The sequence below is a fragment of the Strongylocentrotus purpuratus genome, unplaced genomic scaffold (assembly GCF_000002235.5).
Source record: "Strongylocentrotus purpuratus isolate Spur 01 unplaced genomic scaffold, Spur_5.0 spur5_scaffold_9, whole genome shotgun sequence".
NCBI classification, from domain to species: Eukaryota; Metazoa; Echinodermata; class Echinoidea; order Camarodonta; family Strongylocentrotidae; genus Strongylocentrotus; species Strongylocentrotus purpuratus.
In genome coordinates, this window is record NW_022145615.1 from 14,645,165 (window position 1) to 14,700,318 (window position 55,154).

Genomic DNA, 55,154 nt, shown 5'->3' on the forward strand with positions numbered 1-55,154 from the left:
GCATCAGTCGTTTAAAATGAGGATCTCGGACAGAAGGTAATAGTTGCCAATTTAAGTATATCGAAAATGTATTAAATAAAATGGAATGGTCTTGATTACAGAGTGGTCTTTTTCGTTATTACTATGTTGATGGGGGAGACAGAGAGAAGGAAAAAAGGGAAAGGGAAGATAAAAGGAAAGAAAGAAGAATAAGAAGAGAAGAGGGAAAGGTGGGGGGGGCGAAGGACTCTTGCCCCCGCCAAAAAATAAATTAGAGAGAGAGAGAAGGGAAAGGGAAAGAGAAGATAAAAGGAAAGAAAGAAGAGGAGGAAGAAGAAAAGAGGTAAACGGGGGCAAAGGGCTTTTGCCTCTCCCCCCCCCCCCCCGCCAACAAATAAATAGGAGAGAGAGAGAAGGGAAAGGGAAAGGGAAAGAGAAGATAAAAGGAAAGAAAGAAGAGGAAGAAGAAGAAAAGAGGGAAACGTGGGCAAAGGGCTTTTGCCTTCTCCCCCCCCCCCGCCAACAAATAAATAGGAGAGAGAGAGAGAGAGAGAGAAGGGAAAGGGAAAGGGAAAGGGAAAGAAAATATAAAAGGAAAGAAAGAAGAAGAAGAAGGAAAGAGGGAAATGGGGGAAGGGCAAAAGGCTCTTGCCTCCTCCCTCCCCCCCCCCCCCGCCAAAAAAATAAATAAGAGAGAGAGAGAGAATCTGTTCTGATCCTGGTCCTGATCCTCAAGAGGGATATAAAGATGACCAATAAGAACGTTATCGTTCGAGAGAGAGTGTTTGTTGCTTCTAGAACATTTTAGAATTAAGTCCCATCACATTGCAGTTGTGGGGAGGGACTATGATTATATTACCCCCTTGGATGGCTTCCCATAAGAGTCCGGCTTTGAAGGTTTCGACTGCGTCGCAGGCAAAGATGGTGGGGGGGGGGGGAAGTAAATTCCAGGCCCGTATGGTTCTTGGAAAGAAGGTGAGTCGATATATATCCGTCTTGCATCTTATGTTGGAGAAGGAGAGGGAAAGAGAAGATAAAAGGAAAGAAAGAAGAGGAAGAGGAAGAAGAATTTGTGTTCTGCCAGTGTCACAAATAGATATATAAATATGCTCATCTGACGATAATTTGATGTATAAAACCCCTCACCTTCTTGGGGCTCCGCCCCTTGGATCCAACACCAATTTGTGTCCTTCCAGTGTCACAAATAGATATAAAAATATACTCATCTGACCGTTATTTATTGCCCAAAACCCCCTGGACCCACGCCAATTATAAGGTATAAAATAATAATTATTTAATGGAAAAACTCCTGAGCTTCTGGGGGCTCCGCCCCCTGGACCCAACACCAAATTGTGTCCTGCCACTGTCACAAATAAGGTATAAAATTATGCTCATCCGACGTTAATTTTGATGTTTAATACCCCTGAGCTTCTGAGGGCTCCGCCCTGTGAAAAAAACGTTAAAAAAAACACGTTAATTTTTACCGTTTTGGGGAGATACCCCCCCCCCCTGGCGTTCAAGGGGGGGGGGGGTAAGATTTTTTTTAATTTTTGAGGGCCCCAAAAAAGATTAGTGCTCTCTAGTAATTTCGCGACTACTCCGGAACCGCGGCAGATATAAAGTTTTTCTTTCATGACTTTTTTCTTTCGAGTCTTACGCATCTTTTGAAACATTTTTTTTGTTGAAAATCGGACGTATAATTGCGGAGTCACGTGACCTTTTGTTTTTGCATGTCAGCCCTAAAATCGCTCATTTTTGTGATTTATGTACCAAACATATGGAAATACCATTTATTCTTTTAAAAAAAGAGAAAACATTGGTTATTTGGTCTTGTTTCAAGTAAATGTGTTTGATTTTGGGTAAAAATAGTTGAATTGTGGTTAGAAATGAAATGAAATAACAAAATAATATAATACATAAATACAAATTATCAAAACAAGAGATAACATAGGGATAAACTGGCTCTTCCAACTTTGTTGTCGTATTATTATTCTAACGAATATATGAAGTGAAAAAGAACGCTCGAATATGAATTATATATGATTTATGGGTAAAAATGTGAATTCTCTGACCTTGTTTGCATAAATTACCATAAATATGCATTTTCGCGGCGATCGGCTGTGAAACGGCCGAGATCTTAGGGGGACCCCCCCCCCCCCCACCCTCAAGTCCACTCCAATCACATTGAAAAAAAAGTATGACTTAAATCATCTCTCTCATCATTATACCGCTAGAGTATTCATGTTTTTAATATTATTTATTGTCCATTAAACAAGTTCATAGAGAAAATACTTATCTCTCTGCAACATTAAAAAAGAATCTTCATTAATATGTCTTAATTTGTATTGATAGCCTTGTGGTCGCCAACAGTGGCGAAGGCAGGGGCGTCTCCAAAGGGGGTGTGGGGGTGCGACACCCCCCCCCCCACCTGTCAGGATATTGTCGGTAAAATTGCGCTGCCGTCGGGAAAAAAGAGAAAAGGGGGAGGGGAAAAAAGAGAGTAAAAGGGAAAGAAAAGAAAAAAAGAAAAGAAAGGAAAGAAAAGAGAAGAAAGAAAAGAAAGAAAGAGAAAAACGAAAAAGAGGGAGAATAGGAAAGAAAGGAGGCAAGAGCTCTTTGCCCCCGTTACCCTCTTTTCTTCTTCTTCCTCTTCTTTCTTTCCTTTTATCTTCTCTTTCCCTTTCCCTTTCCCTTCTCTCTCTTACTTATCTTTTGGCGGGGGGGGGGGGGGGGAGGAGGAGGAGGCAAGAGCCCCTCTTTTCTTCTTATTCTTCTTCTTCCTTTCCTTTTTTATTCTCTTTCCCTTTCCCTTTCCCTTCTCTCTTTCTCTCTTATTTATTTTTTGGCGGGGGGGGGGGGGGGCAAGAGCCTTTCACCCCCGTTTCCCTCTTTTCTTCTTCTTCTTCCTCTTCTTTCTTTCCTTTTATCTTTTCTTTCCCTTTCCCTTCTCTCTCTCTCTCTTATTTATTTTGTTGGTAAGAGCCCTTCGCCCCCCTTTCCCTCTTTTCTTATTCTTTTTCCTCTTCTTTCTTTCCTTTTAGATTTTCTTTCCCTCTCCCTTCTCTCTCTCTCTCTCTCTGTTATTTATTTTTTTGGCGGGAGGGGGTGGGGGGGGGGGGGGAGTAAGAACCTTTCGCCCTTCCTCCGTATCCATCTTTCCTTCTTCTTCTTCTTTCTTTCCTTTTATATTTTCTTTCCCTTTCCCTTCTCTCTCTCTCTCTCTCTCCTATTTATTTGTTGGCGGGGGGGGGGGGGAGGAGGCAAGAGCCCTTCGCCCCCGTTTCCCTCTTTTCTTTTTATTCTTCTTCCTCTTCTTTCTTTCCTTTTAAATTTTCTTTCCCTCTCCCTTCTCTCTCTCTCTCTCTGTTATTTATTTTTTTGGCGGGAGGGGGTGGGGGGGGGGGGGGGGAGTAAGAACCTTTCGCCCTTCCTCCGTATCCATCTTTCCTTCTTCTTCTTCTTTCTTTCCTTTTATATTTTCTTTCCCTTTCCCTTCTCTCTCTCTCTCTCTCTCTCTTATTTATTTGTTGGCGGGGGGGGGGGGGAGGAGGCAAGAGCCCTTCGCCCCCGTTTCCCTCTTTTCTTTTTATTCTTCTTCCTCTTCTTTCTTTCCTTTTATATTCTCTTTCCATTTCCCTTTCCCTTCTCTCTCTCTCTCCCTTTCGTCCTTCCCCCGTTTCCCTCTTTCCTTCTTCGTCTTCTTTCTTTCCTTTTATATTTTCTTTCCCTTTCCCTTTCCCTTCTCTCTCTCTCTCTCTCTCTCTACTATTTATTTGTTGGCGGGGGGGGGGGGCAAGAGTCCTTCGCCCCTCCCCCCCCGTTTCCCTCTTCTCTTCTTATTCTTCTTTCTTTCCTTTTATCTTCCCTTTCCCTTTTTTCCTTCTCTCTGTCTCCCCCATCAAAGAGACCACTCTGTAATCAAGACCATTCCATTTTATTTAATACATTTTCGATATACTTAAATTGGCAACTATTACCTTCTGTCCGAGATCCTCATTTTAAACGACTGATGCGAAAGACTAGTCGACGCACCCTTTCGAGAAAAGCCCCCCCGCTTTCATCGAAAGGGTGTGTTAAAACGATACTCCGCTCTCAACGCACCCTTTCGAGAAAAGGCCCCCCTCTTTTATCGAATGGGTGCGTTGAGCACACCACACCGCGCCGTACCGCACCGCACCCTTTCGATGAAAGCCTACATTACTGCACTGCTGCGCTGGAATCTGAAGATTCTGATGTTATAAATGGCAAACTTTTACTCAACTCAACGTGTCGTGCCCAACATACTTCTCACAGGCAAGTCGTCAGTTGTTTGTGTGTTCATGTTGTTGCTTTATTCAGCGTTATCCTTAAATGGCAATCAGTCAAATTTGATTAGTAATCACCAACTAATTTTCTAGATCAATTGTGAAATTTTTTCGCTCTCTCTTTAATAAATATTTTTTTCTATTTGTATTGCCTTTTGTGTCCCTGTAATCCCTGTATTTTTGTCATTTTTAATATTTAATTTAAAAAAAAGAGGTTATTATCATGATATCTTGCCAGGTTAATAATCCTGTTCTTTTCTTATTCGGCACTAGACCGAATTTTCCGTCTCTTTCGTTCGTTAGCCTCTTATTGGGGTAGGGTCGGCCGGCTCTCTCTTTAGAGACGGAAGCCGTTTATACACATGTCCTTGCTAACGCCACGGCCAGTCCTGGTCGTAGCGTTTTGCCCCCAAAATCCCCCAAAATGTCATTTTACCTCGAGCATGTTATATTGTAAATTAGGCCTAGGCTATAATAAATCAGTTCCACTTACCAACTTGACTGAAATAATCAGTTTAATAGTCCCTTTTTAGGAAATTATGGGTCAAAATCGAAATCCATTTTGAAAATCTTTTTCAAGATGGATTCCGATTTTGACCCATAATTTCCTAAAAAGGGACTATTAAACTGATTATTTCAGTCAAGTTGGTAAGTGGAACTGATTTATTATAGCCTAGGCCTAATTTACAATATAACATGCTCGAGGTAAAATGACATTTTGGGGGATTTTGGGGGCAAAACGCTACGACCAGGACTGGCCGTGGCGTTAGCAAGGACATGTGTATAAACGGCTTCCGTCTCTAAAGAGAGAGCCGACCCTACCCCAATAAGAGGCTAACGAACGAAAGAGACGGAAAATTCGGTCTAATTCGGCACCACCCTGCACCGGCCAAACCCGCTCGTACTATAAGTAGGGGCGCTGGTACTGGTCGACGTCGGCGATTGTGCAGAAACCTATCCAAAATTTGACCCGTAACTCCGGCGTGGAGATACCCTACTAAAACATACCCAAAATGAAGTAAATATTCATTAAATGTCCAAATAAAGATCATGAGTTAAAAGTCATTTTGTTTATTACCTGTTTCGTGTCAATTTTCTTGTTATTTTTGGAGTATTTTCGGATAAACGTTGATATTATTAGTATACACTTTTTCACAGGTTTCACGGCAAGCCGCTGCACAATACAAGTACAAACCGATAGTGGGTTGTGGGCAAGCGCGCCTGTGTGAAGTTATCTACCGTAATGAGGATCTGAGACATTACGGTAGATAACTTCACACAGGCGTAATGTAATATTATGTCACACCACAGAGATTTTGACATGACATGCTTTAAACAGGTGACGCACTTCACACATAACTGACGCACACACAAAATTGCACACACATAAAATAGACAAAAAACAAAAAACATCTCAGAATAAATTTCCAGTTTGGACCTTAAATATGACAAAAATGAGGATTGTTCAAACTTTTAAAATAGTTACGTAAGAGTAATACCTAAAGATAAAGTTGAGTTCTGGTCATGCGATTGCATTGTGTAAGAAACGGTCAGAAAAGGTTGATCATATAGCATATGTATTGGGTGTGTATTGCAAGGTTCTGGAATCATCAAAATGATAACAATTTGGCGCAGTCTTGGTAAAGTTACAAGCACTGTACACAGAAATATGTATATGGGACTACATGAACATGTGGCATAAAAATCTGTCCCAATTTTTTTATGCTGTTACATACTTACTTTGGTATAATTATGTGTAGAGACTGGAAGCTTAGCTTATTTGTCCCTCTTTACTGTTGCATCCCGTCTCAAGTATGGTTCAAACTTAATTGGATTGTTTCTCCAATACCTTTCTAGGGATGACTTGAATTGGTTAATGGTGGCAGCATTTACTACTTCCTTAGGCAGGGCATTCCAATTATTTACACTCCTTATTGAGAAACTATACTGCCTAAGTCTTGTGTTGAAACGTTGTTTGACAATCTTGAAATCATGTCCTTTTGTTGTTGAGCCAGTGGCAAGTTCGAAGAATTTTGAAGGATTCACTCTGTCAAAGCCTCTCAGGATTTTCAATATCTGTATCTGGTCTGCTCTTTGTCTTCTAAGCCAAAGTAGGAAGTTGTAGTTCTCTTAGTCTGTCAGGGTATGCTTTTTGTTTCAGCTCAGGAAGAAGTCTGGAGGCCCTTTGCTGGTCTTTTTCTAGTACATGTATGTCTTCATCTCTCTTGAGTATTGGGCACGTACCATACAGAGTTGCAGTATTCTATTCTAGTGTTGGTCGAATAATAGTTTTGTAGAGACTAAGGAACCCCTTCTTTTGCAAGGCTGAAAAGGACCTTTTTATCATTCCTAGCTTAATGTTGGCTCTCTTGGCAGCATCTGCTGCATGGGTGCTAAAAGACAGGCCCTGTTGAAACAGCACTCCCAAATCTCTTTCTTCATCACCAGATGGAACTGAAAATATGTTTGTACCAGCAGCCAGTGTGTAGTCAAATGAAAAATCCTTGGTTCTTTCTTCCATAATGAAGTACTTTACATTGATTGATTGATTGATTTTATTTTATTTATTCATTTCATATAACAATTGTTTGCACAATAAAGAATATTGTTGACAAAGTAAGATCAAAATTATGAAATGAAACAGGAACCTACTGGAAAGCATAGCTTGTTTTTGTAGGTTCCCAAGAATAAATATAATATGAACATTATTATCATAAATCATTTTAAAGTGTCTTAATAATCACAGTAAAAAGATATAATATAATAACATATTTTCATAAACCATTTTAAAGTATCTAAATAATAAAAAAAAATACAAGAAGAAAAGAATGACAAAACTGGACACAAAGGACAGGAAAATTACATAAAAAGATAAGACAAGACATGACAAAACAAGTCATTACACGACAAAATAAACAAGACAGGATGGAACAAGACACACAAAAGGACATGACAGGACAAAACAAGACAAAAACAAAAACAAAGCTGCACACAACAGAAGTTAGAAGAAGAGGGAGAGAGAGAGAGAGAGAGAGTAAAACGGGAGATGTGAGAAGTTTAACCTGTAGTAGACATATATTTTTGTATTAAATTCTTTTTGAACACTCTACTGAAACTATAATATGTGGGTTTATTCCTAACTGGATCTGAAAGAGAGTTCCAAAGTTTTGGACCTGAAAATACATATGATTTATTTGAGAGCAAATATTTTGTTTTTGGTAGATGAAAAAGCTCGGCAGACCGAGTAGGATAATGATGAATATTGACATTCTTTGAAAACATTGAATAAAAAACATTTGGCAGTTCATTTCTATTTAAATTATACATGAATATTCCCAGATTATAATTGTATAAATCTGTTATCTTTAGGATACTATGTGTGTAAAAAAGTGCATCCGTGGGCGCTCGAAAATCAGAAAGACATATAACACGCAGCTCTTTTTTCTGGAGTAATAAAATTCTATTTAAAAGATAGTCAGCACAATTGCCCCAGGCTATAATACCGTAGTTTAAGTGTGGGAGGATCAACGTTGAATACCGGTTTAATAATATACAAGTTGGAAAGTAAAATTTGACTTTGTTTATAATGCCAATATTTCTTGAAATAACTTTACAAATATTATCTATGTGTACCTTCCAGGAAAGCTTTTCATCTATCGTTATTCCCAGATTTTCAATTATTTCTCCATCTACGTTAATTTTTGAAACGGTGCTTTTCTGGGCGTTACCTTGTAAGACATTCTTAATAACTTTCCAAGTATTCTTTACATCTTTTTTATATAAGTTAAACTGCTTACAAAAATACACTTTTTAGATCTTTTTAGTATACCTGTAAGTATGTTTTTGTAATTATTATACTTTAAAAAAAAAAATTTCACATGGTTTTTCAATTGCTTTTATATAAAGATTATTCTTCCTGTTTATAGAGTGCAAAATACCTGGGGTGATCCAAGGGCACCTTGGAATCGTTTTGTAGTTGGACCGTTTCGTTTGTTTTGTAGGAAAACATCTATTCATTTTAGATGAGAAAAGATTCATAAAAACATCAAATGCATCATTGACATTGTTTGTACTGTACATTCCGGACCAGTCCACATTTCCTAACTCTTCTTTGAAAAGATTCACATTATCTTTAGAGAAATCACGTTGGCTATTAGTAGTATCTGTGTTGGAGTTGTTATTAAATTTAAAGTGTGAAAATATGGGAAAATGGTCTGACAAATCAGAAAGAATTATCCCAGAAGAAAGAGTACACCAAGCATTCGTAAATACGTTATCGATAAGAGTAGCCGAATTAGCAGATATTCTAGTTGACTTGGTTATTAATGGAAGAAAACCTGCAGTAAGAAGTACATCCATACACATTTGTACAAATGAATCATCTTCATATTTAAAGAGATTAACATTGAAGTCACCGAGTAAAAAACATGTTTTATTTACCAAGTATGGGTGTGCTAATAACTCATCGTTCGTTCGTTCGTGCAAAGAATATCAGGGAGTACATCATCTAGATAGGAAGATCCTTATTAAGCCAACATATTGTCTCATCATTGAGCTCGCGAAGTCCGGAAGCGCCGTGGGGGGATTTGTAGATCGGACAAACATCGATGACATGGTCCATAGTTTGGATCTCTCCACATGCGCAGTTTGGTGATGATTCAGCTCCAATTTTGTGTAGGAAATGTTGTGTACGGCCAACTCCAGTTCTGATACGGTTTAGGTTGACCCAGGCTTTTCTTGGGAGGTCGCAGCCACTTGGTTTGGCACAGGGCTTTGGGATGAACTCCTTCAGGTTGGTAGTGGACGAATTCCACTGGTCTGACCAGCGTTTTGCTATCCAAGTGGCTAAGGTGGAGGGAGGCTTCTCAGGCAGCAGCTCAGCAGCCTGTGTTGCAAAGTGTCGTCTAGGGAGACGCTGACCTTCAAAGGCAGAGGGGGCAGGAACAAGGCATTTATCTCTGTCATGCTTTTGGGCAAGCTTAGTGTACTGTGCATCTCGTCTGAACTGAGCTGGTGGTATGCCAGATAATATTGGCAGGTTGCTGACGGGTGTTGCAGTGAGTGTTCCGCTGATTAGTCTCATAGCATCATTGAGGGCGGCATCAACCTTGTGTACATGGGTGCTGTGGCTCCATACAGGTGCAGCATACTCGGCAGTGGAGAAGGCAAGAGCTAGAGTGGAGGTGCGGAGGGTGGTGAAATTTGCTCCCCATCCGGTCCCTGCAAGCTTCTTTAGGAGAGACACTCTGGCTTGGGTCTTTTGAGCTGTGGCTTTGGCATGCTCGTGGAAGGTGAGGCTTCGGTCAAGAGTGACACCTAGGTACTTTGGTGTTGAGACGAAGTTCAGCCTAGACCCATCTAGTGAGATATTCAGCTCTCGGTTGGCGCATCGGTTAGCCAGGTGGAAGACGGAGGATACAGTCTTTGGTATGCTCAGCTTGAGATGCCATCTGTTGAAGAACTCGGCTAGCATCTTCAGGTCCTTCTCCAGTGATGTTTCGATTGCCTCGAAGGAGTGGTTGTTGAACCCCAGTGCGGTGTCATCTGCGTAGGAGTACTGCATGCATTCCCCCTTGGGCATATCAGAGACATAGATGTTGAAAAGTATCGGAGCGAGGACAGAGCCTTGCGGCACACCATTGCGGAGTTTCCTCTTCCTGCTGCATTCGCCGTTTGATGTTTCAAGGACAAATTACCGGTCTTGTACAAGCAGCATGATAAATTTCACAATTCTTACATCTGGAATGGTCTGCAGGGTCTTGAGATATATGCCACGGTGCCATACTGTGTCAAATGCCGCAGTAAGGTCAACAAGAACTGCACCAAACTTCTGCTTCTTCTGGAAGGCTGTCTCTATGTCGTTGACAAGCCTGACTACTTGGTCGGTGGTTGATTTTCCTTTCCTGAAGCCTGCCTGTGTAGAAGGTAGCTTCTCTTCGACAGTGTCAACAATTCTGGCAAGTAGCAGCCTTTCAAGTAGCTTGTAGATGTGTGATAGCAGGCTGATTGGAAAGTGAAAAAGTCTTTAAAAATTCATCATGAATAAAAGGGCAATTGCCATTACATTGGACCAGTTTGTTACGGTATTAACATCCATCCGTAGCAAATCTGAGTCGGCTTTAGAGTCCACTGTCCTGTATAACTTAGTGTCGTCGGCAAAAAGCTTCATGTGGGAGTCAACCATTGATGGCAGGTCACGATGAAGACATTGAACAATGTTGGTCCGAGCACACTTCCCTGCGGAATACCGCTTGTCACTAGAATGGATCTCGACTCTTTCCCATTTACTGCAACTTTTTGAGTCCTGTATGAAAGGTAGTCTTTAATCCAGGGAAGTAAGGGACCTTCAATTCCATAAGATTGAAGTTTACATATATGAGCCATTGATGTGGCACGCTGTTGAATGCTTTTCGATAATCCAGATAGACGCAGTTTACATTATGACCCTGGTCAATGACATCTGTCCATTCCTCGCAAACCTCTGTTAGCTGAGTTGAACAAGATCTTCCAGCCCGAAATCCATGTTGTTCATCACACATTAACTTGTTCTTCTCTATGATGTATGACATGCTTTCTTACTAGTTTTTCCATAGACTTGCATATAATGGATGTCAGACTCACAGGTCGGTAGTTGGCTGGGTCATTCTTCTTGCCCTTCTTGAAGATTGGAACCACTATTGCTTGTTTCCATACTGATGGATTTTTCCCTTCATTCATTAGCTTAGTAAATATTATTTGCAGTGGTTTGACAATCTCAGTATGTGTTTCTTTCAGCACGCCATATTTAGAATATTAAGGCATTCTATATAAGAGCCATGCCTTTCAGGGAACACTTTTTATATGATTTTCTTCCACACTTGCATAATAACAATGATAATGCTCACAAATAATTTTTCACCTCTTCCCAGAACTCAACCTTCTCTTTAAGTGAAATACTTAAGTGAAAAAATCATGACAAATAGAGGGTTTAACTGAAATATCATAATTTTGGTATTAAAAAAAAATGGAAAATCGCAAGCTTCCTCCTCGCACCAATATCTTATAACATTGACTGAATGGAGGCTTGCGATAGCCAATAAGAAGGGCCCTTGTCAGTGCCAATTTAGTGAACTTTCTTCTGCATAGCCGTGTCAATTGCAGACCTAGTGATTGATTTTGAGGTAATGATGAGGATGGGTCAGGGAGCTCATAGCTGCTCAGAGTTCTTTCCCAGGTCCTTGCCGAGGGTGAAGTTCATGATAGCATGATGTAATGTGCGTACCTCATATCGTGAGTGTGGGAGATTGATGAGTTGAACTATGATGAGGAGAGTTTCTTGGTCGACTCGCATGCTCAGGGGAATGAGGCCTGTGAGAAGATAGACAGCATCATCGGCAGCACCGTTGGGGAGCCCGAGGATCTTCTTGAAGAGCTGGTATTAGGATCTGTCCAGTTTATTTAGCCTTGTCTGGTTGAGCTTCATGGAGGCCACTCCGTACAGCATACGAGGGATGCAGTATGCTTTCCAGAGTTGTGCACAGTGGTGTGGTAGAAGTCCTCCTGTGTATGCACCTGCTCCAGTGAGGGCATAGAAGGTTTTTGTGCCTCTGGAGATCATAAGATCTGTTGGATCATATTTGGAGGAGGATTTTATGATTCTCAGATGTGGGTGTTGGGTAACTGAATCGATTGGCATCTGTCCAAGGATCCACGTGGGTTGAGCCGTTGTCTTGCGAGCTTTGTTATTGAAGGTGACAATCTTGCCTTTCTTGGTTGATGCGTGTCTGCATAGTTACATGTAACATGTAACATTCAGCATCTCTTGGAGCTCCATTACAGATGAGCTTGACTAGCACTACATCATCGGCCAGGAGGATCATACCAGCATGCTAGCTCAGCAACTGGCAGCTTAGCCTCTTGTCTCTCAGCTCCTTGATAAGGCCATCTACAAAAACAGTGTACAGCAGGGGGGAGAGTACTCCACCTTGTCTGACACCCTGGAGTATCGGTGAGGCTCCACTTGTCTTGTCAGTCCACAGTACTCGGCTTTCCATGTTTTCATACAGAGATCTGAGGAGGGCTGTGTATGCAGGGTCAATGTTAGTTTGGTCCACTTTGTAGAACAGGCGATCATGCCAGACTTTGTCGAATGCCTTCTCTGCATCAAGGAGAGTAACTTAGGTAGGTCGCTTCTGGCAGGTATTGATCTCTATACGAGTTCCAGGGTGCACGAAGTCAGCATGCAGGAGTGGTTTTTCTGGAACCCGAATCGTAACTCATCTGGTATACCATTGCCTTGAAGGGTCTTGTCTAGCTTTGGTTTGAAGATAAGCTCGAGGAGCTTGGTTGAAGTCGGGGTAATCCCTCGATAGTTCCTAGGATCGTGGGGATCCTTTCCTTTTCCTTTGTGGAATGGGAGAATCAAACCATTTTTCATCTTCTGCTAAGTATGAGCAGTTGCGAGGTAGTAGTTGTAGATGAGCAAGATCAGGTGCATGATGGCTTCTCCTATGTATCTGAGGTGCTCTGGGCTGATTTTGTCTGGACCACTGGCTTTACCCTTTTTCAGTTTAGTAGTAGCTTCCTTGAGTCCCACCACGGCACTAATGTCCTTTGGCGAGACATTGATCTGCATTTGCCACTCTCCACCAAGGTGTTATATGGGTACCCGGTAGGATGCGAAAGCCAATGTGGTATGCTTAGCAATTTGAGCCTAGTAGTTCTTGTTGGAATGCTCCCCAGGGAGTGGAGAAAGTGCATACATTGTGTGCGGGCAAGCCAGAGTCCGATGACCGGGGGTTATAATGTAAAGTGCTTAGAAACTCTTGACATTGCTGACGTATTAAGCGCTATATGAGCAATACTATTATTATTATTATTATTATGAGATGTTATGGTGAGGGCATACATGGGTGCTGAGAATGTGGGCTTTTCAGGGATGTCAAAGGCAGAGCTGCTGGAGGCATCTCCTGTATGGTCTGGTTGGGAGAGGTCTGTAAAATATAGCTCCCAGCCCTCAATGACTTTGCGGTCCCCTTGATATGTTCTACCATCATACTCTAGTGACTCTGTACCATATGCCAAGCAATCTTTGGAGCGCTGGTTCTTGACAAGTTTGTGGAAAAGTGGTTGGTTCATTTCATAGGCATTCTCGATACAGTTCAGGAGTTTTCTGTTGTTGTGAGCTTGAGATTGACGGAGCTGACTTTGAAAGTCCTTTTTGCATAGTAGGTAGTCTATGAAGAGCATACCACTGCGAGGCTTATTGGCTGTTTTCCATCTCTTCCAGACTTCAAGGGCGGCATATTACAATATTGTTCTAAAGTGAAGTCATTTGTCAAAGCTTTAATTGGACTTGTACCACATATATTGTTGAAATATTCAATATTTTGCACAGCTGCATTTACTGCAATGTATGTAATGATCTAGTATAAATTATAATATTACTAGTAATACTACTACTACTGCTACCACTACTACTTCTACTATTACTACTGGTGATAGGCCCAATAATTATAGTAAAAAAATAAAAATAGCCATTTACTAGTGCATTTGTAGAAGGAAATGATACTAAAGTTAAAGCTGATCTTGAGCTCTGGTATGGGTCCTATGGGAATCGTATATTTTGAGAGAAATTTGCTATATGATTTACTATGGATTGTTTATCGTGCTGTAAATTGTAATGTTTGAAACAGTCAAATAAAAACGACCTCACGAAAACTCACAACTATATACTTCAATATAAAATCACAACTCCCATTTTTTTCTTCCTATGTTTCAATGCTCATTACTCAGCCACTGTACATTTTCGACCAAATTTGTTTGGCACGTGTCATTTATTTGTAATCTGAATTCAGCGATAAGTTGGAGCTACAGACAGTGTATCATGCAATTAATTGTACCCCTGTCTAAATACTACTTCTTTAGGTGACTTTTTTAAAAAGTTGTTCACAAATCAACTTATCTAGAGAGTTTGATGCATGTATTGTACTATTGACTTTTTGTTCCAAAATGTCTGTTTTTCAATAATTATACAGATGTTATTGTTGTAAGTTGTCATTAAAAAAATTATGATAATATATAATTTAAAAATTATAAGTTGTCTAGACTGGTAGGTTATCCGGACAGTTGATTTAAACCAATAATTTGAGTAGTTGGTGGAGAGCACGTCAATAAACAGCTTTAAATCCAATTTGTTGAAATTTTGGTCGTCAAGAAAAGATCAATTTGACCCAGAGGAGTCCTTCGCTTGTCCATGTTCGTCAATTGCTGTATAGCGCCATTAAACATGTGTCAAAATATGGATTCTTCATCCGAATATCAACGAGAGGCAAATAAGTTTTTAACTTTAAATGCCTACTTCCAAGGTATATTTCCAAGGTCTAACAAGTTCACAAGCAATATTTCATAAATCTTTTAATATTTATATTGGACAACATGATAAAAGACAAATATTTACATGAATTCTGTATGATGGGTATTGCTATTTGATTAATAGTTTTTGTTGTTTCTATACTCTATACTTTATTATTGTTAAGCATCCCGTCACACTCCACCCCTCCCCCTCCCCCCTCCCATCTTATCCTGTGCAGACATAACCTGATGATGATGATGATTTATAAAAAAAAAACTTGTGTTCTTTGTTGTGTTTAGGAACCCCTGGCACTGGGAAGTCTACTCTTGGTCAGGAGTTGGCTCAGCAGCTTGAGTTTGTATATGTTAACGTTGGTGATGTGGCCAAGGAAAAAGAGCTCTATGAAGGCTGGGATCAAGACTATGAATGTCCAATCTTGGATGAAGACAGGGTGAGAAATATACACACTTAATTAGTTGCACGTCCCTCTGGACCTGCGATGCTTTTCACACTTGTTTTTCTTAGCCCCCGTACTTTCCCCAGCCCCTTACTATTTTTTGTTCCTGCTTTACACACTTTACACACTTAGCCCTTTACTATTTGCCTAACCAGGGCTAAGGAAATCCATGCTGTTCTCACTCACCCATACTATCACTGATTGGACAATGGACACAGTTAGGATAATTGATGATGTTTGTTTTGGGGGTTCATACACAAAAGAATGTCAGTTAAAAAGACGTAGAGTCACCTGTCTTGTTTTTATGAGCTTCAGCTTGGGCCTTCAGCTTCAGCTTGCACACATAAAAGGAGATGTTTCATTTGCCTATGTCTCTGACAACATGAAATCTATGTAAAAGGTATAGACCAGTTCTGTGAAATAAAAGTTGTGGAATCATAAAAGGTTGATCGTTTAGCATATAAGTATTGGTGTGTACTGCAAGGTTCTGGAATCATAAAAAAAATCAAAATGATAAGAAATTTGGCCCAGTCTTGGTAAAGTTGCAAGCACTGTACACAGAAAGGTGTATATGGGACTACCTGATATCTGTCCAGGCTGGATCGATATATAATTTACCAAATATATCAAATAGTAGGCAGTTTCCCGGCAAAATTTGTATCATCATGTATTAGTCAAAACATATTCTTTCACATGATTGGTAATCAGAGCTTCCATTTCATTTTTTGAGAGGGGGGCGTTTCCAAAACTGGTCTATACCTTTAAAGTTCAGTATTAAAAGAAAAATGCTTTCCATGATGTATTTGCCTGTGTGTACAGTAAACAACAGAATTACTCACACCCCTGTAAATTTGATGTTTTTGTGTTTTTCGTAACTCAGGAATGATAGGTGGACTGGTTGAATAAGGTCCTATGTTGAATGCTTTTAGATGTAAGCTTTAGTATGTCACATTCTGCAGAAATATAAATTGGGACAAATACATTTTTTACATCCTTAAAAAATTACAAGCCTTGGTAAGGGTATGAATAATTTAGTTAACTGTATATAAGCAATTTAAAGACACTTTAAGTTACAGTCTACCACTCTAAGATCATTGATCATGACTTGGATTACCGTGTCATACATGTATCTGAATGAGACTTCACGCTTACAAGAGAACATGATTTATTGATTTTCTTTCCACCAGGTGATCGATGAACTAGAGGAAGATATGAAGACAGGAGGGAAAGTGGTAGATTACCATAGCTGTGAATTCTTCCCAGAGCGTTGGTTTGACCTTGTTTACGTCCTTCGTACAGACAACTCTGTTCTTTTTCACAGACTCGAGCAGAGGTAAACAAACCATGGCTTCAGTAATGACTCATATTGAATTCTCTCATAGAACTGTGTTCTTTTTCACAGACTCGAGCAGAGGTAAACAAACTGGGCTATCAGTAATGACTCATGTTGAATACTCTCATAGAAAAGGATTACCTGTAGATGTTCAATGAGTTTGGTAAACAATTTACCTATTGATGAAGGTGATAAAAAAGTAGTTTGGATTAAGGATTTAGAAAAGCTTTTCAAGTGGGGTCCGCAAGTCATCTCTAGGGGTGCCATGAGAGAAGTTTATTTAAAATGAATATATTATTTTGGAATGAGGTCAATTTTGTTATACTATATATTAGAAACTGTTATTAATTTTCATGAGGAAATTATATTTTAAAGATAATAAAGTATCATGCTTTCTCACTCGCTTTGCAGGCTTGCAATATTTATTTTTAAAAATATTTCTGGCAGTGAAGTGCCTGAATACCTCCATATTTGGAAAAACACTTGAGGTATAGACTTCAAACTTGTGTACTGGTACTAAAGAAAATGAGGCTTGTTTAGGTCTTTTTCAGATCTAAGGGGAATTGTTACAGTACAAAATATAATGATAAAAAAGCAGAGCCTCCCCGATGTCAATTGACATGAAATCAAAGTTTGTTATGACAATATTGTTACTATTCTAAACTATTTTAGCAGTGAACTTAAAAAAACCTGTATTATCTAGTATTCTTCACTGTTGGGAGCAAGTGATCAGTTCTTGGAATGTCAGGTCAAAGGTCGTAAAGATCAATTGACAGAAGGTATTAAAATATTGTTTTTATTTGCTTGATACACAGGGGTTACTCTGGACGTAAGCTTGAAGACAATATCCAGTGTGAAATCTTCCAGACCATCCTAGAAGAAGCCTCAAACTCTTACTTGCCTTCCATCGTCAGAGAGTTGCCTAGCAACACACCCGATGACATGGAGGAGAACATTAGTACCATTGAGGATCACATTAGGCAGTGGAAGGCTTCAAAGAGATGAGATGAGATGAGATGCACTGGATTTTGTTTGTATTTCTATATATATATGTACAGTATATGTACAGCTCATGTAAATAGTGTATGTGCATTCTACTTTTGTTATGTAATAACATTGAATTCTCACTATTGCCAATACGCCAATAAATGATGTAGCCCCTTGGATGTATTACGAGCCACTTCCGGGACTAACATACTTCCGGCGTGTGGCGGCATGAACGGTACACATATTATGTATGCGCAATGTACATACTGACGTGTCCGAAGACTGTTTCTAATTTTCTCGATTTTTGTGATGGTAGCAACAAAAACAAGAGAAGGAATAGATACTCCAAATCATATCTACATCTAGATTGAAACAATGAAAGGCCCTTCTGGAAACTTCAAGAAACTGGTGGGCTTAACTTTAGAATACCCCACCAAAACATTGCGAACGAACCCTTGACATATTCATTTTTGAAATAGTTTGAAAATCGTGATAAATCAATGTGATTACTGTCTGAAAATAAAGTATACCGTACACATACACACCATGAATGCCGACATGCTCGGCGCAAACACAGGAAATAGACTGGAAGCGACTCGGTCACCAAACTTTCCCAGAGTGCATTTGAAATGGGGCCTGAATGTAACATACAGGTATTTTTAATATATTGGCGATAGCGAGAATTACATGTATACTAGACTATGATTACCATTGTCATTAATTGCAAGTACACCTGAGTAATCGGGTACTTTCTAATGCTACGTCGTCATATTAGTTACATGGTGCTCTTAAAGGAGAATAAAGCTGGAACAGCAAGAACAGATAATCTACTAAAAAAAAATTAGCCTGTGCCAAAAATTGTTCAAATATAATATAATATGTCTGAATACTTTGCAAGAAAAAATCTCTTGTAAATTTTATTTTTCCCATACTATGGGTGTCATGGTCGAGATGATGATATGTCACCGAACGGTGGATCACAAGGTCCGCCGTTCGAAACCCGCAGCGGCACAAATGTCCTTTGGCCAGACATTAATCTACATTTGCCACTCTCAACCCAGGTGATGTAAGTGGGTACCGGGCAGGAATTAATTGCTTAAAATGCTAGAGCGCCGTAATGGCAGCCAGGGTAATAATATAATAGTGGACCACCAGAATCGTCAAGTCTGACAGACATTAGCCCTATAAGAGAACCCACTCTAACTATTATTACCAAAGAACACCGGTGCCGTGCCGGGGCTCAAACCCACAATGTTCACCATCAGAGTCAAGTGGGTTACGCTGCTCTCATAACAACAATGATCTGTATAGGACACAGACATTATACTATTTCAGTTTCAGTTTCAGTTTTAGTTTCTTTTCATATTTCACATGTTGTATAATACATTATTACATTTAGCATGTTACATTTTCCTTTTTTCCTTTTTTTATTTATACAAACGAAGAGGATAATACATAAGACTAAGTTAAATAAAGGAAGAAATATAATGGAGCCCAAAGAAAAAGCAATGCTTGTATGTCGTAGGCTCCGGAAGTTATACCATTGATATAGTTTTGTGTATATTAAATAATGTAATAGGATTAAATTGGAACTTATTCTAAGGAATAGGTAAACATTACAATGATTAGTAGAGAGAGGGTGGAAACACTTTACAGGGTAGCTATCATAATCACAGAGCCATCCATGATCAGAGATGGATTGGCTCTGGGGAGTTTGGGGAATTTTAACCCCCAGGCTGCTCAATATTTTGGCTTGAGGGCCTGAAAATACTGTTTGGCAAAGCACATACTCCTGCCATTATCTCTCTAGTAATATCAGTTTTACTATGAACTGTTACATGTAATACATCCATCCCTCCCCCTGTTTACCGGTACTTAGGAATCTTATTTTATGCTCTGTTTGTTTAAACACAGTCCTTATGATACCTCTGTTACAACAAAATCTAAACCTCTCCTGGGGCACCTTTCTTTCTTTCTTTAAGTTTGCTAAATGTACATCAAGAACCTCAATTATGTTTTAAACAATTTTAAACAATTTGATGTAAAATTCATCAAACTCAGTTGCATTGGAGGGGCTGAAATGCACTTTTTATCAAATTGATCAGACCATTTCATTTGTCATCATGATCCCATAAACAATTTTCTTCAGGATTTTACTATACTTGTCTGTTATGTGTTTTTTAATAGACAATAGCTATAATTTGCATATTATGCAAGCTTGATCATCTTCCACTACCTGGTACTTTTATTTTCCTGAACTTTTATAGTATTACTGTAACAGAGGATTTTCAGGAGGGCACTGCAGTGGAATAACTTCATTTGCAATTACTTTGGGTTACCCCCTAGAATTTGCTATTTTCACTTGACTATTTGTTCACCTTTTCACCCTTGGTTTTTCTTCTTTCTAGATTACACCATCCTTAGTATTTCCATGGTTACCCTTCTCCATCATTGACTATATTTGTATACATGTCTTTTGTAAAAACCTTTCAGAAAGAAAGATTTGCTGTGCTGGACAATAAATTAAAGCCCTACTAGAATTCTTTGTGTCAACATCTTTTATTTTGAGTACTTCTGTTTAGCTACATTAATTTTTTAGTTGTTTTGTTTTTTTGTTTTTTTTGTGCTCTGACTAGCTGTTTCTTTGCCTGAGTTTGATGCTTGTTTGAATGATTGTGGGTTTTTTCAGTGTTTATTTTGAGTGTATTACACAGGCAGGCGCGGATCCAGGATTTCTTAGGGGGGGGGCCCAAATTTGAAATCAATTTGAAATTTAGTGTGCTGAAATTTAAAAATCATGCCGGCCAATATTCCGCTCAGTTGGGGGGGGGGGGGGGCCTCGAAAATTTGAAAATTGCACCCCCCTCCCCTTGAGCGCCAGGGGGGGGGGGCATCTAAAAAAAAAAAAGGTAGAATTAATGTAAAATTGTCCCAGGGGAGGGGGGCCCGGTCCCCCCTGAATCCGCCACTGTACACAGGTAGCAGTTGTGTCTTGTGTCCAACCCAGGAGTCATGAACCAGTAGAGAAGAAGAACTTATCAATTGCACTCAACACTCATTATCCTTTGAAATTTCTGCATTACCAAATGTGTCCCCGTTGAGCTATCGTCCAGTTCATATACCAAGATAATTGCCAAAAATCAGTGGTTTGGGGGAGTTATCCCCCCCCCCCAATAAATTTTGACTCAAAACTTATATTTTACGCTATACAGTGCGTCCTAGAAAAAACGAAACCGAGAATTATCAATGTTTTATCATAACTTTATTACAGTTATAATCAACACATTATTTTTAAAGCTTAGATCCTCTTCTTTCATATTATGATGCATATTTCACGCATGAGTGATTAAAATCAATTTGAAGAAAGGACACCAAAAGTCATTTGGCGGACAGTATCTGAATTTCAAAGAGAAATCACATTTCTAGAAATGTAATTTTCTGCCCTTTCATATGACACCACAATCAGGAAGAATGAGCTAAGCATAACAAATGTATGTTTGTTTAAAGTAATGCTTGCATTTCCATAATTTCATTAAACAAATTCATTTTTACCGGCTGCCTGCCATAGCAACAAACAGATTTGACAAAAGACTTAACTCCGTCTCGTTGACAATCAACCATTTAAAAATATGTGTTATTTACTAATACTTTATTCAATATAATTATGATTTTTTTTTTTTTTTTGATTTTTTATATTTTAACCATGATATTTTCCCTTTGTTTTTCAACTTACTGATTCAGTCCATTATCACCATATTGTAAAACGTAACACAATATTATTGCTTTATAGACGCAATAAAAATGTTATAATTATTAGTGAGATACCCATTGTACGATCTTCGGCTAAAAAAAATCCCACCTCTGTCGCCAAAAAGGAATTCCGAATATTTAGACTATAACTTATATGCAAAGACGCGTAAATGGTCGATTTTATTGGTTTCCTGTACAAAAGTGATCCAATTAACAGAATCATCGATCGCAAGTACTGAGCTGTCCAAGTTGTTTTCAAAATAATGGCTGATTGATTTTTGTCGCAAGATTCCCTAAAACTTACCTAACCATATCAAATAATACAAAAGCGCTAATAAATTGCATTTGTGAATACAATATGGCTTTATGTTAATCATTATATGAGACATTCTGTAGTCTATACAAGTAACGAAAACTGAGAGAAGGAAGAAGAAGTTGATGATTAAAACGTAGAGTTAAGGAATGTCACCGGAGGGGGGGGGGGGGGGTGCTCGCCTAATACGGTATACGGGGATGTGCCGCTCTACTTACTTTTTTTGCAAAAATTAATTATTTTGAACAGCCTATACTAACTTCCTGTTTCATGGTATCTTAGTTCTTACTGTTTACTCTTGTCCACTGAACCATTTCACAAAAACTCAAAGGTTACTGAACCCTAATGCGAGAAAGATATCAAATAAATTGGCAGCATATTTTCATTAAAATAGATAACATCCCAGATAAACTGTATCCATTTTGTATCACTCACCTGAGGGATCGATGCGAACGAAGTCAACATTGTCATCATAACGAAGAGAATATCATAAATTTTGCTTGAAATAACTTCTTTGAGTATGAGTTGATGTTAACATTTTTGTCCAACTTCCTGATACTTAATAGTCAATCTAAATAAAAGAGCAATTGTTTTGGAATGAGAAAACACACACATAATGGCTTTTGACCCACATTAATCCCCCATTCATCGCTTCAGCCAAAACTTGGCACAAGAGGATTTTGACATTATGTTGTTCAGTCATCCTTGGCAGCAATACCATGGTATCATTAGACAGGGCATTAAATCTTCTTTACAATTACATATGACAGGTTATATAACTTCTTAATTAGAAAAGCTACCAAAGTTGAGTAATTTTTTTAGGGATATACGCACCGGAAATAGAAAACTATGCTCATTTTAAGAGGAAATTAAAGGAATACCTAATACTTGACAAAATGACATGATTATGATTGAAATTTGTATTCTTCTGCTGGTTCATACTTTTTCATTTTGTATATACTTATGTTTTCGTACGTTAATATAGAAAGTCTATAAATTCATCATTATTTTCCTCTTCTTCCTCCGCCTCTTTTTCTTCTTCTCCTTATTATCATTTCTATCATCAGTTTAATGCTGTTATTATTATTATTATTATTATTATCTTTAATAAGTAATTCTTTTATTTTTCTTATCTGTCTGTAAATAATTATTACTATTTTAACTTATTAATTTTACATGTCTGTAAGGGACCCCACTGGAAATAAGCTCTCGAGCTTTCGTGGGTTATCCTGTTCAAGCTGACTTATTTCTGATATGTTATTATTGTATATTGTTGTATGTTGGAAGCTTGTCGAATAAAAATCAATCAATCAATCAGTATATATATATATCATATAATATATATATATATATATATATATATATATATATATATATATATATATATATATATATATATATATTGTACTATGTGAAGAACACCTCGTTATTTATAATCAAGAAACGGGAGGGGCTTGAAAAAGAGCCTCTCCCATCCTCTGTAGACTCTCTGTAGTTCAAATAGACTAGATTCTATAAAATAAAAAAAAGGTTTGCGAGTGCACACCGTCATGCATATGTACCACTGAACATATTCCAGTTCAGTGGTGCAATTAACTAGCCAATGCGTACGACCACTTGTCAGAGAGGAGAGGAGCGAGCGCGCTATATCGAGGTACGGTATCCGTGTACATACGCATGTACGATTTACGCCAGAGAGATATATGCAGCGCTAGCGATACTGCATGCACTGTATATTTTTATAGAGCGCGCGAGCGGCCACTCCTTGATAATATACAAACTTGATCTCTCCGCTTCGTACACCCTTTTTGTGACCCAAATAACGCGACGGTGGTAGTTCCTAGATCTTTGACTTCTAATTTGATCTATTCAGACATCAAGGGCTACTTTCATTGGACAGGCAAGTGTAATTTCTGTATGAACATTACTCCACCATAATAAGAAACTGAACTGACTTGTAAAAAGTGAAATATGTCCCGCCTACGGCTAGTATAATTTCTAGAATCACGAATGAGCCGCATTCTTAGACATACAGTCATGTACTTAGCATTGTACTTTTGTAGAGTATCTGAACGAACTGAAGGATATGTAATTAGTTCTATGTTAGTAGATTCAGGGAGAGTGGGAGTGACGCAACTTTTGAGGTAAATTCACTTTGTAACTGCGAGGTGGTGTGAATTTCTTTTTATCTTATTACTTATCGTTTGCCACTTCGCTATAATAATATTAACAATAACACTTACAATTAATATTAGCACTAACATTAACAACACTTTGTAATTTGTGACAGTGCAGTGCAAAACTAATTTTTCATGTTTGACAGGATTTTTGTCACTTTTCTTCAACTTGGTATGCAATTTAAAATCGGTACAAATTTCACATCTTCAGAAAGGTCATGAAATTTGCTATCTGCATGTCCATATTTTTATTATAGATCTAGACCTAAACTAAAAGAGATTTTTTGTTGACATTAAGAGTTGAGTCATAGACGTATATCTACCACCTTGTAGCCGTCGCGCAAAGAAAAATGCGCGCGAGTAGACAAGACGCAATAAATGAATTTAAAGGGTGAAGCCTGATTAACATATTTGGCGATAGAGTGTGGTGATGAAATCCTGACCTTATAAATAATTGGCTCAGGTGAAGAAAGGTGATGACGTGAGGAGGCTGGGTCCCTGCAGGCTTCAAATAGATGCCTACATACCGATAAGCTTATTATGACATGGATAACTGAATTTTCCAATTTTGTGGTTGGTTTAAAGCCTATTGATCCGATCACAAATCCACCTTCATCTGCATGTACTATAGGGCTGTATATCCACACACATCAAGCATGCATGACTGTGATACGTGCATTTTAAAGAATGATTGAAAGGCATATTAATGTTGTTCCGAGTATTTTTTTTTTTTCCTTCGGGATATCTTGTTATTTAGGGTACGCATATGCTTGTTCACTCTTTTTTAAAGCACCCCCTATCTGAGGACTGCCAACATTTCCGAACCCCCCTTTCGCAGGCTTTTCGCTTTTATTTTCACTGGCTTTTCCTGCCTTGGAGACCCCCTAAATCATGAAAAATGCTCAATGTACCCCCCTAAATTTGGAATAATTTCTCAGGAGTCCAAAGAGATGAGAGAAAAAAAGAACAAACACCCCCTTTTTTGGTAACACGCATGGGGTCCGTCCGTTCTCGGAGTGGGGGGGGGGGGGGGGGCCGGGATTATCTTCTACTGGGCTGTAGGAAGATTTACCATACGTTTTATCTTGCTGTTCATTCTGTGAAACGTTGAAAACATATCAGCTTTGATTTGATGGCTTAATCGTACATGTATTTACTAGTCTTCCCTTCCTATTTTGTTTTGCAGTTGGGATAGCTTTGACCACATTCAGGCAAAATGTCACAATTAAGCAACATCAAGGAGCGCTTGGGGCTGATCCAGTCAGATATTGATACCTCGAACGGGGCCATCAGAGAGCTTCAAACTGAATTGGAGGAGCATTCACAGAGAGCAGAAGATGTAAGTTCATTTATAGGCTAACATAGTGCATTTGAATATAAGTAAAATTATCCGATGGGTTTTAGTTCTACTTACGCTTACTCAACTTTGACCGTCAAGTATCTTTAGCAAATTTTGGCATTGGAAATTATGATTTTAATTTGTAACATTTATAAAGCATTCAGTATGAAAGCATTGTACCCTTTTTCTTGCTTATTTTCAGTTTGAAGAACAAGCCAAGACGCTCAACATGAAATGTAGAGACCTGGAAGACGTCATGTCTGACCGGGAGGATGAGCTTAGACAGCGTAAATTGAAGATTGATGAGATAGAGGCAGAATCTGATGAAAACTCCAGGTAAACTATAGTGGTATAACATTGAGCATTCATTGCAATGAGGTTCAGAGATGAACCGACTTTTTTTGTTCCATCGGGTCTTTGCGTCGGGTTGGGTTATACAGAGCTGCCAACCATTCTGTTTTTGACGGAATTACTCCGTTTTTTCTTCCAAATTACGTTTTTTCTTCATAAAATATGTTTTTTAATAAAATTTTTTATTTTTTTTTTTTTTTTTTTTTAACATACCGCATGTCAAACAACTGCCCTAAAATGGTGATTTGATCACAAATTCAATAGAAAACTAATTTTAAAACATACTTGAAGAGAAAAATATTTTCAAAAAAAATGAAATGCCGATATTACCAAAATAATCATCAAAAAAATTACCTGCTTGTATGGAAAAAACAGCATGATGAATGAACATTTCTGCATTGGAAGTGTGTCGCGCGTGGTTGTAAACTGAATGCAAATAATCATCAGCTCAGGTAAGCGTAAGGTCTGCGGACCTCTTGTTTCTTCTATGACACAACTTACCCAAGGCTACATGTAACCCTCACATATTTACCAATATTAAATTATAGCTGACAAGGAAAAATGATGAATTGAAAGTCATAGATTTACTTGAAATTGCAGAAACTAGATTTTAGTAGCTTTCAGAATTAATCTCTTCAGTTGAAAAATAGCTGTCAATGAATATTATTGTTAGTGATAGTATTAATAGATCAATGTAAAATGTAATTTCATTTACTACAGATTTTCAAGAGTGTTGAAGATGCGTGAAAACACCAACACTGATAGGGTGAGTACTTCCCCCAGTCATTCTCCAAATAAATTGTGAACATAAGAGAACTATCAATCTGCAACTTACCGTAATTACTCTTAATGCTGTAGGTAGGACAAACATGGCTTGTCCAACCTATCAACATGTAATGTATGCAATTTGCATTCTGACTATTGAAATACAATTATTTGTATAATCAGGTAAATGAAATAATGTGTCTTGAGGTTCTTAACAAACATTTGTGCTTTTGATTACATTATGAAAATGATCTACATGTACTAGATGTGCCTTACTCACTTAAACAAACAAAAAAGAATTTCCAGTTCAGTAAAAATGTTACTTTAAAGAAAAAGGTGTTTAAAATCTGAAGTCTATTTAAGCACCCTGACTTCCAAGGTCTTGTGCAAGGTGACAAAGGCGGATTGAAGAAAAAAAAAGTAGGGCCTTTCTCATTCTCAATCCATGTTTGGTTGAACCTGTTTTTGGTTCCAGAGAGAAGGAAAAAAAAAACACTGGATGCAATTATTTGCTCCTTACAAAATTCACCTGAATGTTAATAATGTAAACAATTGAGATAACATCTGCCCCCAAATTGGTAAAATATTGACAATCATATCTTGGTGCATATTTCTAGAGGTGTCCAGGATAAGCTTAAATCTAAATGATACCTTCTATATATGTTGAAGGAATAATGTATGATGAGAGATTACTTAGTATGATAATACAAACATTATGTCATATCTTAACAGATTAAAGATTTAGAGACCATGATGGACCAACAAACTGCAGATATTGAGCGCTTAGACAAAGTCAACTCTGATGTAAGTACACTCAAGATATATATATATTTTTGTGGGGGGGGGGGGGGGGCTGTAATACATGATTAAGTCTCATAGAGGTTTAACAACTACATGAATGAAGTTTTTCTAAAAAATTGGATGCTGTAGATAATTAATTAATTATGACAATTATTGTCTATTTGGTTTAGCCTAAAGCTGCAATTTTTCCAAAATTTATATTGAATTAAAAGTTCATGGGAAGCAATTTATTAAACTTGGTTGTGATGATAATGAGATTATTAAATTAATCTGAAATTACTTATCTCATTAGAAAGAAAATACAACTTTCAGGGATTATTTTGCTGGAAAATTGTTTGTTCACATATCAAATGCATACGTTTAAACATAGTAGGATATGTCTATGTTATAGTACATGTCATATGACCAAAATTTCTTATTCTAATTGATAATCTTTTTGTTTACATCTGTCACATCCGAAACCGAGTTGGAGATATTTCCTTGCCTTGTCATACTTTTGAATGTCACTATTTGTAATGTATCAACTTTAATACTGGTTGTCACTTGTTTGTTATTCAGTCTACCCCACACTCGTTGAATAATGTTAATTTGGAATAACAAATCTCTTAGGTAGGATGTGCATCATGTGCTTCAAGTTCAGTCCACCTTTTAACATCTAAATTTGTTTCATTTATACCACTTTTTGGTACACAAAATACCTAGAATATGGTGTATTCAGTTTTTATCAAATTTGTTGCAATAAGGTTATTCTCATGGCGACATAACTTTTTCAGCAGTCATTGCATGGTAACATTATCTAGGTGCCAATTCATAGAAATTGAGTTTTGATATACTGTATATTAAAGCAGTTATTTTCACAAATTTAACAAGACAAAAAAATGTATCCAGAAAGTAATGTTGCATTTCTAAATCAAGCCCATCGCATGATGTCGCGCATGGCATCTATAAAGTATAGCATGAGCCATCACGGGGCCTTGTGATGTAGTTTGAGACCACATCTATCGTAATAGGGCACTCCAATAGATTATTTTAATTATTTTCTCCCCAAATAATTCATACCTTATGATGATTGTGATGTAATGAGTTCATGATCCATGGAAATAGAATGATAAATTTTTGAAAAGTGTATACATTTGGTAATGGTTGTGGCTATACAGGAATTTGATCCACAAAAAATGGGTGTACAATTGTATTAAGCATCTTAATTTTCTATTTTTCTTTTCAGCTTCAGAGTAAGTGCCAACAGATGGAGGACAAATTAGAAGATGCTGAAGACAATAGTATTCGTCTGAAGAGGTACCGTTACAATTCTCCGTCAAGATTAAAGTAGATTTAAATATGACATGTACAGCTAATTTTTAGTTCTAGTAGTGAATTTTCACTTTGTAAGAAACCAGCTGAATGTAATCTCGAACTTATGTGCTGCTTGGGCCAGGAGTAATAAACAATAAAACAACCAAAACAATTATTTTGCAGCCTAGATTAAAGAGATAGGAGATCGCTTTGCTCGTTATGGATTCCATGGTGCACATGCCACGCAGTCTGTTGGGCACAAAATGTTTGGTTACAAATACATGAATAGTTGACTGGTTGGATTGCAGTGGAAGGGTATAGCACACAGCACAATCCAATCAAAATCTGTTTGATCGCAGTCAGATGTGTGCTGGGCTTTAATCATTTATTTTGCGCTTAAACAATGTCTTTTATCTGTGTGGTGTTAACTAAATACATTATTGATAATAATGGAACAATGATAATAATAAAAAAGATAATGATAATAATAACCTTAAAAAGCAAGCCAAGAGAGTAGTTGAAGTACATTATATTTATTGTATTGTTACCATTTGTGGGCTTGGTATGCAAAAAGGAAATATTTTTTTTGCGGGGATGGCGAAAATTGGTGATATTTTGTTTCTCAACATATTTATGTATATTGTATACAATTAACTGACATTGTTTATTAGGGGTTTTTGCCGGGGTTTGAAGGGGAATGACAGGCAATTGGGCATAATGATTCATCAATCAAGAGAAATTAATGTGTAGATAGTTGTGTACCATTGATCTACACTGGCCACGTTCCACCCAGGTGAAGTAGGAATTTATTCCTTGAAACGCAGCGCGCGTAACAGCTGCACTGCGAAAGCCAGGGTAATTATGCTGCATTATTATTGTAGAGCGCTTATAGACTTCTGATAAAGTAAGTGTTAGGCGCTATATAATCAATTATAATTATTATTTATTTTCTCTATGTTTGTAGTACCTTAGATGACCGTCAGGAGGAGATTACTCAGTTAAGAAACAGCTACAAATCTCTGCAGGCTACAGACAAGAAGATGTGTGAGGACTTGGATCACTTTGAGACTGATTGCAGAGATAAGAAAAAGCTACTGGATGAGGTAAGAATAATATGAATAGTATTATCAATTTCATTTTTGAGAGAGACTGATAGATAGCTTGCTAAAGCTTTGGTAAATTCAGGAATGAAATATGACATCTAATTAGTGAACATTAGGGGATACTCTGCCCTCAGCAAGACTAAGGATTGAATATAGAATAGAATATATAGAATAGAATATATCATTTGTCTTCTGCCAAAACAAAAGAAGAAACTCTCCATCCAGGTAAAGCACATTACATTAACTTACACAACTTTAATATACAAAATTATAAAAGAATACATTCATATCAAAATACATGGATAAAAAGTATGAATAGATAATTGAGACATACATATAATACAAACTACATAGAACATGAGGATTAATGGAAGAAGACTAGAAGGAAGAAATGGAGAAGAATTTAAAATGAGGGGATTAAAGGAGAATGTAGCCCGGGGAAAAGTAACTCCAAAAACCGACCCCCCCCCCCCCCCATCCCTCACTCTCCTTCAAACAAGTACGAAGAGACAGAGAGACTAGGGGGAAATGGGATGAAGAAGGGAAATAAAAAAGGAAAGTAACAGAAAGAAAAGAAACAAGGAGAGAGGGAGCGAAAGATATGAATAAGAGGAAGAAAAGAGAGAGAGAGTCAGGAGAGAAAGGATAGAAGGAGAAAGAACATAGAATATAAAAAAGGTTTTAAAAGTTATTGGGAGGGCAGCTGCACTGCTGCTCAGAGAAAAAGTACACAACTACCAAGTACATGTTTAAATGCATGGAATTGTCAGCAGACGCAGGCTACCATGCCAACCATTGTTAACTTGGAAAACGTGTTCAACAACCTGGCACGTGCCCGCCGAGGATCCCAAGCTAAAAATAAAGGGATGATACGTTTAAGACCATTACAAGAAATTAATAAATAAGAAATCACCACATGATTAATGGGCACAAGAAATCACAACTAGTTTCTGAAAACTGAGGGAGAATAAACAGTTAAAGGTATAGACCAGTTTTGGAAATGCCCCCCTCTCAAAAATGTTTTGTCTAATACGTGATGAAACAAATTTTGCCTAGAAACTGCCTGCTAATTGTTATATTTGGTAAATTATTACCGGTGTATCTAACCGGACTGGATAGATATCGCGTAGTCCCATATACATTTTTCTGTGTACAGTGCTTGTAACTTTACCAAGACTGGGCCAAATTTCTTATCATTTTGATGATTCCAGTACCTTGCAGTATACACCAAGACTTATATGCTAGATGATCAACCTTTTTATGCCTCCGCCACCGAAGGTGGTGCCGGAGGCATCATGTTTTCGGGTTGTCCGTCCGTACGTCCGTCCGTACGTCCGTCCCGTTTGACCGTTATCACAATATCTCAAGAACCATTTAAGATTTAAACTTAAGACTCGGGAATAGTATTTATCACCATAGGAAGACGATCTGAGTAGATTTTGGAGTACGTAGGTCAAAGGTCACAGGTCACAGAGGTCAACTTATGAAATTCCTTGTATTGAGTTTGTTAGCGCGATATCTCAAGAACCATTTGAGATTTAAACTTCAAACTTAAGGATAGTATGTATCACCATAGGAAAACGATCTGATTAGATTTTGGAGCACGTATGTCAAAGGTCAAGGGTCACAGAGGTCAACTTATGAAATTCCATACATTCATTCAATTCAATTCAATTCAATTCATTTATTTTTTCCTCTTTCAATCGTTCATATTTACAATGATGGTATATTTTAACATATTCACATATTTATATACATATAGATCAATTTGCACAATACAATACATTAAAAAATAAACATGAAATTGAAAGGGAAGGAGGGCCGACTAAAAAGCAGAGCTTGTAGGGTGTAAGCCCCCCTGTAAAAGTAATTATCATGAATTATCATTTTATGAGAAAACAAAACAAAAACAACAATAATAACAGTAACTGATTCAGTAATACAAAAAAAAATAACTTTTAAACGCAAAACATTGATAAATACATACATGTTTATAAAAAGAAATAATCAAAGTTGCATAAAGTCACACTACAAATTATATTTGATTGAGGAATGCAATAGCGTAGTAACTATTCAGAAGAAAGCTTTTAAGTCTCCTTTTGAAAATTTGTATCGAATTACACTGTATAATATCATTTGAAAGAGAATTCCACAGTTTTGGACCTGTAAAAACAAATGTCTTTTGTGCAAAAGATGTTCTATTTAATGGTAAATGAAAAGAGCTCGCCTGGCGAGTGAGGTAACTATGAATCGAATCATTTCTTACGAACATATCATTAAAAGGCAAAGGTAATTGTTTAGTGTTGAGCTTGTACATTAACTGTCCAAGCTGAAAAATATACAAGTCTTTAATTTTCAAAATGTTATTATTCAGAAAAAGATTATTCGTGTGTGCCCGGAAATCTGCATTATTAATAATACGAATCGCTCTTTTTTGTAATATAAAGAGTCTATTAATTTGGGAAGTTGCTACACTGCCCCAGGCAATAAGTCCGTAATTCAAGTAAGGAAGAATAAGCGTAGAATACAAGGATAACATAATATAATGGGGTAGGAAGTGTCTTAATTTACTAAGGATACCAGTGTTGCGAGCAATGATTTTGCAGATATTGTCAGTGTGCGCTTTCCAAGATAGTTTTTCATCAATAACTAGCCCCAAAAATTTAGTTGTTCGGGCCCTTTGAATGACAGTACCATCAAAAATTATACAATTAGGCAAAGTTGCAACCTTATTACTAAATAGCATGTAACTAGTTTTGTCTAAGTTAAGTGACAGTTTGTTTGCTTTTATCCAATTTGCCACACTTTTAAGTTCGTTATTTAGTATTTGCGTCAATTGCTCTGGATCGCGATGTGACAAAAAAATATTTGAGTCGTCAGCAAAAAGTATAAATTGAAGCAGACAAGATGACCTCTCGATGTCGTTTATATAAATAATAAACAAAAGTGGGCCAAGAATACTTCCTTGCGGAACTCCGCAAAGGACAGGTTTACTTTCAGAGAAATTACCATTCAGCGAAACAAACTGGGAGCGCCCTTTAAGATAATTCTTGAACCACGTCAACGGTTTTCCCCTAATTCCATAGTGAGAAAGTTTGTAAAGAAGTACATCATGATCAACAGTATCAAATGCTTTAGAAAAATCTATGAACAAACCAACCGTATTAGAAGACTGATTGATAGCTTTGGCAACCGTTTGAACTAAAGAAAGTATGGCATGGGTAGTGCTACTCTTTTCTCGGAAGCCAAATTGAGTATCAGAGAGGATGTTGTGCTTTTTAAAGAAACTCATGGTCCGTATGTGGACCAACTTTTCAAGGATTTTAGACAAGGTTGTAAGCAATGAGATTGTTATCATGATATCTCAAGAACCACTGGAGATTTAAACTTCAAACTTAGTGATAGTCTGTATCACTATAGGAAAACAATCTGATTACATTTTGGAGCACGTAGGTCAAAGGTCAAGGGTCATAGAGGTCAACTTATGAAATTCCATACATTGAGATTGTTATCATGATATCTCAAGAACCACTGGAGATGTAAAAACTTCAAACTGAAGGATAGTATGTATCACCATAGGAAGACGATCTGAATAGATTTTGGAGCACGTAGGTCAAAGGTCAAGGGTCACAGAGGTCAACTTATGAAATTCCATACATTGAGATTGTTATCATAATATCTCAAGAACCACTGGAGATTTAAACTTCAAACTTAATGATAGTGTGTATCACCATAGAAAGACAATCTGATTAGATTTTGGAGCACGTAGGTCAAAGGTCAAGGGTCACAGAGGTCAACTTATGAAATTCCATATATTGAGATCGTTATCGCGATATCTCAAGAACCACTGGAGAATTTTCACTTCAAACTTCATGATAGTATGTATCACCATATCATTATATCTCAAGAACCACTGGAGATTTAAACTTCAAACTTAATGATAGTGTGTATCACCATAGGAAGACAATCTGATTAGATTTTGGAGCACGTAGGTCAAAGGTCAAGGGTCACAGAGGTCAACTTATGAAATTCCATACATTGAGATTGTTATCATGATATCTCAAGAACCACTGGAGATTTAAACTCCAAACTTGTTTAAATTGCTCTATGGTGGAGGCATCATTTTCGACTGCGCGCAGTCAAAATTCCATCTAGTTTTTATCGATTCCCCAACGTTTCTTTTACAATGCAATCGCATGACCAGAACTGGTCTATACCTTTAACCGACTTATCTTGTTTTACGTCATTGGGTATAACTACCAAGTACATGTTGAAATGCATGGAATTTTTGGCGGGCGCATGCCAGGTGGCTCCTTCTTCTTCTTCTTCTTCTGTACATGTCGACAGACTTGTTAGTCCATATAAAGACACGGAAACGAAGCACATGGTCATGGAATAGAGCAATCTTTTAGGAATTGTAGCGCATGGGACCTAAAGGAATCAATTGATCCTGTGTTGATAACGCTATCGGGTAACTTATTCCAGTCCTTGCACGTACGAGGGAAATAGGAGAACTTGAAGAAGTCTGTCCTGCAGTACGTCTGTTTCAAATGATGGCTATTGCTTGTTGAGGAACGACGGGATCTAGTAACAGCAAGAGGTGTTAGGGTCTTCGGGATGGCAGATTGTCCGCTCTGGATCTGTTTCATGAGGGCAAGTCTTGCAACTTGCTGATGTTCCAGTGAGTCCCAATTCAGATCCCTCAACATGTCCGTGACACTAGCACGTTGGTTGTAGTTGTTGACAAATCTTGCAGCACGACGTTGGACCATTTCCAGCTGCTTGATGTACTTGGTTTCATAGGGGTCGTAGACACTAGCTGCATATTCTAAATGAGGTCTTACTAGCGCAAGATAAGCAGTGCTCTTGATGGTTCTCGAACAACCTCTAAGATTACGCCTTAACATTCCGAGAATCCTGTTAGCCTTCTTGGTAATGTGAGCATACTGGAAATCCCACTTGTATTTGTGGGTTAGGAAGACTCCAAGGTATTGGTGATGTTGAACTGGATCCAGGATTTGGGCATGAAGAGTATATTGGAAACTCAACTTCTTCCTCTTGTTGGTCATATTCATGACGAAGCATTTCTTAGCATTAAATTTCATCTGCCACTCGTCCCCCCATTTTTCAAGTTGATGAATGTCCCTCTGTAGGTTCTCACTATCGGATAGGTTTTTAACAACCTTGTATAAAATACAATCATCAGCAAATAGACGTATTTCAGACTGTAGATTTTCGGTGAACCATGGCAACCATTGTTAACTTGGATACATGTTCAACAACCTGACATGCGCCTGTCGAGGATCCCGAGCTAACATTAAAGGGCTGATTCATTTAAGACCATTACAAGAAATTACTAAATAAAAAAAATCACAACATAATTAAAAGAAACTACCATATGATTTATGGGCACGAGAAATCACAATTAGTTTCTGGAAACTGAGGGAGAATAAACAGTTAACCGACTTAGCTTGTTCTGCGTCATTGGGTACTGTTAACTGTTGAATAGATGTATTGCACAAGGTATGAAGGTTCTATGAAACCTTTCTTTTCTTATACGTATCTGATGTGCCCTACGAGACTCGTTAAAGATCACTACTTGGTTAAGAGGATGTGAAGAATCTTTAACCAGTTTCTGAAAATGTGTCAGAATATGCTCATCAACTATATCTGCCAGACATTGAACAGCTCTGCCTATTATTTTCTTTGCTGCTTTAATAACCGTTTCCAGCTTTGTTCTATCCTGAACCCTCAGAGCATGAAACCAAACAACACAGCAGTATAAAATCAGAGGTTGAATGACTGAATTATAAAAAAGCTTCATGATATCTTTACTCACACCAAACATATTCATTTTCCTGAGAAAGTACAACCTCTGGTTTGCCTTCGAGTATGTTTTCCTAACATGCATGTCCCATGACATACTACTGTCAATGTGAACTTCCAAGTATTTGTATTCGGTGACAATATCAACATTTTCATCATGTACATATAGGGAATGATGTTATTCTTCTGCCTTCTGAAATCTATGATCACTTCTTTTGTTTTTCATATATTCAAGACCAGATTGTTTCCTGGACACCAATTTACAAACTTAGTTACTTCATCTCTGTAGGGTTTTTCATCATTCTGACATATAAGACCCATGACTACTGTATCATCTGCATATTTAAAAATAGTAAAGGATTCATTTTCCATCTTACAGTCACAAGTATAAACACTGTCTTGTACTCTACTGGCCAAATGAAAGGAAATACTCATCTTTGAACTATTCGTCCCATTCGATCTCAATATAACTGAGTCCCTTAAATATAAATGTAATAAAAACGCTCTACTCATTCACAACTTCCCAGCCAGAAATGTTAAAGTGGTCTCTTGGTATTTGAAGATGGTAGCCATGGTCATTGAGAGAGCTGCAGCATTTCCATTTGTAGAACAGCTCACCCCCATTCAGCTATATGATCCTATACAGTCAGTTTATCAAATCAATTTGAGCACAGAGACTGCCTTGCTGGAGCCCCACAATGATACTTTAGTTCAGTTCAAAAAAAGGAAAGCAGTGTTTCGTAGTCTCCTTGACGCGACTACAGCATTTGATCCTGTAGATCATGAGATATTGATAAAGTGACTTGAAACTAATCCTAATACTAGGTGTAATAAGGCCTGAATATTTGAGCTTTAATTTAGAGAGTAACTAGTAGTAGATCAAGGACAGTTTTATTAAAGATCCCTCTAAAGTACAATGAAGAGAGAGTTGTTATAAAAACTGAAAGAAAGAAGGAGAGCTGGGGAGGTTTGTTTGAGTCGTACCTTAACAAGTATCTTTGTTTCAGATTCTAAACAAAATCCTGGATTTAGCTCATGCTGCAATAATAATAATAATAAATTTAGGTCAATCAGGAATCCCATAAATTTTACAAGCCAATCCCCTGTCTGATTCTCAAGATATTTATGATTGAAATTCAAATTTGTAATAACACTACAGTCTATTGGGGAAAATGAGTATGGTAAAACCGGTCACTCAAAGATTTTTTTCTTTTTTGAGGCACTTCATGATCATTTTGAAGTGCAATTTTTTAGGGCTTCAATATTACACAATATCACAGACACTGATCACACGTAGGGCCATGCATCTCAGATTTAACATTGTTAAACGATGCCTTTAACTAATTTGATTTCATTTCATTGCAGACGTCATGCCGTGCAGAGGATGCAGAGACCTCTGTTACACAACTCAGAAAGCGAGTGGATGAGCTTGAAGGTAAAGCCAGGTTCATAATACAATGAGAAACAATTATTTATATCTTTATTGTTGCAGTAGTTGCAATTATTTTCAAATATTAGGATTGAATTTCTGCAATGCCGATTGCCTTAACTTTTACTGTGCCACAGGGTTTTGCAGGTTTCAAGATTTTACTAAAACACAAACAATGCTTTTTTGTCAACTTCCGGTACCTGTACTTCTTTAACTGTGTTTGATTTCACAAAATGTTGCATACCAAATTTGTAGGAAATCTATTAGTTATTACAGTTTCCAATGATACAAAAATGTTTGTCATACATTTATTTCATCAATGAAAATTATCGTGGAATATAAACGAGCTCACTTTTAGTCCGTTAAATTTCTATTTCTCATACATTCACCATTGTTTATTGCTCTTTTCTTCTTCACAGATGAACTCCAGGAGTGGCAGAGCAAGAAACACACATGTCAGGGTGAATTGAATCAACTCATTTCAGAAATCAATGAAATGTAGACAACTTCAATGTGCATCACATTCTTAATTGATTTTGATGGAAATTTTTGGTACAGGCACAAAACTTCTTGTATATAGAGAAAAAAGTAATCGGAAAGTAACCACTCTCTCAAAAAAGACAACCAAAACATATTTGACGATAAAAATCAAATTAATATCAATTTTTATGAGGGCAGATATTGCCCCAAGCCCTAGGAGAGGCACTGGCTCCTAGATCTCTGTGGTTTTGATAAAATAAAAAAATCCATATTTTTCTCTCTTTTACTTTTTTTCTTCTTTCTAGAAACAGGCATATGTGAGTGAACAATAAAAACTAATGAACATATTCACTATAGAGGAATAGAGGAATTATAATGACAAGTTGTAATGCATGGAATCACTCCTTTTGAGTACTGGTGGGTGATAATGGTCTTGTGCTTGTGTGCAGAAATGAGGCAGGGTGTGTTTCATAGTGTAGTAAACACCTAGACAAAAGATCTGTAAAGCTAGAATGTATCAAATCAACCTCAAATAAACTTTACCTGCCATTCTATAGGTTAGCAGTAAAAAGAAATATGAAGAAAAAAAGGAATAACATAAAACATTGCCGGCTTTATTTTATGCGAGCGCATATGCGTGTGTTGACTTGTCTACTCAAGTTGTTTTATGTTTACTAAGAGTGTAACTAAACTGCAATATATCTCTGTAGAAGTAGTATTCAAAGCTTATATTTTAGAGTGTAGTGACATGGAACCCTGTTACATCAAGAAGAAAACATGTTTTGGTGATTAGTACAGTTCACTAGTAAATATAGCAAAAAAACATTTAGGTTTTGAATAGCTGTTTGCAAAGTATGTTCTGATTGGGGCTAGGAAATCATTAATAAATGGACCGAATGTCAAGTGTCAATTGAAACAAGCTGTCTTTAAGTACTTAAGGTTTTCAGTTACTACTGAATATTCAGACCTTGAAAGTTGACATATTTCATGTATATTAATGAAGAATGTCCAGAAGATGAAAGGGGAGTAATGGTGAGCAATTTAATTATTTGTTTTTAAATCCAGCTACAACTGCTATGTTCTCGTAATGAACATTTATTTCTATATATCACCAGGCTGTAGGCTTTTAGTTTTTAAGAGATTTGATTTCAATTAATGATCAAGACTTGAATTAAAAAGGGATGAAATTAAATTGATTAAGTTCAGCAGAGGTCATTTTGGCCACTGAACATCCAACCTGTCAAGACCTTGATTTAGAGTAATTTAAAAAAAATGATAGTTGCTTTTGATAAGTCAAGGGAGTCTACCAGTTTAATATGTATGAAAGTAGAGTTACTATGGTTTAGTTGTTCATTCTGTGGACGTTGATTTCAGACGTTAAGGGCTTCCATCCCATCCCTGCTTGAACGTCTTTTGGACAGACATCAAACCATAATTTGCCATTTTACACTAAGGTGTAAATGGGTATTATTATCATTATTGATATCATTCTCATTTTTGTTATTATTATTATCAGATAAATTTTGATACAGCAATTTCATGGAAATTTGATAAATACATTTTATTATATGGTGAAAACTATTCATAATGATTGAGACAGGAAGATGAGTGAAGTAGAAGACATTATGCAATCAATCATGCAGGTTAAGTCACAATTGGATAATGAACGAGACTTCGTTACATGGCTAAATGTGACTTAGCCATTTAACCACTTAACCTTTTGTAATAGGAAGTGGTGAGCCACAGGCGTGAAATTGTTCATTTAAAATAATTGACATGGCATAGGATTTATTCATGGAATCATGTATGGTATGATCTTTTATCTAATCTTTGAGCTTTGTTAAAGTGGAAGTCCACCCTGATAGTAACATGGTTGCATTAGCAGCAGAAAAATTAGAGGAACAGGTCAATGAAAGGTTGTAAAAAATCCGATAAAATTAAGAAAGTTATGAATCTTTGAATTTGTGATCAATCAAATTGTTGGTAACTCTTTTTATATGCATTTATGTTGTCACAGTCATTCACAGTACAATTTTTTTTAATTTTCATGAGAATTTTTCCCTTACCAGAACTCAAGATTATCTTTGAATTTACTTCGTTTTGTATTATATTCTTTAGATTTACATTGATTTGTTTATGCTATTCTTTAGTTTGTATGCGCGTGTGGTTGGGTGTCTGTGTGTGTATGTACTAGGTGAAAAAATGACAATTGACATCTACATTTACTATGGTGGTGCACACTAAAAGCAATTAGTAATTCAAGCCATGATCTTAACTGAATTAAGGTGGAGACACCTTGGCGACGCAGTCTTGATTACACCTAGCTAATACGTGCAGTACACTGGTATCAGATTTAGAATTTCACTATTAATTATATACCATTATTAATAGGGAGAAAGGGTATGTATCTTAATTTTCACTACTTTGTTTGGATGTGTACATGTACTTAAGGATCATTAATAGTGACCAGTATACAGCATTAGTTATGAAAGTAAATACATATGTAGCTCAATGCTGAAATGCTGTTTTGTGCTGTAAAGTTCTAGTGAAATCACAGGACACCAATTCTTTTTCAACCTGATGTGTGTAAGTGACGTGTAGTTATCATTGTGGATACATTCCAACTGCAAATTTAGTTCATTCCAATACCATGTGGAACTTCTTTGAATATATTTTGAGATACATTGTCATATGATTGGATGTTTTTCAACACTTCCTTTTTGTATATTGCATTCCAGAAACTTGATCTTTGATAGAGTTATATCATATTTTACCATCAATCTTCAGTTTTCAGCTCTGCCAGATTACTGAAAGGAAAATGAAACCCAACAAATATTAGCCGATCTTATTTAGGCAGTTAGAAATATCATGAAATTACTCCTATTTGATTACCAAGTAAGAATAAACAATAAAACTGGTACTACTCTGTCACCACTATGTTAATCAAAATGGCGACTCCTATGGGAGAATGGCTAGCGAGGAAACCGCAAACTTTGGAGAGATTGTACCTGGCTCAGATTTTTTTCTTTTTTAATAAAGCTATCAGCTAAACTTTGTTGGGTTTCGTTTTTCTTGATTGAAAGTTCCCCATGTTCCTACTGAAAATGTTTCCTTTAAATACATGTACTATGGAAAGCTTCTCCAATTCTGTTTTTTGTATGATGCAACAAAGTGCTCCAATTATCAACATGGATTTATTAGTAGTATAAATTTCATCTACTTTGTAGAATTGTACATTTACTTTGAGATTTTTAAGTGTCCAAGGAGAAGACTGCATAACTATCTGTGAAAAGGAACTTCAATCCCATCCTATTGGCTGCTCCTTTTGATGGTTTGTATCCTCTTAAAAATATTGATTTATGTTGACTAGATTTTATCCAAATTTATTGTAGGTACTTTCTATTACTTCATTACCAAATATATGTACAAAGATTGTTTTAATCAATAAAGCCTTTACATAATGTTGAGTGTGATGCAGCTAATCACGCTCTCTAATTGATTGTGATAGAATAACTGTTTTATAGTAGATTACTTATCATGAATCACCTGTAATCATTTGCATGTATTTTCAAATAAAGAATGTTATCCCCATTTTTTTTAGCATTATAATCATGTGAATATTAAAGGTTTCATTTGCTAGTTTCTTTAAAATATGAATATCTGGCTTGTAGATGTTTGATCTTGTGAAACAGTAGTTGGTCTATACATTGCATGGGATTAAAAAGAGACAGAGAAGACAGAGAGCGAGAAAGAGAAGAGGGGAAGAGAGAGAGAGAGAGAGAGAGAGAGGGGGGGGGGGGGGAGGGAGAAAGAAATGTGTAGGGAAAGAGTGGGTGGATAAAGTAGATTAAAGGTATATAGTCAAGATCATATGAATTCAATGTGGTGCTTTTATCATGCAAACAAAAGTCTAGAAAGCTATAATAAGGAAAACAAGGTTGTTGATCAGGAATTCTATCTTTTGCTAAGCTTTGTGACTTCTCACCTCCAGTAGAATCATAATCTATGAATTTTAAGCTAAATTTACTTTCATTTCTGGAAATTTACTAAAAACAAACCAGCAACAACAATACCGGTATGCTGTACTCGATTTCGATTCTTTAAAGTGCAGATATTTCACAGCAACTTATTGAGGTTATGTTTTACCCTCTCAACGATTCAAACTTTGCATTAACTTTGATGACAAGTGTCATCAAGGTGTCGGAAGATCATTAACAGTCCTATGCATTTACACAGCACTGACATTCATGTACAGTAGATATACGACATTGAACTTGTGAATCTGGAAATATGGTTATTTTGTCTTCAACACATGCTCATTCAAGCAGGACTTGACAAATATTTCAGATTTTCACACAAAAGATACAGGCACGGTCCCATTTTGTTCAAAACTTGGTGATTCAGAGTGGATGATGAGTTACTCAGGAGGGGGGGGGGGGGGGGGGGGGGGGGGAGAGAACTTATTTGTTGGTTTGTGTTTATACAGTATATTACTGGCACTTCTAAACAACTATCCAAACTAAATTTCAATGGAGTATCTGTTGTAACTTCTGTCATAAACATGTAGTTTGTTGCTTTTCATTAACAATATTGCAATTCTTACTGAAAGAGGTAACCATGGTCCCGTTGCATAAAACTTACCATTGATGGTAACTTTGCCAACTACCTTTGGCAACTACCATGGTAACAGGGCTCAACAGCCAATCAAAATCAAGGTTCCCTATAGGGGCTCTTTTTCAGGGCGCAGTACATTAATAAGGCCATACACATACTGTAGGAGTTGGGTGAGTTGTACTTTATTATGTACGGTGAAGACAACTGGCATGTGAAAATAAGATATATGAGAAATGATCAAAAGGGAAGTACAATACATCATAAGAAAAGGATTCTTGATCATAATTATAAATTGGAATATATGTTATCTCCATTATGATGATCAAACCATTTTAAACTGGTGGAGAACTCAATGCTGAAAATTAAGTTTGTAATCGAATAAAGTACCTTATGTTGTAGATGAGTAATTTGTTGCACTGCGTCATAGAGACACTCCTTTTTGGGGGCTTCACATGGGGCCTCTTTCAGGGCATTTTCCATTGGCAGATTTTTTGGCTCTTCCCAATTTCTCCTTAGCTGCCATTTTGGGAGTTGATCATGATTTACCAGATAGTCTTTGAAGAGAAAGCCCAACTTAGCCCAGCGATATATCCTATATTCTGAACAGTTCACGTTTATTCAAACAATGTTTTAGCTCAATAGAAAACCTTTTGATTTACATTTATTTTGTCATGGACTTTTCCTTCATTGACAGAGTTCTATTTCTGAAGCGTACATATATAAGATTTAAATCGGCCAGAATCTTCAGTAAGATGTCACTTCTATTGCAACAATAAATATCTTTGATCTTCATAATCATAAAATTTGTAAATCCAAAGAATTCATTAATTATAATTGACCATCTTCATGGCAAGAAACTTTTTGAGCACATTGACCACTATTCCCTTTCAATACACTATAAAATCTATCTTGTGATCGCTCAGAGTCAGTGAACAGCGTCAGCATCTAGCTCCACTGATTAAGCCGCACATTCTCGCAAACATGAACACCAGGTTCAGATTAAGGTCCAAGAGTAAAATCTGTGACAATGGAGCAACAAGAATCCTTCACCACCTCAAAGAGGAGGTTTATCTAGAGTAGTAGCAGACAACAGGCTCAGCTCAGCCACTATCCTTTCTTGTGTATTGCATTCTATCAGGATTTCTAATAAGTTGAATACGCTCTGTGCTTCCATCATAAATGGTCTGTGATTGTGATTGGGAGCTACTCCAGTCTGTCATTCTGGATGTTTCATCAATGGTGCTCTTGGGGCTGAGCTGTTGAGGTGTTACATGGCGATGGATGCTTCCTGAAGATGTGGTGGCTCTGTTATTTGATGAAACATTGTCCTGGTTAGGAGATGGTCCAGATACCTAGCCATAAAAAAGAAAAAAAGAGCATTACACATTATTGTTCCAGAAAAAGTAATGAGCTGTCACTGTGTTTGGAGGATTGTTTCTTTATCCTTGTTTGCTTTCCTTTTTGTGAAGAAGACCAAAAGAAAAACATATACTAATTGTACAAGTATTGTATCTTAGCCAGAAGAGGTACATAGATGCTAGGTAATCTAATAAACATATATTTTATTTTATTATCATATGACTAGTTATTATCTAAGGATAATGCATAGTGAAAGAAATTCAGGTGGGTAATAATATCATAATCTGAATGACCGTAGAAAAAATGATTTAAGTACTTATCAATACTGAATGAGAAATCTGAGAATATTGCAATTTAAACATTTTTAGATCAATATGCCTTGGCACAGTGTTAACCAGATATTTACCCAACTAGGCTATCATTTACATGTAGGAGTTCACAACATTCAAGGAATTCTTGTAAGAGATAGCAGCTCTTCCAGATGTTTTTTAATACTGTTACTACTGTTACTACTATTACTGTTACTACTACTGTTACACATGTAAGACATATGTACCTGAGAGAATTGACTGCCAATACTAGACCTGGTTGGCCCTTGGGAGGGGTGTGCTGCCTGACTCACTTTCCTCTTTTTATGGCTTTTATGCCGCAAGCTGTGGGTTGAAGAAGAAGAAGAAAAAAAAACATAAATATTTGGTTCATTGGATCTACATAAATGATACATGTATGTGTAACATATTTCTTGATATCAATAACTGATACCAATAGTGCAAATTTTCAGAAGTTTCAAGAATAGAAAAGTCTTATCAATTTGATAACTCACTTCAAGTGATCTATGTGATGAAGTTAACGCAATTGATATTAGAATATACTTTTTTTGGTGGACAGTTGCTAAAATCGATTTTGATTTATCATTATTGATTTACCAATAGAAGCCATTGGACTATTGATTTCAATAGGGAATTCAGAATATGGGACCAAAACATATAATTTAAAATCGATATCCATATGTTAATTATTTTAACATGAAAGATTATTGGGAAATCAAGTTTACTATGAATACCTGCAAAGAAAAGTATACTTTATGAATGAAGAGTTTCATTACAATTAATACAATTGATTCTGGCATTCCAAGACAAAAAAAAATATGTTATGGTCAATTATGCACCCAAAAAAATACTAGTACATTCATTTATTAATATTATATATTGTATGCATAAATTCTAATAACATTTGACCACAACCAGAGCTAGTATTAACACAAATACCTAGGGTTGTCAGGGATCATCACATTATTCATTTACACTTTGTATTGTACTGAAATTTAATCCCACTTATCCATGTTCATGCCTCCGCCCATCTGGTGTCCAGTGGATACACTGCACACCACACATATGACTGAGACAGACTGCTTTCAAATTGGGCCAATTTAAATTATTTTCCCCCTCATTTGAGTGGTTTTCTCAAATTCGGTGACTGCTATATAAAGTTGAGTTCTGGTCATGCAATTGCATCGTGAAAGAAACAGTGTGGAATCAATCAGAAAAAAGTTGATTATGTAGCATACAGTTTTGGTGTGTACTGCAAGGTTCTGGAACCATCAAAATGATCAGAAATTTGGCCCAGTCTTGGTAAAGTAACAAGCACTGCACACAGAAAGATATACATGGGACTACACAAACATGTGGCATGAAAATGAAGCCCACATTTTTAAGCTGTTACTTGTCATATTTCAGATATGAAGGCATTTGAAGAGACATGCTTTTCACGGATGATTATTTTGTCTGATGTTCTTCCACACTTGCATAATAACAATGAAAACGCTCACAAATTATTTTTCATCTCTCCCCAGAACTCAACCTTCTCTTTTAATCACTTCAGTTACAGGGAGTGGATATTCTCTGATGACCTTCATTGTAATAACATCACTTCCATTCTATGATAACAGACACTCAGAGTATGTTTCTGCTTACCAGTTGATGAGCTCATGAAGCAATGCCATGTAGTTGTTGTACTCAGCTTCACCAAATGGCTAAAGAGAAATTAGGGAAAATAATTGGTCAATTATCTTTTAAATATGGTTGACTCTTTGCCCCCCTCCTCATAAAATATGTGGCCCTCCTGAGGAATAATTTCCCCATCTTTAGGTGATAAACTTGGATTGAACCTTCATATAATAAACAGAAGTCCTTTCTCTGGTATACTGTATATAAATGACTAACATTCCAATAGATATATCAGGTACCAATCAACTTGAAGAGCTTTTTAAGCTCTTACTTCTGTTTGATAATTTACAAAACTTATCATGATAGCACAAATATTTCTAGAGTTATCACCAATTTTAAAGCAAGTGAACATTTTCTATGGAACTTTGCATATCACGTAAGTCAACACTTTCAATACTCAAAATCATGATGTTGCATCTTTTTTTTTAATTTTTAAATCTACGTTCAGTATATATGTACAGTACTGTTATTATCATATTATTAGTATTAATATGCTACGCTTACAGTAATCGCTTATTATGGTTGATATTCATTATGTTTATGTTTTTCTAAAGAATTATATGATATTCATTTGTACATGTATTGAAATGTGTTATTCAGTGATTTATTTTCAATAAAATGGCCTGTCGGAGGGTCCAACAAATTGGGGGGAAAAATACTTGTTTGCACAACTTACCTTGCATCCAAATCTAGCATGCTCGTATGCATCAATGTAAGCCCTGCAGAGTGCATCACTGGCTCCTTTGAGTGGGGTCAAAGGTGAGACTTTAAGCTGCTTGATATGCTCTCTAACACTGAGACCAGTAGGGCGAGCCAGACGTCCGTCTAACTTTTTTACTTGCTCTTCTGTTTAGAAAGAAGTAAATAATAAATGAAGAAAAAAACATTCAGTCTCCAGCGCAAGAGAAGTATAGGAGACTGAAAATCTTCCATTTCATACATGTACATGTAGTTCACTAAATACATCCACTTTATCAGTTTATCTGTCATGAACTCTTTTCCCCATGGCAAAGAAAGAGTCCACCTTGATATTTAATTTGCTTGTAATGAATGCAGAAAAGTAAGAGAAATAGATCAATAAGTTTGAGGAAAATCTGATAAAAATATTAAAAAAATTATGGAATTTTAAAGATAAACTCCAGTTCTGGTAAAAAAAAGAAAACTTACACTGAATGTTCAAGATTACAAATAAATGACATGTGCCAAACAATTTTGGAAGAAAATGTATAATGGCTGAGTAATGAGCATAGAAAGACAAGGAAATCAAGGTTACGTACTAGCCCCGACACCATGTGTGTTGTCCCATATATAGCTTTCTGTGTACAGTGCTTGTTACTTTACCAAGACTCGGCCAAATTTATGATGATTTTGATGACTCCAGAACCTTGCAGTGCACACCAATACTTACATGCTACATGATCAACTGTTTCTGATCCATTCCACACCTTTTCTTTCACAATGCAATCGCATTACCAGAACTCACCTTTATCTTTAAGTTTAATCGATTAAACACAAAGTGGCAACTCTGTGACATTTACTCAGTTCTACGCAAATACATATATTTATAAAAAGAAAATCCCAGATACAATTATTGCACATTTTTTTACCTCCTTCTGTATACAGTTTGTATATACGGTCAAGGATTTTCTCTTTAAGTCCCAGGACTACCAAAATCATGCCACTGAATGACCTATTAGTATTTTAAACAGATAGGTAACAAAGCAATGAAATTTATTCTTACCGAAATGGATAAATGCATCAACTGCTTTCATTCTGTAGACATATGTGCATCTATCTGACTCTGTGTTAGCAAGATACTGCAGCCTATAGTCATCATCTGCAAGCAGTGTTGGGAATCCCTTGATCTGTTGGGTTCTCTGTATCAGATGCTCAATCTCTAACTGTAGTCGCTTTGGAGCACCATGACCGACAGCAGTATGAGGAGCCCTCCGCGACCGGAATTTGAAGCGTGTGATTTGTCGTTTGGCAAAGAGCATAACCATGAGCAGGAACTAGATTTGACAACAACAGCAGAAAAACAGTAAAACCATAAGATTGATGCAAGTCTTTATGCAAATCTATGAGCCAAAACATGAAAAAGAAAAAGTTGCTTAAATCGTCACACATGTTATCTACCGTAATGTCTCAGATCCTCATTACGGTAGATAACTTCACACAGGGGCGCGCCCGCCTGCAACCCACCATCGGTATGCACTTTTATTATATTGTGCAGCGGCTAGCGGTTTGCCGTGAAACCTGAGAAAAAGTGTATACTAATATCATTGTTTTTCCGAAAAATACTACAAAAATAACAAGAAAATTGACACAAAACAGGTAATCAACATAGCGAATTTTAACTCATGATCTTTATTTGGACATTTAATGAATATTTACTTCATTTTGGGTATGTTTTAGTAGGGTATCTCCATGCAGGAGTTGCGGGTCAAATTTTGGATACGTTTCTGAACAAGCGCCAAAACTTTGCAACGTAACCTTAGATTTTTAATGACATGAGCATAAATAGATTCAGCACTTACTATCAGACAATAATTGAACTTTAATATAGTCATACAAATTTAAAGAATATCCATTACCAGGAACTAGGTTTTTTCATGTCACATTTTGGAGTCCTAAATAGGGCCAAAAAATGGGTATTCGGTCACTTAAGGGGAAATCGCTAATATTTTTAATTCTTACCTCTTTTATTTGGCAATCTACCCATCAAAAGAAAAGAAATTTATTCCTCTAACATGATTTTATAGTCACTTAAAATATAGAATGATGATAAGCAAAATAGTTCCGAAAGAAGACGGAGCATTTTTCTGCCCAGAATTCGGTCACGCCGAATAGAATTTGGTCACGCGATTTGTGCGTGGTATCTCTGTTGCCAAGGAGCGAAGCGTATTTGCGCACTATTTTCACACAATTGCGGGATAAAGCACCGAATGTCAATGCGTTGACCGAATACTGGACGAGCGATACCGCATGGCAAGGGTATCGTATAAATACCTCTTGCACATCGGCAAGTGCGTCATTTGCAAATTCGCTGCGATGGAGCGAACACGGAAGAGCTCCTCTTCACACACATACTAAATTCATTGCGACAGCACACGTAGTTGTTTCGCAATAGACTTCTACATATGGCTATGCATGTTAGCGCAGAAAGTGCAGAAAGTTGCGCGACACTGACCAATTTTGAGCTAAGTTGGAGATCTTTCCGGGGCCTTAAAATAAGTTAAATCCGATTTAATTTTAAGAGTTAATTAAGAAAAGTTGTTCAGCTGCCAGATTTGTGCAAGTAGGGAGGCCAATGCCCAAATCTAACTTTTTAATTACTAATTTGTTTATACTAAAACTAAGATTAAAAGAAAGCATTTACTTTCACTAAGAAAATCCACCCATCTGCCGACTCCAGAAGTTCCATCAAATAGAAGATATCCAGCTAGTTCCTATGAGGTTCCTTCTACGCCTTTCCGTACGTACGAGCCTTGAAACAATTATATTTCATGTCGCAAAGTTACGTTCATAATTAGACAGGCCTGAGGGACAAAGTTCATGATGAAGTTTAAAACTTCGCGCGAAAGTGCAATCACTCAACAGCGGCTAGCCTTGAATCGGTCGCACACGTACACACCTTCTTCTTCTTAGTTGATCCCACCACCGACACAGGCAAGCCCCGATGCAGGCTGAAGTCCAGCCATCAATGTGCGAACGATTACATCTTCTACTACTACGAGCCGAAGACGATGGTTCAAAAATGAAGAATAGAAATATATATAATTCATTGATATTTACCTTAGATGTGCATTCCAATATTTGATTTCCTCATGAGTATTCCTTATTATCAACGATCGAGAAGTTACGAGGTCCAATTAACATCCATCTTGCAGCGAACACAATCATAGCGCACATCCATGCATGCAACGTACGTGTACTAATATTTCTCTCACTCTCTCTCTCTCTCTCTCCCTTTCGCTATACGTAACATACACACTCACTAACCATGTATCATACAACACACACCTTCAAATCATGGCTTTCATTTCAATTCTCAATTGGAGTATAGACTGCTCACGTAGACTTTTTTTTTTTACTGAAATATCTTTTTTAACACTTCTCATACATTACTGCACGACACTCGTATCTAGTGCTGTGAGAATAAGGTACTAGGGTCTATAAATAAGACTACGCTTTGCGCACGATCTGACCGGAGCTCAGATTATGTCGCAATACCCTTTATTTTTGGCGCGAACAATGACGTCACTGTTCACTGTTTTCCTTCTCATTTTGAGATGGATGTAGCTATAGGGCTCAAACCAACGCACGATTGACAGAAACATCGTACTCTATCTACTTTCGAATGTTCAGTTTGTAAAAATCTGTATTTAAAAAGATATAATCTTTTTTCTTTATATTTTCTAGTTGTTAGAAGTGGCAATTGTGAACATCTGAAATGTTGATCTCTATCAAAAGTTCTTTACTCAAAACGGATCCCATATTTTTAGGGTCTACCTTCTGCCAATGAGAAGGTTTTTAGTGAGCAAACCTCTACGCCCTCTAGGATTTTCTTAGTCGGTGGTGCGAGTGCGTCAAGGTCGTCTGCAACCACAATTATTGGATTAAAAAACGTCAAAATCTGCAAGATTGTCAACAAATGGTGAAAGACTGTTACAGATCCGTGATTATAGGTATGTTGTGAAATGTATAATTGTATTTTCTTTTCTTATTTTCTTCAATTTTTATTTTTACATCATTTTTTTCCCTTTGCTAATTTTTTGAAGTGGGCGACGAGCGCACAAATCGTAAGTGTAGAAGCCTTACGCCCGGGCATTGGCCTCCCTAGTGCAAGTTTCGTGGCTCATAAATTATTTTTTAAATTGTTACAGCTGTTGAAACAGCTGTCTGACCGAATACTAGGAATTGACCGAATACTGGGCGCGCTGGCCTACATAAAAAATTGAACCAGGGGCTCTGAAACACAACGTTATTTAAGTTATCTAATACTACACATATTGACATTGCATTGTTGTAGGAGTTGGTTAAGTGACCATACTGCCATGTGTATGAGTGGGTCTAACACTAAAATTCTGAACAGATAGTCTACTACAATATTAAACGTTAATTAAAGAATACCGAACGGACGTAAGATGAATATGACTTACCAAACCTCCGAATCCTCCTATGAGAATAAGAGTTGTCGGTAAAACCGGCGATAACTTAGACATGCTGAAATATAACGTTAAACAAGACGCTCTGTGAAACTAGTAGTATGATGCACTCCAGCAAAGCATAGATCTAGAGGTCAATGTTAACACGTATTAACCTTTAGCACTGCATAGTTGCTGTGAGGCGGGTATTAATAGATCTATACACAAATATACACACCACACAATATTGCATAGACTGCACACAATATCACCGATTGGGCTGATCGGCAAATTTGACACTAGACTTACAATTTGAATTTTTAAATTATTCTTTTTAATATCAGTAAGTTAAACATAATGTATTTTACTGCTATTTAGGTGTCATCAATCGTCACTAAAGCACCAATTTGAGTGAATTCATTTGAGTTTTGTACAGTGGTGTTTAAAATTTTGAGCATCAAAAGCACAGCTTTTACTACATAGCCAAGATAGTAATGCCCCTATGTGTGGTATGATGCTGATGATGCTCTGCAGCTCTGTCGATCGTCACATCACAGCTAGCTGCACTGTTCTGTGGGTATTAATCCAGTGTCTGCAAAATGAGCCTAGGCCTACTGCATTAATTATCTCGGATTTCTATTTTAGCGCAAGCTGAGGAGGAGCCCGCGGATACATTTGAGGACAAATTTTGAAATCGCCCCCATATATACAGAGTCAGAGGTGGAACCGAAGGGGGGGGGGGGCACCCTCCCCTCCCCACCCCTTCGGCGGCCTGAGGAAGAAAAAAAACGGGGAAAGAGAGAGCGAGAAAATAAAGAGAAAAGAAGGTATAAGGAGAAGAAGATAGGAAAAGGAAAGAGAGAGAGAGAGAGAGAGAGAGAGAGAGATGTTGTTTTTTTTGCTACCCAATTAATTTAAGTATTGGATATTGAATTGCATGGAAACCCCCATCGACACTGCAAGATATGCGTAATAAGCACATAAATGTATTTAATTCGCAGTGGCGAATCGGGTCTGATGGCTGTAGCCCCCTTTATTGGCGGCCTCAAAAAATGGAAAAAGACTAGAGAGCGATGGAAGAAAAAGGAGGGGAAAAAAAGAGAAAAGAAGGCAACAGAGAAGAGGATAGATGGAGAGAGGAAAAGGAGAGAAAGAGAGAGAGAGAGAGAGCATGTGCGTGTGTGTGTGTGTGTTGAGAGAGAGAGAATTGGTTTCCAACAAAATAGCCAATATGTGCAGTGCAAATTTCAAGGGACGAGTTAAATTTCTGTTGACCAAGATGGCTATCAGATTTTGAATTGCTTAAACTTAAGTGAGAGCGTCCATCAGGGCCCTGTCCCCTGCACCATAATATACAGAGGCCCTAATACAAGGAGTATCTCAGTTTGAACCTTAATCAATCTGAAACAGTAAGACCCAGACAAAAAGTTTTGGCATGTTAAGTAAACGAGAGTAAAGAGCAATTACCGGTACTCAGCTTTTTTCTGATCATTAGGTCATTATTTGGTTCAAATGTCGGACTATAGTTTTATCAGCTTTAAAAAAAACACAGACACATTTTGTCCATAACTTACTTACCTGTATTTGTCTTGGTCTTACCGTTTCATACTGAACATGCTCTTTTCTCTCTATTTCCTGTTCCCTAGCTCACATTCTTTTTTTCTTTTCTTGATGCCCCCTCCCATCTCTATCTCTCCCTCTCTCTCTCTCTCTCTCTATTTTTCACTCTTTCCCCCTCCACTCCCCCCCCCCCCCTGCATCCATTGATTTCGAGGGAGAAGACAGCGACCAAGCCTGACAATTTTTAATTTTAAAAAAATAGTCATAGAAAAATATTGTTTGGCCAAGCTTTTAAAAAGTCATTTTATTGACATTACACCTTTTGATTCCCTTGGGCAATCAACTTTTTCCCCAATCCTACAGGGCATAAAGGGGGCCCAAGATAAAATTTCCTCTGTATTTCTGATGAGAACCTGTTTTCTCTTCTGTTAAATGGCCTTTTCTTCTCTGAGTGCCCCCCTTTTGTTTCTTATAGTACACTTTCTAATACGTGCCCTGTTCCCCTTTCATGGGTTTTGTCCCAAGGGGTAATTGCCATGGTCTTTGTCAGGTGGTGGTATTGTCCAGGGGTCTAGAATCTAGCCCACATGACTTTGGATTATACTGTAAATTATGGTGTCAGAGCAAAATAATTGTACGTGAGGTGTAAAGTAAAAACTCTTTTTTATTTTTTTTTAATTACAATCTTTCATTCTAATCCTTATGACATCCTGAAATCTGGTGCTTTCTCATTGGAAAAGCACATGTGGACGGAGGACCTTACAAAAGAATCGCGACTACTTCGAGTCGGCCACCCAGTGCAATCTTGCCTGACTGCTCAAATTTCAATAAGATAAGATGAAACACACATTATGAGTCTATTCATAGTGATAATAGCCACAAACTTTTTAATAGGGTCCATGACATTTTGGCGTAAAAATTCCTTTACAAATATATATACAATATCACTGAAAATTAATTTTCTCATGATACACTTACTTGTTTTTACGGGAAACATATTCGAAGACTTCAGAAAACTACAAAACAAAGAACCAATCTCAATATTTGTATAGCCATCTTGACAAGAATGATTTTTTTTTGATCCAATCCAAAGCTCAAATGCTATGTCCAAGACAAAAAAAGGGAGACCATATCTGGACTTGAAAATATATTGTGTAAACACCACTCACAAGAATAATCAGATTGTTCACAAATATATTCAGGGGAAAATCCATACATCTGTTGCAATAATTTCATTCAGATATGCACACAAAAATCTGATATTTAAATCAACACAAAGTGCAAGCTTTCATGATCTTCAATGACTGAAATGTTTGCATTTTAGATTTTTGTTGTTACCAGTTTAAACACAACATGAACCAACTCTCCTGAGCAATCCAGTCACTAATATTCTATTGAAGTTTGGACTAATGTGCAAAACATGGAAATTGCACATGCTTGCAAATGTATTATCTTATCAGTGGAAACATAACATGGAATTGTACAGCAACAATATGGAATTTTATAACCACCCCCTTCATGAGGGTCAGGGTCATACATAAGAAGGAAATAATGTATTTAATACAAAATAAACTCAAATCCTAACCAAACAACACACAACATTTAAGCAATATTAGTCACATGCTGACCATGCTCACGAATCTTCCGTTATTGAAGACTTTATAAACCCACGCTACTATTTCAAAACTTGATTCAGCATGTGTACTTTTATAACAGACGTACATTCCATGCCCAGAATGCCTCTAGTTTATGTATTTCATAGATGTTAAATATTTAATAGTGACAGAAGTTTTTTGTTTTGTTTGGTGTTTTTTTAATTGTTGATGCACACACACTACAAATTCAGGAAAGGGCAAAATTTATTTCCAAGGTCCTTTCAATAGATTCTTCCCACTAATGGCATCAAAGCAATAAACTATTGAAGAACACAAATCTTCATACAGGGTGGTGCCATAAGCCTTTCTTTAAACAAGTTTACAAAAGTAAAAGGGTTAAAAAAAATGAAGGCGAATTCGTCTGCAATTATTTCACAGACGTTGAATTATTAAATTAAACTGCGAGTCTTATCATCATTTTCCACCAACATATATAAACAATGAGAGATGAATCTTTTTTTATTTTCTCAGAACTTTCATTTTTACTGTTCATGATACCAACCTATGAAATTGAAAGAAAATACTTCACTCGATCCTCCATCTTCTTTCTTTCTTTCTATTTTTTTTAAAAGGTGATATGGATACCATATCAAATGTAAGGCCTTATACAGTGTATATTTAATATCTTATGGATATTGGGGGATACTGCTACATTACCTACAAAATTTAGTTGAGAGTAGTCAAGTATTTTTAAAGATGTTGCCATAAAAATCTTGTTGCAATATTTTTCACTTATAACGTCCCACATTTCTAAGACCAGGTGGGGCTTTCCCTACTGTACATGTAGTCTTTGCGTCCTGTCCATCAATTCTATTTTCAAAAAAGAATGTTAGGGGAACCCATTCCCCAACACTAACTATAGATAGCTTTTGGGGCATCTATTTACTTTCAAAAGTAAACAACTAAGCATCATATGAAAATATCCCTACAAATTTGCGTCCTCCCTTCCCTTGACTAGAGGTATATGTGTGGACATTAATGTGCAGTGTTTTGAAATGTTTGTAAATGATGGGTTTGTTCTAAGTATGAAAACATGTGTATGCTTGTAAGTAATCAACCAAGGGACCAACATCTTCAAGTCATCTCCATGATAAAGGACATACCAAAGGGCACTAGTGTGTTGACATGGTTTTGAAAGAGGGACCTTCGTGTTACAAGACCACTGCTCTACCACTGTGTCATTATGCCTCCTTTAGAATTAATCCTAGACCATTTTGGAATGTGCTTGCAAGTACATGCACATCTTGACAAGTACATTTTGTCAAAAGTGTGCACAAATGGTATGAAATCAACTCTAGAATCAATCCTGACTATTTTGGAATGCGCATGTACTTGCCCATGTTGATGTTAGTTTGTGCAAATTTTTATTTATTAATAAGGCTCAAGACATTTGAAACAATTTGCAATGGATCTTAGATCGTTATCCTAACTATTCCGTGAGGGAATTCACACTGAAGTTGAAAGTGGTGTTAAATTTGGGGGTGAGAGCAGTCTTACAAAAATGATGACATTGCCATCAGAGTATGCATTGCTCCAGCTAAGTAGGCAAGACTAAGAAAAAATATTATAAAAAAATGAAAACACACAAGATGAAAATGACTGCATCTCTAATGTGCCTCTGCCTCAATGTATGTTCAATGATCAACAATCCTGACTGCGTTCTTGCTCACACATCCTGCTGATGTATGCCCTTGTGCGCACCAGCCAAATGACCAAGCAATATGGTGGACAATGGCCTCTTGAAGTGCATGCCCTAATATGATGTACAGTGCGTATGAAAAAAAAAGTTAAAA

The 55,154-nt window shown here is 37.1% G+C and overlaps 3 protein-coding genes across 3 annotated transcripts; 2 read left to right on the forward strand and 1 right to left on the reverse strand.

Annotated features, from left to right (window-relative positions):
• Positions 1-4,172: 4,172 nt before the first annotated feature.
• Positions 4,173-19,933, forward strand: LOC594469 (adenylate kinase isoenzyme 6). The gene is made up of 4 exons (XM_793907.5): positions 4,173-4,272; positions 14,916-15,067; positions 16,261-16,406; positions 17,222-19,933. The coding sequence occupies exons 1-4, from the start codon at positions 4,221-4,223 to the stop codon at positions 17,409-17,411; spliced, it is 540 nt and encodes a 179-aa protein (XP_799000.3). The 5' UTR covers positions 4,173-4,220; the 3' UTR covers positions 17,412-19,933.
• Positions 19,934-23,163: 3,230 nt separating this feature from the next.
• On the forward strand, positions 23,164-40,677 carry LOC594471 (tropomyosin). Its single transcript, XM_030977247.1, has 9 exons — positions 23,164-23,356; positions 24,820-24,972; positions 25,175-25,308; positions 26,044-26,089; positions 26,821-26,892; positions 28,115-28,185; positions 29,147-29,285; positions 36,477-36,546; positions 36,960-40,677. The coding sequence occupies exons 2-9, from the start codon at positions 24,850-24,852 to the stop codon at positions 37,040-37,042; spliced, it is 738 nt and encodes a 245-aa protein (XP_030833107.1). The 5' UTR covers positions 23,164-23,356; positions 24,820-24,849; the 3' UTR covers positions 37,043-40,677.
• Positions 40,678-41,800: 1,123 nt separating this feature from the next.
• LOC587528 (uncharacterized protein C1orf43 homolog) lies at positions 41,801-50,288 on the reverse strand. Its single transcript, XM_787253.5, has 6 exons — positions 50,162-50,288; positions 46,741-47,011; positions 45,676-45,845; positions 44,967-45,025; positions 43,550-43,646; positions 41,801-42,986 (listed from the first exon to the last, which is right to left on the reverse strand). The coding sequence occupies exons 1-6, from the start codon at positions 50,222-50,224 to the stop codon at positions 42,735-42,737; spliced, it is 912 nt and encodes a 303-aa protein (XP_792346.1). The 5' UTR covers positions 50,225-50,288; the 3' UTR covers positions 41,801-42,734.
• Positions 50,289-55,154: the final 4,866 nt, after the last annotated feature.

Bases quoted from the DNA above. Each gene is read 5' to 3' on its own strand.
- LOC594469 (XM_793907.5), top strand. From the start codon at position 4,221: ATGGCAAACTTTTACTCAACTCAACGTGTCGTGCCCAACATACTTCTC. The intron at 4,273-14,915 runs GCAAGTCGTCAG...TGTTGTGTTTAG, and splicing joins GCCCAACATACTTCTCACAG to GAACCCCTGGCACTGGGAAG. The intron at 15,068-16,260 runs GTGAGAAATATA...TCTTTCCACCAG, and splicing joins CAATCTTGGATGAAGACAGG to GTGATCGATGAACTAGAGGA.
- LOC594471 (XM_030977247.1), top strand. From the start codon at position 24,850: ATGTCACAATTAAGCAACATCAAGGAGCGCTTGGGGCTGATCCAGTCA. The intron at 24,973-25,174 runs GTAAGTTCATTT...GCTTATTTTCAG, and splicing joins ATTCACAGAGAGCAGAAGAT to TTTGAAGAACAAGCCAAGAC. The intron at 25,309-26,043 runs GTAAACTATAGT...CATTTACTACAG, and splicing joins GAATCTGATGAAAACTCCAG to ATTTTCAAGAGTGTTGAAGA.
- LOC587528 (XM_787253.5), bottom strand. From the start codon at position 50,224: ATGTCTAAGTTATCGCCGGTTTTACCGACAACTCTTATTCTCATAGGA. The intron at 45,846-46,740 runs GTAAGAATAAAT...CTTTCTAAACAG, and splicing joins TGATGCATTTATCCATTTCG to AAGAGCAAGTAAAAAAGTTA. The intron at 42,987-43,549 runs GTACATATGTCT...TTTTATGGCTAG, and splicing joins TTGGCAGTCAATTCTCTCAG to GTATCTGGACCATCTCCTAA.